This window comes from Bubalus kerabau, chromosome X, assembly GCF_029407905.1.
Source record: "Bubalus kerabau isolate K-KA32 ecotype Philippines breed swamp buffalo chromosome X, PCC_UOA_SB_1v2, whole genome shotgun sequence".
NCBI lineage: Eukaryota > Metazoa > Chordata > Mammalia > Artiodactyla > Bovidae > Bubalus > Bubalus kerabau.
The window spans coordinates 103,115,638-103,187,726 of NC_073647.1; the positions used below are offsets into that span (position 1 = coordinate 103,115,638).

At 43.0% G+C, this 72,089-nt stretch overlaps 1 long non-coding RNA gene, 1 other non-coding gene and 1 pseudogene across 3 annotated transcripts; 1 reads left to right on the plus strand and 2 right to left on the minus strand.

Moving 5' to 3' along the window:
* Positions 1-8,648: 8,648 nt before the first annotated feature.
* LOC129638902 (uncharacterized) lies at positions 8,649-20,510 on the minus strand. Of its 2 annotated transcripts, none has more exons than XR_008708085.1 (3): positions 20,139-20,510; positions 9,758-9,818; positions 8,649-9,158 (listed from the first exon to the last, which is right to left on the minus strand). It is a non-coding gene; the product is annotated as an uncharacterized LOC129638902 (long non-coding RNA). The 2 variants fall into 2 exon arrangements; XR_008708084.1 differs by lacking the exon at positions 20,139-20,510 and adding an exon at positions 19,570-19,721.
* A 13,670-nt stretch (positions 20,511-34,180) lies between these two features.
* LOC129639177 (E3 ubiquitin-protein ligase SIAH1-like) lies at positions 34,181-35,035 on the plus strand (annotated as a pseudogene).
* Positions 35,036-44,561: 9,526 nt separating this feature from the next.
* On the minus strand, positions 44,562-44,634 carry TRNAR-GCG (transfer RNA arginine (anticodon GCG)). Its single transcript has one exon. It is a non-coding gene; the product is annotated as a tRNA-Arg (tRNA).
* Positions 44,635-72,089: the final 27,455 nt, after the last annotated feature.

Genomic DNA, 72,089 nt, shown 5'->3' on the forward strand with positions numbered 1-72,089 from the left:
CCTTTAATATCCACCCAAAAAGAACAGAGAGACACTCATTTTGGAACACATACCCACCAAAATGCTCAGTGTCCTCAATCACTTGGAATTAAGCTTACCATCTGGGACACACACACACAAATTGTCAAGAGAAACACATCCTTAGACATAAACCACAAACAAGACACGTAGCAGCGAGCTAAATGGATCTCACACCCTTGATAAACCTGCACAAAGAGCTCAGGCACTCACATACTGTGATAAACGCTCACAAACAGATCAGAGACCTTACGGGAGAAATACCACCAAAAAGAGATCAGAGCCCTCAAATCCTGCAGCATTAAACTACCTTACATACAGGAAATACAACCAGAATGAGTACAGAGACATGGCACCTTGACATGCACATCCACAAACAGATCAGAGAACTCACAACCTGAGACAGACACCCACAGACAAATCAGAGATCTCAAATCCTGCAATATATACCCACCATCAAGTCAGAGACCTCATTTGCTTGTTTGCTCTGTTGCTCAGTCGTGTCCGACTCTTTGCTACCCTATGGACTGTAGCCTGCCAGGCTCCTCTGTCCATGGAATTCTCCAAGCAAGAATATTGGAGTGGGTTGCCATTTCCTTCTCCCGGGGATCTTCCCGACCCAGGAATTGAACCTGTGTCTCCTGCATTGGAAGGTGGGTTCTTTTACCACTGAGCCACCAGGGAAGCCCAGAGATCTTGTATGCTAGGAAAAGAGCCAGAAACCAGTCATAGGCCTGAGAGCTTACAACATATAACACTTAAAAGGTCAGAGAGCTTATATTCTGGGACATTCCTCCCAAACAGGTCAGAGGTTTCAAAACAAAGGAAATAACCCACTGAGAGCTCACCAACCTCACAGCCTGGATACACATACCTTTAGATCAGATAAGTACATAGACATAGACATGTGTGTATGTGTTAAGTCGCTTCAATCATGTTCAACTCTGCATCATGTCTGACTCTTTGCAACCCTCTGAACTGTAGCCCGCCAGACTCCTCTGTCCATGGGATTCTCCAGGCCACAATACTGGAGTGGGTTGCCACACCCTCCTCCAGGGGATCTTCCTGACTCAGACTCAGGGATAGAACCCACGTCTGTTACGCCTTCTGCACTGGATGGGTTCTTTACCACTAGTGCCACCTGGGAAGTACATACCTTCAGATCAGGTAAGTATATAGATATAGACACTAGTCCGTCAGTCAGTTCAGTCACTCAGTCGTGTCCGACTCTTTGTGACCCCATGAACTGCAGCACGCCAGGCCTCCCTGTCCATCAGCAACTCCCGGAGTCCACCCAAACCCATGTCCATTGAGTCGGTGATGCCATCCAACCATCTTATCCTCTGTTGTCCCCTTCTCCTCCTGCCCTCAATCTTTCCCAGCATCAGGGTCTTTTCAAATGAGTCAGCTCTTCGCATCATAGACACAGACATATATCTATCTATCTATCTAGGCAAACAAACTAGAAATCTCATAAGCTTGGAAGTATCCTCCCCAAACCTCAGAAATCTGACAACCTGGCACATGCACACACCAATGGCACAGAGAACTCATATTCTTGGAATGAATATCCATAAAGAGTTCAGAGATTGAATACTTCCTAGAGCATGCTGAAAGCAAATGGATGAGAGAACTAAGATCCTGGAAGAACACCTTGGCATAGGTCGGAGACTTCACACTCTGGTTCACTAGCCAGTGAACACATCAGACATTTCATAGCATCAGATGCTACCTACCAACAGATCAGGGCATTCACATCCTGGGACACAGGCCAACAAAGAGATTACAGACATCAGCACCTGGACATGTAGCCATAAACAGATCAGAGACCTCAAACACAGTTTGGAGGCCTCACATGTGACATACATCATCAAACAGATCAGGGACCTGAAATCCTAGGATATATATCCACACACAGATGAAAGCCTCACAACCCTCCCATGAAGTCACAAAAAGACCACAGACTTCAAACTCTGCAACACACACCCACAAATAGATCAGAAACCTCAAGCCCTGGTTCATATATAACAAACAGATCAGAAAGTTCAAATCCTGGGATATGTTTGACAAACAATGTTGAGATCATAGGTACCTGAGACCCACAAATGGAGACCTTAAATCCTGCAATGCACAACCACAATCAGAGACCTTACAGGTTAAGAAAACACCAGCAGAGACCTGACATCTTTCAACATAGATCCATTAACAGATCAGAGAGCTCATGTACTACATACTAGCAAACAGATCCGAGTCCTCAAGTCAAGGACATACACCCGCAAGGAGCTCTGGACTCCCTCACACACTGGACATACAAACCTAAACAAATCAGAGATCTAACATTCTGGTAAACACATGATCAAACAAATCAAAAACCTCATATCACCAGAAATACCCCCCAAGCATATCAGAGACCTAACAAACTGAAATGCAACCCACAAACATTGCAGAGACCTCAGATATTGGAATGTCCTCTCTAAATCAGGTCAGACACCTCATATGCAAGGACACGTACCAAAAAAATGTGTGGAGACCTCACATCCTGAGACATATCCCCACAAACAGCTGTAAGACCACAAGTTCTGGGACACACCCTCTCAAACATTCAAAGACCTCTCAACATGGTTCATACACCCGCACACAGATCAGAGACCTCCCACCATCAGACACACATTAACAAACAGATCATGGAGTTCACACCCTGGGATGTGCCCTGACAATCAGATAGAGACAACGTAACCTGAGACATTGTTTTCATTTCCTATTGCTGCTGTAACAAGTCACAATCTTAGTGTCATAAAACAGCACACATTTATTATAGAAGCCAAAAATGGGTTTCAAAGGGCTAAACCCAAGTTGTTGGCAGAGCTGTGTCACTCCTGGAGGCCCTCGGGGAGAATCAAATGTTTCCTTGCCTTTTCCAGTTTCTAAAGATGCCCGCATTCCTTAGCTCGTAACTCCTTCCTCCATCTTCAAAGCCAGCAGCGTTTCATCTTCAAATCTTTCTCTCTGATCTTTACTGCTGTCATTACATCTGACATCTTCCCTGACCGACTGTTCTGCCTCTCTCCTATAAGGACCCTTATGATTACCTTGTGCACACCTGGAAAATTCAGAACAACCTCCTTCATCTCAAGATGATTACTTCACATCTACAAAGGACTTTTTGACTTGTTCCAGAGATTAGGGCATGGACATCTTTCAGGGACCTTTATTCCAACAACCCCACATATACCTCCACACACAATTTAAAACACCCCATCCTGAGACACATACCAATAAGTAGCTCAAAGACTTCACATTCCATGCCATATAATTCCAAAGAGGTCAGAGATCTCCAACCCTTGGCCATACATCCAAAAAAGGAGTGAGGCCCATGTTCTGTGCACATCATCTACCCACAAACAAGGCAGGGACCTCACAAACTGAAACATATAACCAAAAATAGAAGACATCTCACATCCCTGACAAACACACACAAAGAACCAGAAACAAATTCTGTGATAGAAAGGTGAAAACAGAACAGAGACCTCATATGACAAATGTACCCACACAGAGGAGAGACTCTTTGCAACCCAAGACATACACTCACAAACATAGTAGAGCGCTCAAGTCCCGCAGCACACACCCACAATCAAGGAAGAGACCTCACATTCTAGGAAAAACAGCTTGAGGCTGATTGTATACCTGACATCTTCACAAAACACCCACAAAGAGTTCCAAGGATTCATATCTTGAGACACAAACCCACAAAAAGATCAGAGACCTCAAGCCATACAAAATGCACCCATAATGAGCTTCAAATCTCACACCTGGATGTGTGTGCTTGTGTGCTTAGTCACTCAGTCATGTCCAACTCTTTGCAACCCTTTCGACTTTAGCCTGCCAGGATCCTCTGTCCACAGGATTTTTCAGGAAAGAATACTGGAATGGGTTAACATTTCATTCTTCAGGGATCTTTCTGACCTAGGGATCAAACTAGCTTCCCTTGTGTCTCCAGCACTGCAGACAGATTCTTTACCTGCTGAGCCATCAGGGAAGCCCCACACCTGGATATACACACTGAAATAGATCAGAGATATATACATATATGTATATGTATACATCTACATGTGTATATATATGTGTATATGTAAGTACATGTGTATATGTATGTATATATACGTACATCACCAAATTAATCAGAAATCTCGTATTTCAGAAACACCTATGAAACATCCAAGACCTAGCAACCTAAACATAATTCACAGACACCTCAGAGACCTCACATATGTACACATAAAATCAGTACAGAGACCTCATGTCCTGGGGCACACACTTGCAAACAGATCAGAGCCCACATGTTCTGAGACATACACCCACAAAAACCTCAGAGTCTACAATTTTAGGGGGACACACTCTCAAACAGGTCAGAGACTTCTTACCTGGGCTCACACACTCACACACACAGATCCAAGACCCTTGCCATCAGACATACACTCACAAACACCGTGGAGCTCACATCCTCAGATGGCCAGATAGAGGTGTCGTGATCCAGGACACTGTATCCTTTTCTTATTGCTGTTCTAACAAAGCACCACAATCTTAGTGTCATGAAAAAACACACATTTATTTATTATATTACATATGTGTAGGTCAGAAACCCAAAAGTGGGTCTTCCAGTCAGTTCTAAAATCAGATGTAAACAGAGCTGTCTTCCTTCTGGGGACTCTAAAGAGAATCCATTTCCTTGCCTTTTCCAGTTTCCAGAGCCACGTGGATTCTTGGTCCTGGGCCCCTTCCTACACCTGCAAAGCCATAAGCACTTCATCTTCAAATCTCTCTGATCTCTGCCTGGGTCATCACATCTCCTTCTCTGTCTCTGCTTCTCTCATTATCTCCCCCTTGATTAGGGCTCCCTGGCACATGCCCTTTGCTGGAGCCTATTAGTTGCCCGGACACATATGTACAAACAATTAGAGATGTCACAGCCTAAGACAGACTCCCATCAACAACGCAAAGACTTCACAAGCTGGGACATATACCCACAAACATCTTCACGTCAGATCACTGTGTCTGATCTGGCTTTTGTCATTTCCATTCCTGACAATAACCATTCTGTCCCTCTCTTGAGAGTCCCTTGGACAACAAGGAGATCAAACCAGTCAATCCTAAGGGAAATCAACCCTGAATACTCACTGGAAGGACTGATGCTGAAGCTGAAGCTCCAAAACTTTGGCCACCTGACACAAACAGCCAACTCATTGGAATATAAGACCCTGATGCAGGGAAAGATTGAAGGCAAAAAGAGAAGAGGGTGATAGAGAATGAGATGCTTGGATGGCATCACTGATTCAACGGATATGAACTTGGGTGAATTCCAGGAGATGGAAAGGGACAGGGAGGCCTGGTGTGCTGCAGTCCATGGGGTTGCAAAGAGTCGGACACAACTTAGCCACTGAACAACAACAACCTCCTCATTTCAGGATGTTGCGATTACATTGGACCCACCTAGACAATCTAAGAAAATCTCCCCATCTCAAGATGGTTAATTTAACAAGGTCCTACTGTATAGCATGGGGAACTATATTCAATATCCTGGCATACATCATAATGGAAAAGAATATAAAAAGAATGTATATATGTGTGTAACGGAGCCACTGTGCTGTACAGCAGGAATTAACATTGTAAATCAACTATACTTCAATTAAAAATACATTTTGAAAAGCAAATGCTTAACTTAATCGTATCTGCCAAGTACCTTTTAACATGTAAGGTCACATTTTCATAGTTTTCAAGGTTGAGGACATTGGACAAGGATAGCATACTGAAAAGCAGAGACATTACTTTGCCAACAAAGGTCTGTCTAGTCAAGGCTATGGTTTTTCCAGTGGCCATGTATGGATGTGAGAGTTGGACTGTGAAGAAGACTGAGCACCGAAGAATTGATGCTTTTGAACTGTGGTGTTGGAGAAGACTCTTGAGAGTCCCTTGGACTGCAAGGAGATCCAACCAGTCCATCCTAAAGGAGATCAGCCCTGGGTGTTCTTTGGAAGGAATGATGCTAAAGCTGAAACTCCAGTACTTTGGCCACCTCATGCGAAGAGTTGACTCACTGGAAAAGACTCTGATGCTGGGAGGGATTGGGGGCAGGAGGAAAAGGGGACGACAGAGGATGAGATGGCTGGATGGCATCACTGACTCCATGGACGTGAGTCTGAGTGAACTCCGGGAGTTGGTGATGGACAGGGAGGCCTGGCGTGCTGTGATTCATGGGGTCACAAAGAGTCGGACACGACTGAGCGACTGAACTAAACTGAGAAGGCTTTAAGTCAGCAGAGCAGAGACAGACATTTAAAATTAGAGACGTCATATCACAAAACACACACCTACAAAAAGCTCAGAGACCTAAAATCCTGGGGCATACACCAGAAATAGTTCACATCCCTCATCCAGAGTCACACATCTAGAGAGGGATCAGAGACCTCCGACCCTCAGAGAGGCATCTAAAGAGAGCAAAGAGATGTACATCGTGGGACATACACCCACAAACAGGTGTATGGAACAGGTCTGGAACCTCACAAATTGGGGACACATACTCCCACTCAAACAGACCTCATACCCTTGCCTAATAAGCAGAAGAGACTAGGAAAAAAACTTCAGTTACCATGATACACACACAAATGGATCAAAGACCTCGTCTGAGAAATACTATCAGAAATGGTTTGGAGACCTCAAACCCAGCAATAAGAACCCACAATATGTCAGAGAGCTCATATCCTGGAACACACTCCCAGAGTGATTAAAGATACTTTACATCTTGGCACATACACCCACAAAGAGATTAGAGAGCTCAAATCCTGGGACACATACCTGCAAACAGATCAGAGACCTCAACTCTGAGATATACACTCAAAAAGAACTCAGAAACCTCATACCTTGGATATACACACTTTAACACATAATACACCTCTCATCCCATCATATGTTTTAGCATCAGTTCAGTTTAGTCGCTCAGTCATGTCTGACTTTGCAACCCCATGGACTGCAGCATGCCATGCCTCCCTGTCCATCACCAACTCCCAGAGTTTACTCCAACTCATCTCCATTGAGTCGGTAATGCCATCCAACCACCTCATCCTCTGTCACCCCCTTCTCCTCTTGCCTTCAATCTTTCCCAGCATCAGGGTCTTTTCAAATGAGTCAGCTCTTCACATCAGGTGGCCAAAGTATTGGAGTTTCAGCTTCAACATCAGTCCTTCCAATGAACACTCAGGACTGATTTCCTTTAGGATGGACTGGTTGGATCTCCTTGCAGTCCAAGGGACTTTCAAGAGTCTTCTCCAACACCACAGTTCAAAAGCATCAAATCAGAAATATCATATGCTTGCAAATAACACCAAAAGTATCAATATCTAACACCCTGGGATATACACCCTCCAACAGCTCAGGGAACTCACACCTGGGATGTACATCCACAAAGGGCTCTGAGACTGTGTCCAGAAACAGATCAAAGAACTCACGTCCTGGGAAAACACCCTCAAACACATCAGAGTCCTTTCAACCCGGTTCATTTACCAGAAAACAGATCTGAATCTTTATACCATTAGACATGTACTGCTCCCCCCACCCAACACACACAGGGATCAGAGAGTTCACACCCTGGGATACACCTCAACAAACAGATTAGAGACCTCACAACCTGGACACGTAACCACAAAGAGACCACAGACCTCAAACCCTGCAGTCTATGCCTTCAAAGAGACCCGAGACCTCATACTCTGAGAAATATACCAACAAACAGATCAGGGGACTCACATCATGGGACATACTCCAGAACACTTCAGAGACCATATACAACCACAACTAGATCAGAGATCTCAAGTCCTGCAACAGATATTCACAAGAACATCAGAGATAAGACATACTATGAAAAAGATCCAGAAACAGATGACAGAACGAATATCTTGTGACATATACCCACAAAGAGATCAGAGAGCTCAAAGCCAAGCATAGGTACTCACAAGAGATCAGAGGATTCAGGCCAAGGGACATAAACTCACAGTGAGCTCTTTGAAACCTCACACTCTAGATATTTATAACAAAATAGGTTCGAGAATTCATATTATGGTAGATATATCACTGAGAAAAGCAGAAAGTTCATTAACATCAGAAATACCTCTGAAACACACCCGAGACCTAATAACCTGGAATGCAAACCCCAGGTACCTTATTAAAGAGCTCATATACTATGGGCATTCCCTGACGGTCCAATGGTTATAGGTGTTGTGCTTTCACTGCTGTAAGCCCAGGTTCAATCCCTGGTCAGGGAACTAAGATCCCACAAAGTGGCACGACCCCCACCCCCCAAAAAATAGACCTCAAATACTGGACACACATCCTGAATCAGCTCAAAGACCTCATATCCTAGGACACAAACATACAGATTGGAGACCTCACATTCTGAGACACACAGGAACAAACAGCTCAGAGACCAAAAATTGGGGGGCACACCCTCACACCGTCTGACACACATTCACCAACAGATAATGGAGTTCTCATCCTGGGATGGGCACTGACAATCAGATAGAGACATCACAACCCAGGACACTCTTCATTTCCTATAACAAATCACTAAAATCTTGGTATTGTAAAACAACACTAATTTATTATCTTACACTTCTATAGGTCAGAGACCTAAAATTGAGTCTTACAGAGATAAAGTCAAGTTGTCGGCAGAGCTACTTCCCTCCAGGAAGCTCCAGGAAAATGCACTTCCTTTCATTTTCCAGTTTTAGAGGCTGTCTGCAGTCCTTGGTTCATGGTCCCTTCCTCCATCTTCAAAGCCAGCAGCGTTTCATCTTCAAATGTCTCTCTGATCTCTCTTCTCTCTGTTTCAGCTGTCAAATCTCCTTCTCCAACTCTGCTTCCATCATTACATCACCTTCTTAGACAGTCTGCATTGTCACAGTGTCATTTCTGACTCTCACCATCGTGCCTCCCAGACGTAAGGACCTTAGTGACTACACTGGGCCCACATGGATAATCCAGGATAAACTCCCAGCCTCCTGGTGATTAACTTAATCAAATCTTCAAAGTCCTTTCTGCCAGAAAGTTAACATAGTCACAGGCTTCCCAGGTGGCTCAGATGGTAAAGAATCTGCCTGCAATGCAGGAGACCCAGGTTCGATCCCTGGGTCAGGAAGATCCCAGGAAATGGCAATTCTCCAGTATTCTTGCCTAAAGAATCCCATGGACAGAGGAGCCTGGGGTTGCAGAGTCAGACATGACTCAATGACTAACACTTTCACTAGGGACTGAGATGGGGATATTATTGAGGGCCAGTATTCAGCTGAACAGAGATGTACATGCATAAATCAGTCGAGACATGATGTCCTGGGAGACACACACCCACAAACTAATCAGGGAACTCATATGTGATTTATATACCCACAAACGGATCAGGGACCTAAAAACCTGGAAAATATAGCCATAAAGAAATCATAGACCTAAAATCCTGCAACATAAGCCTACAAAGAGTTCAGAGACCTCACATGTAGGGTAGTACACCCAGAAACAGATTAGCATTCTCACACTAGCACATATACTGACAAACATGTGAGAGCTCTCAAAGCCTGGTACATACACTCAAAATGAGTTCAGATACATCACCTGCTGGAATTCACTTCTAAACAGATCTGAAACCTCACAATATACACCCACAAACCCGTCATGACCCTCCCTCCCTGGGACATATACATACAAAGAGCTCAGACACCTCACTCTGGGATATTCACCACCAAGCAGATCAGAGTCTTCAAGTCCTGGAATATAAAACAAACAGATTAGAGCACTTGCATCCTTGACAAAATTCAAGAGCAGACATCACACATTGAAACATAGGAATGAACAGAGAATAGACCTCATACCATGAAACACACCCACAAAGAGGTCACAAGCCTTACATTCTCTAGTCATACACACCCTAAGAGATCTAAAACTTCATATGTACCCACAAACAAAATAGAAATCTCAAATCCTGGGCTTCCCTGGTGGTTCAGTGGTGAAGAATCCATTTGCCAATGCAGGAGACATGAGTTTGATCCCTGATCTGGGAAGATCCCACATGCCGTGGAACAAAGAAGCCCATGAGCCACAACTATGAAGCCTGTGTTCTAGAGCCTGGGAGCTGCAACTACTGAAGCCTGAGTGCCCTAAAGCCTGTGCTCCATAACAAGGGAAGCCACCACAATGAAAAATTTGTGCACTGCAACTAGAGAGTAGCCCCCCCTCCCTGCTTGCCACAATTAGAGAAAGCCTGCATGCAGCAACGAAGACCCAGCACAGCCAAAAAGAAAGAAAGAAATTTTAAATCTTGGGAAATAATCCTCCTAGAAGATCAGAGAACTGACAGCCTGGGATGTACACCTATTAAAAGGTAGAGAAAGTCACAAATGATCAGAGAATCATTCAATCAAATCCTGGGAATTATATCCACAATGAGATCAGAGACCTTACATCCTGGAATATGTACCCTAAAACAGATTAGAAGTCTCACCCCTGGACAAACATACCCCAACAGATCAGAAACCTCACATCCTGGGACAAATGCCTGCAAACAGCTGTGGTCCTTACATCCTGGGACATAAATGCACAATCAGATCATGCATTACACCCTTGACAAACACAGATCAGACAACCCCTTCTGTGATGTTCACCCACAGAGAGACTAGGAACCTCACAACCTGAGACATACAAACATAATATACCAAAGAACTCAAATCCTGCAGTATCCACCACAAACAGATCAGAGACCCCATATACTGGGAAAAACATCCAGAAGCAAAGCAGAGTCCTCTCAAATTGGAATATATCACTCAAAAGAGAGGAGAGAGCGCATATCCTGGGACTATACCAACAAATAAATTTGAGGCCTCATATCACAGGCCATATACTGTTGCTCAGATGAGAGAACTTACCTCTCTCTCTGGAGAAAGGAATAGAGGAGAACAGGAATAGAGGAGAACATCAAGGGACGTCAAGAACATCAAGGGACATACTACCACAAATAGATCAAAGACTACATTTTTCTCACATACACCCATGTGAGAGACCTCACATATTGGAACATACAATGACAAACAGTCACAGATCTCACACCCTTAAACATACAATGACAAAAAGGAACATAACCCTAAAAAAATCATAAACCATTATATAATCCCCCAAACCGATAAGAGACCTCACACCTTGGGACTTACACCCCAAAAGACCTCATGGGCCTCACACACTGAGACCTAATCCATGGACAGAAAGAAACCTTACAACTAGGTTTATTCAACTCACAAACATATCAGAGGACTTACATTCTTGGCATACACTCATGAAAGATACCTCACATACTGGTAATTATAGTGACATGAAGATCTCAGATCCTGGGAGCTACATGCACAAACAAATGAGTGACCTCATGTGCTGGGACAGACACCCACAAACATATCACAGATCTCCCATTCTGATGAATATACCCATAAACAGGTCAGGACCTCACAGCTGAGACCTACACACAATGAAACAGCAGACATCACATCCTGGGATATTGCAGAAACAACCCAGATACCTAAAATTCCAAGACAGAAAGCCACAAACACAACACAGATGTCACACCTTGGAATAATAACCATAAGAGATGAAAGACTTCAAACTCTTGATATAGTCATGAAAAGATCAGAGACCTTACATACAGAGACTTCTGTGGACAAACAGATCAGGGACTTCTTACTCTGTGACATACACCCAGAAACAGATCAGAGACCTCATAACCCGGGAAATATACACACAAACAAGCCTCGACATACACCAAGGAAAACAGACTCACATATTGGTATATAGCAACAAACAGATCAGAGACCTTACATTCTTGGAAATATACCACCCAACATATCAGAAACCTCACGCTTGGGATATACACCAACAAAGAGCTCAGACACTTTATACCATAGGATACACATGTCCAAAGAGATCAGAGAGCCACATCATAAGTCATGCAGTCACAAACATACTTGAAAACTCACATTATGCAACCCCCCCAAAATAAAACCCCAAAGATCAGAGACCTCATTCCCTGGGGTATACAAATAGAAAAATATCAGAGAGTTTGACATACACCCATATCCTTGACATATACCCATCAAGAGAGACCTCATATACTGAGACATATACAAGGACAGAGAAGTGAGACCTCATTTTGGGACATACACCCAGAAATAGATGACAGATTTCATACTGTGGGACATACACCCACAAAGACTTCAAGGAACTTACATCTTGGGAACCACACCCACAAACATTTTAGAGACCTCACACCCGCACTCACAAACTAAGCAGAGACCTCACACTCTGGGACATTCACCCTCAGATAGAATAGTCCTAACATCATGCAACGCACACCCAACAGATCAGAGTACTTATACTCTCAGAAAACCACACCAAAAAATCTGGGAAATGTAATAACCAGGGCAATATATCCACAAAGAGCTCAGAGACCTCATATCTTGGGACATATACCACAAACAGATCAGAGAGCTCATACACAGGCACAAACACCTACAAAGAGATCAGAGCTCTAATATCCAAGGGTGCGTGCTCAGCCGCTTCAGTCGTGTCTGACTCTTTGTGACCCTATACACTGTAGCCTGCCAGGCTCCTCTGTCCATGGGATTCTCCAGGCAAAAATCCTGGAGCGGGTTGTCATTTCCTCCTCCAGGGGATCTTCCTGACCCTGGGATCGAACCTGAATCTCTTGTGTCTCCTGCATTGGTGGGCAGATTATTTACTACTTGAGCCAGCAAGGGTATAAGCCCCCAAAATAGATAAGGACTTCATACTCTTGACATACACCCAAGAAGAAAGACCTCAAATTCTGTAGCATACAATGACAAACAGATCAGAGAACTCATACACTGAGATATATACCCACAAGTAGATCAAAACTTTATATCATTGGATGTATACCCACAACAGAGCAGAAACCTCACACTCTGGACATTCACACCCAAACAGATCAGACAACTCACATCCTGGAATATACACCCACAACCAAGTCAGAAGTCTTTCATCCTGGGAAACAACACCCAAACATATCAGAGAGCCCTCATGATCTCAGACACACACTCAAAGAGCTCAGATACCTCACACCCTGGTATATACATCTATGAACAGAGACCTTGTATACTGCAACATTCAGCCACAGTCATGTCAGGGATCCCAGACATTTGGGACATACATCCAACAACAGCACAGGAACATTACAACACCCTTAAACAGTTCAGGGGGCTGAAACCCTAGGACACAGATTCCCCCTGCCCTCAAAATCAGTCATATTAATATCTGAACACAGACTCTCAAACACCACAGAAACTTCAAATCCAGGAACTCGGTGGCCCAAACTGTTCTGTCACCCAGTACTCTGGATGCAGACTCTAGTCACCTCGGTGATATATCTTTCTGGACCCTAAAAATCCCTATAGTTCAAAGAACAAACAAAACCTGTACACATCCTCCAAAGAGTTCAGGGCTGTGAAATCTGAGACACAAACTCCTAAAGGCCTCAATGTCCTCACACCCAGAACACAGACTGCCAGAGGGCTCAGAAAGTCCAAATCCTGGACCCCAATACAAGGTATTTTAGAGACATTATACCCTGGGGTCACAAATCCCAAGTAGTTATGATCACATTCTGGACATGAACAGAAAAACATCCCAGAACTCCCATAATTCTAGACCTAGATCCTCAATTAGTTCAGACATCTAAAACATAGAGAGAGAGAACCCAGAGATCAGAGACCTGAAAATGTGAAACACAGAATGCTTAAAACATGCAGATATGCATACAGGTTACAAGAAACTCAGGACTCTGGAACCCTGGACTGAGACTCTCAAAGAGCTCAGAAACACCACAAATTTCCCCTAAATTTAGCAGCTTAAAACAATGGTAAATGTTAATTATATCACACAGTTTTGAGGAGTCAGGAACTCAGGAGAAGCTTGGCTGCACAGTTCTGGCTTTGGATCTCTTGGGCTGCAGTCATCTGAAGGCTGGAGTGGAGCCAGAAGCTCCCCTTGCAGGTTGGATCACTTACACAGCTAATGAATTAGTGCTGGCTTTTGGCTGAGATACTTCAGTTATGTGGTACAGGTGTCTCCCCAAGGGGCTGCCTGAGTATCCTCACAATATGGTGGATGGCTTCCACTAAAGCAAGAGATCCCAGAAAGCAAGGCAGAAGCCAAAATGCCTTTTAAACTTCCCTAGAGGGCAGAAGAAGAAGGGGGCAACAGAGGATGAGATGGTTGGATGTGAGTCTGAGCAACAGACATGAGCTTGAGCAAACTCCAGGAGATAGTGAAGGACAGGGAAGCCTGGTGTGCTGCAGTCCATGGGGTTGCAGAGTCGGACACAACTTAGTGACTGAACAACAACTAAGTAAGCATTGCTTTGCTGCATTCCACAAATTAGGGAGTTTTAGTTTCATTTTTATTTAGTTCAAACTATTTTTAAAAATTTGTCTTAAGGCTTCTTTGACTCATTGAGCCTGTGTGCATGTGTGGTAAGTCACTTCAGTTATATTCAACTCTTTGCAACTCTGTGGACTGTAGCCCACCAGGTTCCTCTGTCCATGGGACTCTCCAGCCAAGAACACTGGAGTGAGTTGCCATACCCTTCTCCAGGGGATCTTCCCCACCCAGGGATCAAGCCCACATCTCTTACATTTCCTGCATTGGCAGGCGGGTTCTTTACCACTAGCGCCACCTGGGAAGCCCCTTAAGCCTCTGCACCCTCTCCCAAAGCCTTTCTCCAGAGCTCAGAACCTACCTCTTGCATAAATGCACAAACCTGTCTGTCTTATAACCAGATTTACAGTTTTCACAAGAGGAACAATGTTTTTTCCTCATTGTGTACCCCTGCCTCATGGTATACAGTCTATTATGTCTGTTCTCAACAGAACAAGTGAAGTACAATTGTGAATTTTGTAGAGATGGAGACACAATTCTGGCGAGTATTTACTCTTTCTTGAATCCAACACACATTTATAGTAAACAATATGTGCATGTTACTCCTACATTCCAACTGAGACAATCTCAGACCCACACTGGCCCCTGACCAGAGATGGCATTTACCTGGATTGCATTCCTCCCCCTACCCCTGAATTCTGCTTTCAGAAATCAAGGGAGTGTAGGTGTGTGGACTGTATATTGTCCTATTGACTCAGAGCTAAGTCTTCTAAAACTTCAGTAAATCAAGGTTTAGAAAGATGATTCAAAAAGTTAGACTCTCCAACCATCCAGCCAGGACTTAGGGGTTCCAGACTCTGAAACAGGGTCTGAAAGTGAAGTTAAAGTGTTAGTTGCTCCGTCATGTCCGACTCTTTGCAACCCCATGGACTGTAGCCCGCCAGGCTCTTCTACCCATGGGATTCTCCTGGCAAGAATACTGGAGTGGGTAGGCATTTCCTTTGCCAGGGGATCTTCCCAACCTAGGGATCAAACATGGGTCTCCAGCATTGCAGGCAGATTCTTTACTGTCTGAGCCACCACATGTGACAACATCTAGGGACAGTTGGGAGGGCGGAGGTGCTATTGGCATCTAGAGGGTAGAGATCAAGGATGCTGCTTGTCATTGCCCTTTAGCCAAAGACCCCCCACCCCCAGGAACATACCTGTAGTTAAACAAGTTGGGTTAATTACTCACTGCAGTGAGGAAGAACGTGGGGAACCGTGGGACATCTAGGTAAGAGGGTGTTAGAGAGAACAAATCATAGAATCTGGGCTTCAGTTGAGTGGTTTGGGGAAGGGTCTAAGGAACTGCAGGCTCACTCTAGATTGGATGCTGTCACAAAGTGAGAGCAGATTTATTATTTGGCATCTCAATAAGCCTTTAAATCTATGGGGAAGGCAGCCTAGAGTAAGGATAATGCTGAAATTGATAGAAAAGTAGCAGTCACTCATTTTAACCAAGTTGTTATTGTTGTCCAGTTCCTAGTCATGTCTAACTTTGTGAATTTATGGACTGCAGCATGCCAGACTCCTCTGTCCTCTACTATTTCCTGGAGTTTGCTCAAATTCATGTCCACTGAGCCAGTGGTACTATCAAACCATCTCATCCTCTGTCACCCCCTTCTCCTTTTGCCTTCAATCTTTCCCAGCATCAGGGTCTTTTCCAATGAGTCAGTTCTTCCGTATAGTCCATATAAAGCTATGGTTTTTCCAGTAGTTGTACGGAAGTGAGAGTTGGATCATAAAGAAGGCTGAACACCAAAGAATTGATGCTTTCAAACTGTGATGCTAGAGAAGACTCTTGAGTCCCTTGGACTACAAAGAGATCAAACCAGCCAATCTTAAAGGAAATCAACCCTGAATATTCACTGGAAGGACTGATGCTGAAGCTGATGCTCCAATACTTTGGCCACCTGATGTGAAGGGCCGACTGATTTTAACCAAGAGAGAGGGATGTTTGCTATAGTGTGGATGGCACAGTGACCTTGTTTTTGCCTATGCTTAGACAACATTATAACATGGCTTGGCTTTGTCTCATTTTGGCATAGTCTCAGAATAACCTTGTCTGAGGTTAGTATTCTATGAGATTTTTTATGTCTAATAAGAGAATAACAGCCTACCTGTGGGTGCCAGGACAACTTCTGGATGTTGGGGACTGCTCCTTTTCTCTCTCTCTCCCTCCTTTCTTTTCTGTCTCATGCTAAACATCTGTTATGAGTTGAGTTGTGTCCCTCAAAATTCACATGTTGAAGTCCTAATCCCTAGGACCTCAGAATGTGACCTTATTTGGAAATAGGGTCATTACAAATATAAGACAAGGTCATACTGCAGTAGGGTGATCCCCTAATGCAATATGACTGGTGTCTTTACAAAAAGAGAAATTTGGGCACAGACACACACAGGGAGAATGCCATGTGGAGATGAAGGCAGAGATTGGGGTGATGCAGCAAAAGCCAAGGAATGTCAGACTGCCAGCAAACCACCAGAAGCTAGGAAAGAGGCATGGAACAAATTCTCCTTCTCATCCCCAAGAAAGAACCAACTGGACTCACACCTTGATCTCAGACTTCCAGCCTTCAGCACTGTGAGAAAATAAATGTCAACTGTTTGAGATAGCGAGTTTTTTATACTATTTTTAAATTTTTATTGTTGCTTTACAATGTTGTGTTAGTTCCTGCTGTACAATGAAATACACACATACACATGTATCCCCTTCCTCTTGGACCTCCCTCCCACCCCACCCACATCCCACCCATCTAGGTCATCACAGACTGAGCTGAACTCCCTGCATTATACAGCAGGCTCCCACTAGCTAGCTATTTTACACATAGTAATGTATATATGTCAATTCTACTCTCCTAATTCATCCTACTCCCCCTCACTCCCATGTCCACACATCGGTTCTCTACATCTGTGTCTCTGTTCCTGCCCTTGATGTGGTGCTATTTTTTACAGCAGCTCTAGCAAATGAATACAACGCCTTCCATAAAGGATTTTCCAATCCAAAATGTCAATAGTGTGTGGTGATCATTTTGTAATGTATAGAAATATCAAATCACGCTATGCACTTGGAACTAACATCATGTCGTAGATCAATTATATTTCAATTTAAAATGTATTATTTATCCAATTATTATTTTTTCTGTGTATTCCTCTTTTTTTTTATTATTTTTAAGCTTAATGGTTGATTTAATTCTGTTATGAACAACAGAAATCTACTCACATTGGCTTAAAACACAGTTTTTTCCTTTCACACATTGTATTTATTTTTTAATTTAACTTTTATTTTATATTGGAGTATAGTTGATTTACAATGTTGTGTTAGTTTCAAGTGTACAACAAAGTGATTCAGTTATACATATACATATATTCATTCTTTTTTCAGATTCTTTTCCTATATAGGTTATTTAAGAATATTGAGTAAAGTTCCCTATGCTATACATATCCATTTATTCTTGATTTGGGGGAAATTCATGTGGAATATCATAATCTTAAGATTCATGGTCTGAGTTTTCACTTACATAATAAATTTCAGTAATATCCAAAAAAAAAAAAAAAAAAACTGTCAACAGTGCTGAGGTTGAAGAATCCTGCCCTAGACATGGAACCCAAAAGTACTTACTAACCTCAGAATCTCTGATAAAGACCAATAAAAAGTAGCAGAGTACACACAGCTTTGTACATAGACCCTTAAAGTGCTCAAAGACCTCACACCCTGAATACAGAAGCCTAAACAGCTCAGAGAAGACGTGCCTTCAAGAGACCCCTAATAAGTCAAAAACATTATTCTCTGGGGCAAAGACCACCAAGAAGATGAAAAACCTAGCATCTAGAAACAGAAACCAAATGCTCAGAGACATCAAGTATGGGACAGGAAACCTAAGAGAGCTCTGGGTCCAAAATGCTCAGATATTTCACACTTTGAACACACACCAAATAGGCGAACAGCTCAAGAACAATAGTATCATTCATTTCCTGCTTCTAAAACTGTATTATCTTTATGTAAGTGCTTCACATTAGGGGAAGCTGGGCAAAGGGTATACAAGAACTCTGCACTATTTGTGCAATTTTTCTCTAAGTCTAAAATGATTTTTAAAATAAGCTTTTTAAAGGAAAAAAGATCAAAGGACATAGAACGGAATTTATAAACCTTAAATACATGGTTCCACAAGCTCAGAAAACAACATTATGCCCCTCTAGTAGTCAAAGAAAAGCCCCCCCCAAAAAAAGAATTCGACTTTAAGGTAAAAAACCCCACTGACCCAAGGACAAAGACCCTCAAACAGCTTAGAGACTTTATACCCTGGGACAGAGATTCACAAACGTCTGTAAAACCACAACCCCTGTGACAAGAGCCTCAAAACAGCTGAGAGACTTCACTGTAGGGCCATAGACATCATACCTTGAACTGAGATTCCAAACAATGAGATTTCACATTCTGAACACAGTCCTCCAAAATGCACACAGCATGTAATAATTATAAGTCGACTGACTTAAAAACCATTTTCCTCCTACTCACTTACACTCAGCCAAACACCTTCCCTGCCTGATGCTTAAAATCCCATCATCAAAGTTTACTCCTTTGAGTTCTTTCTCCCCTTCAAAATTCTCCTTTAATTGTCACACATCCTTCTGTCCTAGAGCGTGAAATCATGCATCTCTCTCTAGTCATTTATGACCCAGCCCCTCACCCTACTCCTCCACACACACACACACACACACACACACTGCCACACACCCCGAGTCAGGCCTGGTCCAGAAGGGGTAGGAAACGTCCAAGTCATCCTCTCCCGGGGGAGGAGGGGATGGCTTGGAGGAGGATCATGAGATCGCCTTGAACCTTCTCTGCCGGACTCAGACCTACAAAGGCAGCCTAATACAGTGATGTCAGGAACCCTGGAAAAGAATTTTTCTCAGTTGCTGTTGTGAATGGTGAGTGGATCCTGAAATCAATATAATGGGATGCAATATGCATTGTTCTAAAAAGAGAAACAACAGGTAGAAGAGAATATAAAAGATTACCCGACACATTCTGTGCCAGCCAATAATACCAGCTTCTTTTACAGGTGCGCAAACTGAAGTTCCTAGATGGGATTCGAACCTACAGTGTCCAGTAGCCAAAGCCCTGCCTCAGCAACTCCGAACGCCGACCCGGGAGCCATAGCGCCTGCGCCAAACCAGCAGCCAATGGCATCCCGGAGCCGGTGGACCCCGCGCTCGTAGCCTTTAAGTGAGTCCAGAAAACCTCAGTACCCTGGAAGAGCTTCTGTAGGCAACATAGCGGCGGCCAATCAAAGCTCAGGGCAAGATTTGATCCCGCCCTCCTCATCTAGGATCCAATCACCACTCCACGACCTTCCACCCCACCCCACCCACCCCGCTGTTGCTTAGAAGCGGTAGCCAACTCAAGCGGGACCAAACAGAAGATCGAGGCTGTGGCTGAGGGTGGAGTTTACCCTACCCCGGCCCCCAGGGCCGAGGTCGGTCAGGGCATCGCTATTCTCAGTCTGGGGAAGGGGCCAATACACGCGTGGGATATTTCGTGTTCGCAGACATGAAGTGGTTTCTTCCAAAGTACACTACCCACCCACCTCCGTGGTACCTCCCACAGCGGACTGTTCCATCTCTGCGTCGCGCGATGGAGTGTCCCGGAGGTGCAGAGTCTCGTCAGTAACTTCATTCCCAAACCTCACGCTTTTTGTGTGTGTGACCTAAAAAGAGCTGTTTTATGTCAATACTCTAAGGAGCATTCACACTTCGATTCACGTTGACATAACTACAGACTCTCTCTCTCTTTCATATCTTCCTCCCCTTGCCCATGTTCCATCCCCCGTCTCCCTCTCAAATGTCCCTCAATAGAGCATCCTAGCCTAATGATCTTGTTGAGAGCCAAGCTGAGGGATCCAACCCCCTGCTGCAGATCCCTGGCCCATAAAAAGGCATTCGTTCCCCTGATGCCACTGATAGAAGTGTGAATTTATGTGCCAGCATCTATAAAAATTAAAAAAAAAAAAAGACACCCCTTCCTACTAGAATGTCAGTACTACCAGGGTGTATATAGATTTCTAGTTCCCCTGTGTCCCCACAGCACCTAAAACTGTGCCCTGTACACAGTAGGTGCTCAAAGGGGGGAGGGGAGTGGGGGGTTGTTGAATAAATTGAGTCCTTTGACCTAGCAGTTCCACTTCTAAATATGTGTTCTAAGGAAATACACATGCACTGGTTTGTGTGCACATGAATATGAGATACACAAACTGGGGCGCAGGGTAATTGATGTCATACTGTTGCAGAAACCAGTAATCTAGAAACCAAGCACCACACTCGGAGAATTGGAGAACTCAGGTTTATTACGCCTGAGTAATAAACTGAGTAGGCCCAAACTCTGAGCCCCGAACAAAGGGGTTACAGAGTTTTTATATATGGACAGGCGTGATTAAGTGAGTTTGCAGGTTTGCAGGCACTGGGCGATTGCAAAGAGCAGTACAAGGGTGAGTGAGATAAGCTCCAGTTCCTAGTATTGTAAGTCCCCACTTTCTGAGACTATGGTACCTACGTGATCCAGACTTTGCAAGGAGCAAGCTGAGTTACAGAGGCAGAAGGAGCACGAGGTTATGTAAAATTTTAACTTTTCCTCTTTAATACCACAGAGTATCAGCTGTGAGACAAAATAAGACCTCAACACTGGAAACATACCCCACATGGCTCAGGAATGTCACATCATTGGACATAGCACAAAAGAACTTGGAAAACTCACATGATGAGACATAGATAACCAGTTCATAGATCTCATCCTTTGGTCACAGACTCCTACAAACATCTTAGAGATTTTACTCCCTGGGACACCAAAATGCCTCAGGGACCCATCACACTGGGACACAAACCCCAAATAGCTCACATACCTCATACCACAAACACAGACCCCCCAACAGCTCAGAGATCTTGTCAGCTGAGATTTACATTAAAAATCTAGGCAAAGACCTCTGGCTCTTGACATAGACCACAAAACAATTCAGAGGCCTGGACACAAACAGAATGAGGGTGCTGGAGGGACCATTTACAAGACATACTGTTAATGGAAAAGCAAGTAGGAATGCAAGTGAAAAAAAATGCTCAAAGACATGAGATGAGCACTGGCCCTGCAAAGTGTTCTGAGATCTTATAGCCATACAACTCAGAGAAACAACTCAGACACAAATCTTGTGCCCCAAATCATAATCACTTCAGTGATCACACTCCCTAGGATATTGACCCCAAGGAGCTCAAAAAGGTGACATCCTGCACATAAGTTCCCAAACAACTCAGGAGACTCTCACACCCTGGGACAAGACAGGGTGTCTTGTCCCAAAAAATAGAATAGTGGGGACTTCCCCAGTGGTCCAGTGGTTAAGTCTCCACACTTCCACTGCAGAGGGCACAGGTTCAGTACCTAGTGGGGGAACTAAGATCCTTATGCCATGCAGCATGACCAAATAAATAAATATAGTACAGTAACCTGTGACTCCAGAAACAGGTCTCTAAACAGCTAATGAGACTTTATACTCAGGAACACAGACATCCAAATATTCATGACCCCCTACACCCTAGAAGAGAGGTTTCAAAACACTGCAGAGATGTAACCCTCTGTTACAAAGGCCCCCAAATATCTCAGATACCCCAAAACACAAGACACAAAGTTCAAAACAACATAGAGGCCTCATACCTTGGATGCAGACCTGGAAACAGTTCAGAGACCTTACAACACAAGTTAAATGAAAACATAGAAGATTTCATAGAAATAAACCACAAATAGCCTATGAGACTTCATACTCAAGAACTCAGACACTCAAAACACACAGATGCCTTGGAAAAGGGACACTGGTCCAACTCAGTGACCTCACTGTTCAGACATAGACCCTAATATAGACACATCACTCTCTGGAACTGAGATCACCAAAACGATCAGAAACCTCATGCCTGGAAACAAAACTCAGCTTACTCAAAAATCTGACATCCTATAACTCAGGATGCACATGACCTCAAACAACTTGCGCATTAAAACCAAGAATCCCAAGCCGCTCACAGATCTCCAGACATGGGTACCCAGCACCTGACAAACTTTATACACTAGACGCAGACTTCTAAAACATTTCCAAGGCTGCACATTCTGGGATAGAGACCTGCCAAGAGAATAGCGATGTCCTACTTTGTGACACATTCCCATAAATAATTTTGGGAACAGACCCCAAATAGGGCAGGGACATCAAAATCAAGAAAGTAATCCCTACCCTCCTACACACTTGGTGGGAATGTAAATTGGTGCAGCCACGACAGAAAAAACGATATGGCGATTCCTCCAAAAACTAAAAATAGAGTTATCAGATGATCCAGCAATCCCACTCCTGGCATATATCTGGGGAAAACTCTAATTAAAAAAGATACATGCAGCCCTAATCTCTGTTTATAGCAGTACTATTTACAATAGCCAAGATATGGAAGACATGGAGGCAACCTAAATGTCCATTGACAGATGAATGGATATATATATAATGGATTATTATTCAGCTGTTAAAAAGAATGAAATAATGCCATTTTCAGCAACATAGATGGACCTAGAGATTATCATACTAAGTGAAGTAAGTCAGAAAAAAAGACAAATACCACATGATATCACTTATATGTGGAATCTAAAATATGACACAAATGAACCTATCTATGAAACAGAAACAGACTCAAAGACCTAGAGATCAGACTTGAGGTTGCCAAGGAGGAGGCGGGTAAGGGAGGGATGAATTGGGAGTTTGGGGTTAGCAGATGCAAACTATTATATAGACAGTGGATAAACAACAAGGTCCTACTGTACAGCACAGGGAACTACATTCAATATCCTATGATAAACCATAATGGAAAAGAGAATGAAAAAGAATTTATATATATATATACACACACACACACATACACATATATATATATTACTATATATAGTAATATATAGTGATTTACTTTGCTGTACAGCAAAAATTAACACAACATTGTAAATCAACTATACTTTAATATAGTGAGTTATTTTTTTAAAAAGAGGACTTCTCTGGCAATCCAGTGGTTAAGACTCCATGCTTCCAATGCAGGGCCAAGAGTTCCATCCCTGGTCAGGGAACTAAGATCCCACATGCTGTGCAGAGTGGCCAAAAAAAAAAATTAATTAAATTGAAAAAAGAAAGAAAGTAATCTCTAACAGGATAAAGACACCACATCCTGGGACTGACATATATGAAAGGAAAAGAGATTTCACATTCCAAACGGTTCAAGGATATCACCATATGGAGCACAGAATCCAAAGAGCTTGGATACCTCCCACCCTGAAACACAAAGGCTGGAACAGCTCTGGGAACTGAGACCCTGGACACAGACCCTAAACAGCTCAGAGACCTCACACGTCAGGACACAGACCCCGAAACACCTTAAAGGTGTAACACCATGGTATGACACACTCACAAAAATACCTCAGAGACCCAGACCCTGCAAACAGAACCCAGAAATAAATTAAAAGCCTTATTCTTGAGAACCTATGGAATAGCACAAGGAACTCTACTCAATGCTCTGTGGTGACCCAAATGGGAAAGAAATCCAATAAAGGGGGGATATATGTATATATATAGCTGATTCACTTTCTTGTACAGCAGAAACTAACACAACAGTGTAAACCAACTATTTGTTGTTTTGTTGATGTTACTGTTTTAGTCCCTAAGTGATGTCAAACACGGTTGTGACTCCATGGGCTGTAGCCTGCCAGGCTCTCCTGTCCATGGGATTTCCCAGAAAAGAATACTGGAGTGGGTGGCTATTTCCTTCTCCAGGGCATCATCCTGACCCAAGGACTGAACCCTCATTCCTGCACTGGCAGATGGATTCTTTACCACTGAGCCACCAAGGAAACCCATGAGCTAAAGATAAGGCTACTGTACTTCAATAATTTTTTTTTAACAAAAAAACCTCATTCCTGTACCTGAGACCCACATAAGCATCAAAGGCCTCACACATGAAAACATCTGCCAAATAGCTCAAAGATTTCAAGTGGTAAGATTTAGACCCATAAGAGTTACGAGTTCCCCCATCTTTGACAGAGACTTCCACAAAGTTAAGAAACTTTAAACTCTGGACCCACATCCCCCTGCAAAGCACAAATCCTCACACACATGCAGAAAATACACTCCAACAGCTCAGAAAACCTACACTGCAGGAAAAAGAACTATGAACACCTCAACAATCTCATTCTGTGGTACCGCACTATTCAAGCATGAAGATTCTGAGGCCTTGGACAGTGATTCCCAAGAAACTCAGAGATTTCATAGGCTGGGACAATGATTCAGAAACACTGCAGAGATCTCACACCCTGAGACACAGTGTCCCAAAGATCTCAGCAATCTTACACTGTGGGCACAGCAGTAAACAATTCTGAGGCCTTAAGCTTTGGACTGGGTCCACTCTCTCCACCCCTTACTCCTCACCAACCTCACAGACCTCACGAATTCAGAGAAAATCCAAAGCAGAGACCTCACATCCTGTCACATAGAATCCTAATACATCAGAGACCTTCAGACCTGAACACATACCCCAGACAGCTCTGGCAATTCACACCCTAGGAACGCACAACCCCCTAAGGGCTCAAACTATTCACTCAGGGACATCAGTGACAAGTACCTCAGCGATCTCATCTCCTTGAGATTCAGCTCTCCAAAACAGTTCAGAGGACATGACACAAAACCCCAAACAGTTCAGAGGTCTCACACTCTGGAACCCCAATCCACGGACAAACAGTGATACCACACAGTTACACAGATGACTAAACAGACGCCACCCCTTAGAAATGGAAAAGAGGTCAGAGACATCATACCCTTATCAGTGATTGTCCATCGGAAGAGACTCTTCACGCACCTGGAAACATATCCAGTTCAGTTCAGTCGCTCAGTCGTGTCCAACTTTTTGCGACCCCCATGAATCGCAGCACTCCAGGCCTCCCTGTCCATCACCAACTCCCGGAGTTCACTCAGACTCACGTCCATCGAGTCAGTGATGCCATCCAGCCATCTCATCCTCTGTCGTCCCCTTTTCCTCCTGCCCCCAATCCCTCCCAGCATCAGAGTCTTTTACAGTGAGTCAACTCTTTGCATGAGGTGGCCAAAGTACTGGAGTTTCAGCTTTAGCATCAATCCTTCCAAAGAAATCCCAGGGCTGATGTCCTTTAGGATGGACTGGTTGGATCTCCTTGCAGTCCAAGGGACTCTCAAGAGTCTTCTCCAACACCACAGTTCAAAAGCATCAATTCTTCGGTGCTCAGCTTTCTTCAGAGTCCAACTCTCACATCCATACATGACCACAGGAAAAACCATAGCCTTGACTAGATGGACCTTTGTTGGCAAAGTAATGTCTCTGCTTTTGAATATGCTATCTAGGTTGGTCATAACTTTCCTTCCAAGGAGTAAGCGTCTTTTACTTTCATGGCTGCAGTCACCATCTGCAGTGATTTTGGAGCCCCAAAAAAATAAAGTCTGACACTGTTTCCACTGTTTCCCCATCTATTTCCCATGAAGTGATGGGACCAGATGCCATGATCTTCGTTTTCTGAATGTTGAGCTTTAAGCCAACTTTTTCACTCTCCACTTTCACTTTCATCAGGAGGCTTTTTAGTTCCTCTTCACTTTCTGCCATAAGGGTGGTGTCATCTGCATATCTGAGCTTATTGATATTTCTCCCGGAAATCTTGATTCCAGCTTGTGCTTCTTCCAGCCCAGCATTTCTCATGATGTACTCTGCATATAAGTTAAATAAGCAGGGTGACAATATACAGCCTTGACGAACTCCTTTTCCTATTTGGAACCAGTCTGTTGTTCCATGTCCAGTTCTAACTGTTGCTTCCTGACCTCCATATAGATTTTTCAAGAGGCAGGTCAGGTGGCTTGGTATTCCCATCTCTTTCAGAATTTTCCACAGTTTATTGTGATCCACACAGTCAAAGGCTTTGGGCATAGTCAATAAAGCAGAAATAGATGTTTTTTTTTAACTCTCTTACCTTTTCCATGATCCAGCGGATGTTGGCAATTTGATCTCTGGTTCCTCTGCCTTTTCTAAAACCAGCTTGAACATCTGGAAGTTCACGGTTCATGTATTGCTGAAGCCTGGCTTGGAGAATTTTGAGCATTACTTTACTAGTGTGTCAGATGAGTGCAATTGTGCGGTAGTTTGAGCATTCTTTGGCATTGCTTTTCTTTGGGATTGGAATGAAAACTGACCTTTTCCAGTCCTGTGGCCACTGCTGAGTTTTCCAAATTTGTGGGCATATTGAGTGCAGCACTTTAACAGCATCACCTTTTAGGATTTGAAATAGCTCAGCTGGAATTCCATCACCTGCACTAGCTTTGCTCATTTAAGGTGAACTTTCCATTTACCTGTGAGGGCAAGCCGTGCTTTATAAGGCACATATTTCCAGAATGAAGCCAGAGTTTTGAGAAGGTTCAGAGGAGCTGGGCGTCTAGGGATGGCAGACATGAGAAGCAAGAATGTGGAAGCATCAGTGGACTTGTAGCCTGTTCCTGCAATGGCTGGAGTAAGGCTGCTCTCAACTGTCCACTTTAGAACAGGCTGTGGGAATGAGCACTTGCTGATTGGCTGTTCCATAGAAGCGTGGGGTTGTCTCTGATTGGCTGATATTCAGGAGGATTTTTCCACTGGCTGACTCTAGGACTGGCCATTAGTCACTCAGGGATAACTGGGTGTATTACTCCACAGTTTGTTTATCCTTTCTCCAATGTGCCCGAAGAAACAGAATTTCTGGATCACAGAAAACGTGTATATTTCAACTTTCTTAAATGATTCTGAGAGGGTAACAGGCAGGAAGGCTAGAGGCCCCCAAATGGAGGCAACAAACTACAAGTGATAGATTTTTTTCCCTTCTCTATACAAAATTAAAAGGAAGTTTCTTTTAAAATTCTGTGTTGCCATGATGACACCTGGTTCCACCTGAACTTTTCTCAAACCTTGAGCTAACCAATGCGTTTCTTATGGAAATGTTTTTCTTAAGCTATGTTAATGAGCTATGTATTTACCCTAGACTCGGTCTTTCTTCAAATTGGTTCTGCCTAAGACTCAGAACCCATAATGGCTGAAGAAACCAGTATGTTTTACTCATACAGTTGTTCTCCTACTCTATGTTAATGAGTCTATGTATTTGCTTGAAAATCCACCTTTCTTCAAGATTCATGTCAATCATTTTATGGCCTGGGATGACTCACCTTGTGCCAATGTTATCTCAAAATGCATGTTGTGGGTGAGGGGCCTGGTGCCACTCTCTGAGTTTTGAGACATTTCCTTTCTCTAATTAGAAGCCTGCTAGTAGGTATATGGCTTCCCTGGTGGCTCAGACGGTAAAGCGTCTGCCTGCAATGTGGGAGACCCAGGTTCGATCCCTGGGTCGGGAAGAACCCTGGAGAAGGAAATGGCAACCCACTCCAGTATCCTTGCCTGGAGAATCCCATGGACGGAGGAGCCTGGTAGGCTACAGTCCACGGGGGTTGCAAAGAGTTGGACACGACTGAGCTACTTCACTTTCAGTAGGTATATAACTTCCTTCTAAAGATTAGCAGAGGGGCACTCATTCTGCCACCTTCTGATGTCTATGTCAGAAACTTTCTTTATCTCTTTTATATTTTAATAAAACTTTATTATGCAAAAGCTCTGAGATCAAGCCTTGTCACTGGCCATGGATTGAATTCCTCTTCTCCAGAGGCTAGCATTCCTGGCATCTTTCATGGTTCAGCAGCAACGTTTCAATTCCAAATGGTTTTCTGAAGTGCTTCAATCATTTTACATTCCCACTAGCAGTGCACAAAGAATTACCTTGAATTTTTTTTCTTTTCTCTTTTTTAACAATCTGATATTATGTTATGCTCCTTATTGTGGTTTTAATTTGCATTTCCCCTGTGATTTATGAGGTTGAATGCCTTTCACATTTATTGGACATTTGTAATGTCTTCTGTAATTTGCCTGTTCAGATGGTTTGCCCATTTTTTGAAGCTTGGGCCTGTCATTGATGTGCCAAGTCTCATAAATATAGTCCCTGGGGTGAGGCTATTCCTGACTGGCTGATTTTCCAAGCACCTTCACACAGCTGAAGTTATATCTAAATGGTGATTACCTGGTCACAACTTGAGACTTTGCCCACAAAACAGCCTTTTCCTTTCTGCAGTGTGTATTTTTCATTCTCAGTCACCCTTTTTGGTCTTTCCTCCCTCAAACCTGCAGGAGCAACTGTAAGAGGTTTTCCAGATCTTTATTTGGGGAGGTATGATTTTCAGTAGTGTTGCCGTTTTAGCAATTTAAGAAGCAAATACTGGAATTTCCCTGGTGGTCCAGTGGTTAAGACTCCATGCTTCCAGTGCAGGGAACACAAGTTTGATCCCTGGTAGGGAAACTGAGATCCCACATGCTGAGGGACACAAGGAAAAAGACAAAGAACCAATTACTGTGGCAGAAAAATGGCTCAAAATGTGCAGTTTTTGCGGGCTTTCCAGGTGGCGCTAGTGGTAAAGAATCTGCCTGCTAATGCAGGAGACACAAGAGATGCGAGTCTGATCCATGTGTGGGAAGATCCCCTGGAGTTGGAAATGGCAACCCACTCCAGTATTCTTGCTGAGAGACATGCACGTCCAGTGTTGGTAAGTCAATAAGGGGCAAAAAAGCTAAATACAAGATCTGGGGAATCCTGACAAAGCCAATGCAGGGACATAGCACAAAATAAATACAGGACAGGCCCTGTATATATAAGATGCCTGGCAACCCCGCTCCCTACCGTTGGACCAGACCCCCCACCACATACACACACCTACACACACACAATGGGATTCATCAGATTTACACTGCACAGTGGTATAAAGACCAACAAAACTGTTAGGGAAAGCACATGGACTGAAACTGCCCACCCTGGCCAGGCACTATAGTAACCATTTGCATGAGCTGTTTTATGATTGGAGGTCCTGGTAAGGAACACAGAACTAATAAGCCACCACCAACTGGAAGAGTTCGGGAAAGGTCAAAAAGGAGACACCACATGTTCGACCACCTCCCAGAATCTTTCTAACTGGCATCTATCTTGGCCGAACAAGGCGTGCACCATCAGGAAGGACTCTGAGTCAGAACGATAGGCTAAAGACAACCCAAATACAAATCCCATCACCATAAAAACCGAGACTGCCTGCCACGTTGCAGAGCAGTTCTCCTGGGCTCCCCTACTCTACTGCTCTCTGCCCGTTAGAAGGTCAAACGTAGCTCCCCCGTTCTTCTCGCCCAACATGGAGCAATAGCTCTCAGGCAGGTCCTGGAGGCTTTCTCTGCCTGGCTTGCTAGGTGACGCCTCAGGGACCTGCATGCCCACTGACCTCACCATTGCATAGTCAGCTATAAAGTTCAAGAATGATTGGTGAATATTTTCTCAGCTTAAAGTCCTAATAGTAATATTGGCAGCTGGATCCTCATTTTAAATTTGAGCTACTGCTGCTAAGTCGCTTCAGTCGTGTCCGACTCTGTGCGACCCCTTAGATGGCAACCCACCAGGCTCCCCCATCCCTGGGATTCTCCAGGCAAGAATACTGGAGTGGGTTGCCATTTCCTTCTCCAATGCATGAAAGTGAAAAGTCAAAGTGAAGTCGCTCTATATTCTAATTAATAAGAATGTGCTTTAAAAATCCATGAAAATTTCATACCTTGAATTAATGAGGAAGGGTTCAGTTTGATTTTGTGTCCATCAAATTACCATTAGAAAATTATTAAAAAAGATTTTCAATGTTTTTTTAACTTATAAAAGGCTGTCTCCTCTGCTCTATATTCTTTAACAGCTTAAATGGTAAAAGAATTTGAAAAAGAATCAATATATGTAAATATATAACTGAATTTTCTTTCCTGTACACCTGAAACGAACAAGCATTGTAAATCAGCTATAGCCCAATATAATATAACATTTTTTGGATATCTCTGGTGGTCCAGTGGTTGAGAGTCCACCTGCCATTGCAGGAGACAAAGATTCCAACCCTGGTCTGGGAAGATTCCACATGCTCTTGGGCAACTAAGCCCATGTGCCACAACCACTGAGGCCCACAGGCTCTAAACCTGTGCTCTGCAACAAGAGAAGCCACTGGAATGAGGAGCCTGCACACCGCAACTAGAGAGTAGTCCTCACTCACCACAACTAGAGAAAGTCTGCTCACAGCAGCAAAGACCCAGCACAGTCAAAAATAAATAAATAATTTAAAAAAATAAAATTTAAAAAGGCTCTATGAACAACAGGATGAGGACATCTTAGAGATCAGGGCCAAAATCAAATGTGATACTTCCAGAAGAAAACCGTTGATGTGATGGACTCTGTTCTAGACAGGATGATGTATTTTTTGGCCCCTGATCTCAGCATTTCTATGCCATGTGCAGGGCTGGTGCCTGGAGATCCACATGATAACATGGGACTTCAGTCAACTCCTATGTGCCCCATGGGCCTGTATTTTCTGTCAAATGAGGAGTCATAAGCACTATTCTGATCTGTCACAGGTTGACAGGTTTGCTGAGAGGTTATAACACTGTGAAAATAAAGTATCTTTGAGAAATTACATCAGCCCTCTCAGAACATACTTTGAAATTATTATCACACAGAAGTTGTTTCTTTGGAGCAAAGTAGTGGGTAATGTCAGTGCATTAGTCTTCTCAGATTGCCATAAAAGAATATCACAGATGAGTGGCCTTCACATCAGAAATGTATTTTCTCACAGTTCCAGAGGCTAAAAACCCCAAATCTAAGTGCTGGCTTGGTTAGTTTCTCCTGAGGCCTCTCTCCTTGGCTTGCAAATGGCCACCTACTCATTGTGTCTTCACCTGGTCTTTCTGTGTTATTGCTGTCCTAATCTTGCCCTTCTTAAAAGGATATCAATCAGAGTGGATTAGAGCCCACTCCACCTCATTTTAACTTAATCACCCCTTTAAAGGCCATATCTCCACTTCTGAGCTACTGGGGACTAGGGCTTCAACATCTGAATTTGGGAAGAAAACAGCTCAGCCCAGAACAGCCAGGCACAAATTTTATCTATTCATCTACAATGTGGGGAGAGGAGGAAGGAGTAGGCTAGATCTGGGCTCTGCTGCTTGGCTGAGGAGCCCTCATCTGGAATGCACAGATTGCTCAATGGTGGCTATGGCTTCGGCAACGAACATAAATAATCACGACCCTATCATTTTGGTTAAAAATAATGACAATAATGCCTGCTCATTAAAAAAAAATGCACCCCAAAAGTGCCAGGAAACACAAAGATGAAACATTTTTTAAAAAATCACTCTAGGGGGGCTCAAGATGGAGGGGACATATGTATAGCTAACACTGATTCATGTTGATGTATGGCAAAAACCATCATAATATTGTAATTATACTCTAATTAAAACAAACAAAAACCTTCTAGAAATAAACAAAAATTATTCTAAGTCTCACCACCAAGAAATAACCATTTTCTCTCATCATGTTTTTCTACACATGTAGAGTTAGAAGGCAAGATGAGTGGGTGCTGAGAGAGAGAGAAAGAAAAGCAATTTACACAAATGGGCTTATACTACATATCTTAGTTGAAGTCAAAGGTGTTGAGTTTATCTTCAATGACATTAAGAGGAGAAAAATAAAAGGATGCTGTATGAGTCTCCTATCGCTGGTGTAACATCAGCACAAACCTAGCGGCTCAAGGCAATGCTAATTAATACCTTACAGCTCTGGAGGTCAGAAATCTGACACAGGTCTCACCAGCCTCCGGTCAAGGTGTTAGCAGGCCTGCGTTCCTTTCTAGATGCTCTAAGGGAAATTGTGTATTCTTGCCTTTTCCAGCTTTCAGAGGCCCCTGCATTCCTCAGTTCCTGACCTACTTCCTCCATCTTGAAAGCTAATAACTTCAGCTGAGTTCTCCCATCTTATCCATTCTGACTCCCTCTTCACTTTGAAGAACCCCTGTGATTACACTGGGTCCACCAGACAATCCATGATACTCTCCCTATTTTAACGTCACTTGATTTACAACCTTAATTCCATCTGAAACCTTGATTTTTCTTTTGCCACGTAATGTAACATATTCACATGCGTGCATGCTCAGTCCCTTCAGTTGTGTCTGACTCTGTGCGACCCTATGGAATGTAGCCTGCCCGGCTACTCTGTCTATGGGATTCTCCAGGCAGAGAATACTGGAGTGGGTTGCCATGCCTCCTCCAGGAGATCTTCCCGACCAGGGATCGAACCCACATCTCTTACATCTCCTGCACTGGCAGGTGGGATCTGTGGCACTAGTGACACCTAGGAATTCCTAATATATTCACAGGTTCTGGGAATTAGGACCAGGACATCTTTGGGGGGTAAGGGCATCATTCTGCTTGCTGCAAATGCAAAAGGTAAAAAAGAAAAACCAAAAAACTGCTGAACTTCAGCTAAATTTTTCATCACAACACCTCCACTTTAAAATTTTTCTTAATTCTCTAAGTAAAAAAAAAAAAAAAAGAAAAGAAAAACCGTTATCAGATAAAATGCTTTTGTTTACAAGTAACAGAAACCAACTTGAACCAGCTTGACCAATAAGAGACTAAATCAGCTTACAAAAGAGGAAGTGAGCTCTGGCGCCCTGAATACAGACCTAGTGGCCCCGCATTCTTCTTACCTCTCTCCCCTGAAATATCCCAAGGCTCATAATACCTCTTGGTATTCATAATTACTAACATTTGCAAACACTTATTACCTGGAGTACAAGAAAGAGGAGAGGGCTTCAGAGAGGATAAGTAAACCGCAAAGGCCATCCTGCCAGGGGTCCCAGGTCACCCAACTCTAGAAGCCAGCATCTTAACCACTGTCAGTCCTCACTGACCTGTGCTGGTGGGGACACTGTGGTCCAGAGACCTGCCTTCCTGAGTGCGTGAGTAGAGGCTGGCGGCCCAAGTTTCCAGGTCTGGTGAGAGGCACAGGCCAGCCCTCAGCCTGTCCACTACACATGACTATGGAGCTGCACCAGGATATTGCCAGGTTGCCTATTTCCTTCTCTTCCCTCTGCCTGGCTGGGCTAATCTGGGCCTTGGCAATGTGCCTATTGCTCGACAGGCTGGTCTGCTACCTTAAACAGTTTGGTTTCCCCAGGTTAAAATTGTTTGTTCTTAGGATTTCCCTGGTGGTCCAGTGGCTAAGACTCTCTGCTCCTAAAGCCGAGGTCCTGGGTTCAATCCCTACTCAGGGAACTAGACTTCACAGGATGCAACTAAACAGATCCCACATGCCACACTGAAGATCAGAGATCCCCTGTCATGCAACTAGGATCCGGAGCAGCCAAATAAATAAACATACTTAAAAAAATATTGCTTGTTCTTGCCACCTCTGGGCCACTGGTGTGCGGGTAGCGCCTCCTCAAGGGGGCTCTCTTTAGTGTGCGGTATTTAGCAGAAGCGCTGGGCAGGGTTTGATGACGTGCAAAACTGCGGCCCAACAAAGGCTTCCCAGAGTGTCCCTTCAGTGGTGGCCTGAGGAAGAGGTGGTGGTGGCAGTTGGCGTTGGCAAAGAAACACGTTTAAGCCAGGACCAGGGTCCGCAGCATGCTCTCCACCCACAGAAATGAGCTGTGAGGCTGCACCAGCGTTACCTACTGGAACCTCAACACATATGCCATCCTCCCAGTGTGCCTGCCCTGACTGGCACCGCTGAGGCCAACAATGACCTGGCAAGTCTTTTTGAGTGTCCGGTCTGCTTTGACTATGTGTTACCACCCATTCTTCCCTGTCAGAATGGCCATCTCGTTTGTCTCAACTGTCGCCCAAAGCTCACACATCTGGCTTGCCAGGGCCCATTGGGGTCCACCTACAACTTGGCTATGGAGAAAGTGACCAATTCAGTTCTCTTCCCGTGTACATATTCCTCTTCTGGATGTGAACTAACTCTGTGAACTAACTCTACACAGAAAAGGCAGACCACGAAGAGCTCTGTGAGTTTAGGCCTTGTTCCTGTCTGTTCCCTGGTGTTGCCTACAAATGGCAAGGCTCTTTGGATGCTGTTGTGCCACATCTGATGGATCACCATGAGTCCATGACAAACCTACAGGGAAAGAAAATAGTTTTCCTTGCTATAGACATTAATCTTCCTGGTGCTGTTGACTGGGTGATGGTGCAGTCCTGTTTTGACTTTGACTTCATGCTAGTCTTGGAGAAACAGGAAAACCAAGATGGTCACCAGCAATTCTTTGCAATTGTACAGCTGATAGGAACACGCGAGCAAGCTAAAAATTTTGCTTATCGACTTGAGCTAAATGCTTATAGGTGGCGATTGGCTTGGGAAGCCACTCCTTGATCTATTCATGAGGGAATTGCAACAGCCGTTATGAACAGTGACTGCCTAGTCTTTGACACCAGCATTGCACAGCGTTTTGCAGAAAATGGCAATTTACACATCAGTGTAACTATTTCCATGTGTTGAAGGCAAACAAACATTTTCTGGCCAGTATTTAAAACCATTGCATTCAGTTTCCCAGAGAATAAGGCACCTGTCTGCCTACCAACCAGAAACCTTTGTTAGGTGGAAGCTAGACACATGATGGTAAATCAAAGGAAAGGCTGTTAAATACAGGGAAGGTTTGCATGTAATAACATTAATATATTTAAAAATAAGTCAACAGTAAACCACTGAAAAATATAGATATATTTACATGCAACATGGGCATCTTTTGTATTAAAAAAGGAAGCACTGTAAAGCAGTTCTGAATTTGTGTTTGCTGAAGATTGAGTGTACTGTTGAAAAATGCTGGGTTCTTGTTTTTGTTTTTCGTTTGCCTGTGTGTGTGTGTTTGGATTTTTTTCCCTTTAACTGACAAGATGTATTGAGTGCCCTTGAACCACTGATATTCCCCTATGTGAGTCAATACATAGTGCTGCTGCTGTTTGTGTATATTTTTTTGTGCCTGTATTTGCTAATTTTATTAATTCTAGTTTTCATTAAATAAATTTGACTTTCTTTTCTATAAATAAAAAAACATTGACTGTTCTCATCTCCAAGTGCTTTTACACATGTCACTGGCACATTCTGTCTCCCCTTCTTCTGCTTGGTTAACTTCATATCCTTTACATTTCAACCAAGATGTCACTTACTCAAGGGCCCCTTCCTGTCATCCTCAACTGTGGAAGGCTAATTAACACATGTGTGCCTGCTAAGTCGCTTCAGTTGTGTTTGACTCTTTGCGACTCTATGGACTGTGCCCACCAGGCTCCTCTGTCCATGGGATCTTCCAGGTAAAAAAGTACTGGAGTGGGTTACCATATCCTTCTTCAGGGGATCTTCCTGACCCAGGGATCCAACCTACATCTCTTAGGTCTCCTGCATTGGCAAACAAGTTCTTTACCACTACTGCCATCTGGAAAGTCCAGGCTAACTAATAGCCCTACAAAATTATCCACCTCCTAATCCTTAAAATCTGTGACTGTTCATTTATATGTCAAAAAAGACTTTGTAGATGTGATTAAGTGAAGGGTCTGTAGACAGGGAGATTATCTTGATTATCTGACGGGCTCTAAATGTAACCACATTTAGATCTGCTGGATCATCAAAAAAGCAAGAGAGTTCCAGAAAAACATCTATTTCTGCTTTATTGACTATGCCAAAGCCTTTGACTGTGTGGATCATAATAAACTGTGGAAAATTCTGAAAGAGACGGAAATACCAGACCACCTGACCAGCCTCTTGAGAAACCTGTATGCAGGTCAGGAAGCAACAGTTAGAACTGGACATGGAACAACAGACTGGTTCCAAATAGGAAAAGGAGTTCGTCAAGGCTGTATATTGTCACCCTGCTTATTTAACTTATATGCAGAGTACATCATGAGAAACGCTGGGCTGGAAGAAGCACAAGCTGGAATCAAGATTGCCGGGAGAAATATCAATAACCTCAGATATGCAGATGACACCACCCTTATGGCAGAAAGTGAAGAGGAACTCAAAAGCCTCTTGATGAAAGTGAAAGAGGAGAGTGAAAAAGTTGGCTTAAAGCTCAACATTCAGAAAACGAAGATCATGGCATCTGGTCCCATCACTTCATGGGAAATAGATGGGGAAACAGTGGAAACAGTGGCTGACTTTATTTTTGGGGGCTCCAAAATCACTGCAGATGGTGACTGCAGCCATGAAATTAAAAGACACTCACTGGAAGGAAAGTTATGACCAACCTAGATAGCATATTCAAAAGCAGAGACATTATTTTGCCAACAAAGGTCCATCTAGTCAAGGCTATGGTTTTTCCTGTGGCCATGTATGGATGTGAGAGTTGGACTGTGAAGAAAGCTGAGCACCGAAGAATTGATGCTTTTGAACTGTGGTGTTGGAGAAGACTCTTGAGAGTCCCTTGGACTGCAAGGAGATCCAACCAGTCCATCCTAAAGGAGATCAGTCCTGGGTGTTCATTGGAAGGACTGATTCTGAAGCTTAAACTCTAATACTTTGACCACCTCATGCAAAGAGTTGACTCATTGGAAAAGACCCTGATGTTGGGAGGGATTGGGGGCAGGAGAAGGGGACGACAGAGGATGAGATGGCTGCATGGCATCACTGACTCAATGGACATGAGTTTGGGTGAACTCCAGGAGTTAGTGATGGACAGGGAGGCCTGGCATGCTGTGATTCATGGGGTCGCAAAGAGTCGGACACAACTGAGCAACTGAACTGAACTGAACTGAAATGTAACCACAAGTGTCCTTATAAGAGGGAGCCTGAGGGAGATTTGTGATAGATAGTAGAGGAGATGCACACACAGAGGAGGTGGCATTATGACCATGGAGGAAGAGACTGGAGTGATGTGGCCAAAGCCAAAAAATGCTAGCAGCCACCAGAAGCTGGAAGACTCAGCTTCTGAGTCTTCATTAGAAAGCCTTTTTCCAGGATTGGATATAGATGTGAAGGCTGGAGGTACAGTAGCCATCTTGGGACCACAAGACATAAACATGAAAACATAAAAGTCAGTATGCTTAAAGATGATCAAGATGAACAATGGAGAGAATATTCGAAGCTGTTTACAGTATCATTGAGCCTGTGACTGCCAACCTCAAATGTTCTGGTAATGGGAGAAAATAAAGCCTTCCCACTTGAAGGCTGTCTAATAGAACTTTCTGTTACTTGCAGGGAGAAGAATGTTTAACTGAAAAAAAGAAAACCCTTTCAGATAATCTCTTAACTATCCCTTTGAAATGGCCAGGCTAGGTTCTAGCATGTCCATTTTATAAACAAGGAAACAGAGCTGCAGAGCCTATGTGGTTTAAATGTCTGGACCTGGTGGAAAGAGCACTTTTCTTTTCTTTTTTTGGTTTTGCTGCAAGGCTTCAGGGATCTTCGTTCCCTGATCAGGGACTGAACCACAGCCCTTGCCAGTGAAAAAGCAGAGTCCCAACCATGGAACTGCCTAGGAATTCTGGCAGGCATTTCCTTTGGGGTAGAAATAATACTGTCTAAACAAGAACTATCGCAGCATATTGTGTGGGCCTGTATCATAAGAACATCAAATGGCCCTGAAGGTGGCCCAGTTGGGGAACCCCTGCCCACTGCCCCACTAGCCCCAGGGGCTTTGTCCTAGGAGAAGCACTGGATCCAGTGGTGGGGGTGGGAAGGAGCATGATGGGTCTCATTTACAACAGAAAGTGCCTTTATTCTAAGGAGAAGAAGAAATCCACTGCTGGAGGCACTTAGTGAAATCAAAGTTATATTTAATGTATGTACAGAAAGTTGTGGCTGAATTCTCCCAACTCTAGATGGACCCTGAAACCCATTTGTAAAGCCAAACAGGCTATAGAACACCAGCACGTCATTCATCTCTAGTCTCTGAAGAACAGCATTCCATGTCCAGGGTCACTCCGCCCCCAACAGTGTTGCCCAGAGCAGTGTCCAGCTTGGAGATGCAAATGCTCTCCCATCCCCACCCCCTGGCCAGAGCTGTGTCTGCTATTAAGGAAGGAAAAGCAAATCCTAGAAGCTAGGAGGCCCTCCCAGAAGAAGGCTGCCCTGTCCTTGAGCTCAGCTTGCAGAGCCCATTTCCACAGAGGATTCGATCCACACAGCACTGTGTGTGTGTTCAGGAATGAATTCTCCTGCAGTAACAAACCAACACCCCAATGTCAGTGGTGCAACACAATAATAAACATCACAGACTAAAACCTGTGTTCCTGGTTGACAGGTGGATTTCCAAATAGTGGCAGAGGACCCCAGGTTCCTTGTACACTGTGGCTTCACTCTGCTGAGGCTCTGTAAAAGCACATGAAAGTTATAGTCGCTCAGTTGTGCCTGATTCTTTGTGACCCCATGGATTATACAGTCCATGGAATTCTCCAGGTCAGAATACTGGAGTTGGTAGCCACTCCCTTCTCCAGGGGATCATCCCAACCCACGGATCGAACCCAGATCTCCCGTATTGCGAGTGGATTCTTTACCAGCTGAGCCAGCAGGGAAGCCCATAAGCTCATGATAAACAACTATAATCCAATAACTTTTTTTTACAAAAAGGTCTCATTCCTATAGCTGAGACCCACACAAACATCAAAGACCTCACACATGAAAACATCTGCCAAATAGCTCAAAGATTTCATGTGATAAGATTTAGAGCATTAAGAGTTATGAGTTCCCACATCTTTGACAGAGACTTCTGCTAAGTTCAGAAGACCTGACACTTGGACACAACACAATTCTGAGGCCATGGACAACGATTCCCAAGAACCTCAGAGATTTCATAGACTGAGACAATGACTGGGAAACACTGCAGAGACTTCACATCCTGAGACACAGTCCCAAAGAGCTCAGCGATCTTACACTGTGGGCACAGCAGTAAACAATTCTGAGGCCTTAAGCTTTGGACTGGGTCCACTCTCTCCACCCCTTACTCCTCACCAACCTCACAGACCTCACGAGTTCAGAGAAAATCCAAAGCAGAGACCTCACATCCTAATAGAATCCTAATACGTTGGAGACCTTCAGACCTGAACACATACCTCAGACAGCTCTGGCAATTCACACCCTAGGAACGCACAACCCGCTAAGGGCTCAAACTATTCACTCAGGGGCATTGGTGGTAAGTACCTCAGCGATCTCATTTCCTTGAGATTCAGCTCTCCAAGACAGTTCAGAGGACATGACACAAAACCCCAAACAGCTCAGATGACTCACACTCTGGAACCCCAATCCATGGACAAACAGTGATACCACACAGTTACACAGATGACTAAACACACGCCACCCCTTAGAAATGGAACAGAGGTCAGAGACATCATACCCTTATCAGTGATTGTCCATTGGAAGAGACTCTTCACACCTGGGAACATATCCCAAATGGCTCAGAAGTCCCATCATGTGACACAGGACCTCCCACCCAAAAAAACACAGACTTCATACTCTGAACATAGATCCCCAAATTGCAGAAAGTTCACATCCTGGGACCCAGACCCCACAGAGCTCAGAGAACTCACACTCTTGGACACAGGCCATAAAACAATTTGGAGACATTAGGCCATGAACACAGATGCCCATGAGTTCACAGACCTCCTGTGTTGGGACCAGGATCCAAAATATCCCAGAGATTTCACACTATGGGGTACAGGTCCCCTAGAGAGTTCTTGCAGCCTAGACATAGTCACCAGAGAGTCTAAATTCACCTAGAGTGTTCAGACATATCACACCTTGGACACAGACCACAACCAAAAAAAAAAAAAAAAAAAAAAAAACTATTCAGAAAACTCCTAAATTGGGAATAGATGTCAAACAGACTCACAGACTTCATGGAAACCAATTGGCCAAGACAACTCCAACTTGAAACATAAACCTGATCAAATTCTAACACACCAATTATTAGTCAGAGGCATCACACCCTTACACAGAAACCACCAAATCTGTGAGTATACCCCAAGTGACACAGTGGTTTTATGTCATGGAACACACACCTAAAAGAACTCAGATGCCTCATACCCTTCAAACAGCTCATATCCTCAAACAGCTGCTGTTGCTGCTGCTGCTAAGTCACTTCAGTTGTGTCCGACTCTGGGCGACCCCATAGACGGCAGCCCACCTGGCTCCCCTATCCCTGGGATTCTCCAGGCAAGAACACTGGAGTGGGTTGCCATTTCCTCCTCCAATGCGTGAAAGTGAAGTCACTTAGTCGTGTCCGACTCTGAGCGACCCCATGGACTGCAGCCTACCAGGCTCCTCCATCCATGGGATTTTCCAGGCAAGAGTACTGGAGTGGGTTGCCATTGCCTTCTCCCCTCAAACAGCTAAAAGACCTATCTTGGACCCTGACTGAAAAATAATTAATAATCATTGTAGCATTAACAAACATCCCAGAGAAACTCAGAAACCTCAAGTGTTGGGGCACAGATATAGAACCACCTCCAAGACATGACACCAAAGCGAAAGTGTCACTCAGTTGTGTCTGACTGTTTGTGAACTAATGGACTGTAGCCCACCAGGGTTGTCTATCCATGTGGATTCTTCAGGCAAGAATACTGGAGTGGGTTGCCATGCCCTTCTTCAGGGGATCTCCCTGACCCAGGGATCCAACCTGCATCTCTTAGGTCTCCTGCACTGGCAAGTGGGTTCCTTACCACTAGCACCATCTAGAAAGCCTGGGCTAACTAATAGCCCTATAAAATCATCCAGATCCTAATCGTTGAAACCTGTCACCGTTTACTGTTGCAAAATAAGACTTTGCAGATGTGATTAAGTGAAGGATCTAGAGACAGGGAGATTATCCTAATTATCTGGTGGACTCTAAATATAACCAAAAGTGTTATACAAGGGAGCCTGAGGCAGATTTTAGATAGCAGAAGAGGAGATGCATACACAGAGGAGGTGGCATTACGTCCATGGAGGAAGATATTGGAGTGATGGGGCCACAAGTGAAAAAATGCCAGCAGCTACCAGAAGCTGGAAGACACCACAAGACAATGCCTAATTAGAAAGAAATCCTTTGTCCTGATCCCCTTTTCCTGCATTGGATATAGATGTGAGGGCTGAAAGTGCAGCAGCCATCTTGGGACCACAAGGCAATAAATGTGATGATAAAAGTCAGTATGCTTAAAAGTGGTTAAGATGAAAGAGGGAAGGAAAATTCAAACTTATTTGCAATATCATTGAGCCTGCGATTGCCAGCCACAAATGTTCTGGTAATGGGAGAAAATAAAGTCTTCCCACTTGAAGGTGTCGACTAAAAAAAGATATACAACTTGAGAGTTCTGAGTTAAGTTTTATTTGGGGCAAAATGAGGACTGTAGCACAGAAGGCAGCATCTCAGATAGCTCTGAGAGACTGCTCTAAAATGGCAGTGGGGGAAAGTCAATATATAAGGTTTTGGTGAAGGGGGAGTTAAATGCCATGAAGCACTCATTTCACAAAAGGTTTTTGTTACTCATGAGGATCTGATGTCACCATGAAGGGATTTAGTGCTTCTCTAGATATGAGAAGATGCAAGGATTGAGATCATAAAATCTGTTCCTAAAAACATCCAACTATCTAAAGACCTGTCCCAACAGATTCCCTGGAGCAGAGAGTGCCTCACTCCACCCTGAACTCCCTCAGGGATTGCTGAAGGTCAACCCTAAGGTATAGCAGCATGGGGTTCAATCTCCATAGAAAAGTGAAATCGCTCAGTCGTGTCCGACTCTTTGCGACCCCATGGACTGTAGCCTACCAAGCTCCTCTATCCATGGGATTTTTCAGGCAATAGTACTGGAGTGGATTGCCATTTCCTTCTTCCAGGGGATCTTCCTGACCCAGGGATTGAACCCGGGTCCCCCACATTGTAAACAGACGCTTTACCGTCTGAGCCACCAGGGAAGTCCTGATCTCCATAGAGGCAGATGACAAATGCCTTTGTTGTTCAGTTGTTGGCAATGCTCTTGGTAAGTGCCAATTTGTAGTTGACATGACCCCCTTGTGGTCATAAATCCGGCCATATTTTGCAGGGCATTTCATGACCATTTTGTCCTGCCTTGCTGGGAAGGCTCATTCCCAGTTCTGAAGAAGGTTTTTCTTAATAAAACACTCAATGTGCTATTACTGGATTAGGTCTTAATAGTCAAAGATCTCTGGACGCTGTCTTCTAGTTATGGTCCAGGAAAGTATTCCCTCTTTCAAAGTTGCATCTTTTCATATCTAGAGTTACACTATTACAATCATTGATCATATATCGAGCTATATATTTGATCAACTGCTTCAAGTCTAGTTATCATTTTCATTGGAGGCTCAGTCATACACTTGGTAATACAAGAAATAATACTCTTGTGAAACAAGCAAAATACAAATGGTATAGATAATAACATTAGTGGAATTGAATATTTTAGCCACGAGCCTCCCACACGAAACCAGTTTTTTTAAAAGATCATTAAGACTAGGGAATGGGTCACTTAAAGCAGAAATCTGATTTTTCATGTGGCTCATCAAATGTGTTACATTAAAGGATTTATCAGGTATGAAAATATAGCATTCAGTTTGAATTTTAGCACAGATATCTTCCTGAGATGCTGTAAGGTGTCAATGGCCTTGCAGTTGTGTAGCACTGCCTTTCTCGTCATAGAGATCTCAGAATTCAATACACCAACAGCCCAATTACTATCATTTAAAGCTTATGAAAGTTGTTAAGGCTTAGATATGGTCAACTATATCTTCCAACCCCATTGAAGGCACACACACACACACACACACAAACACAAGCTGCTAAATGGTCATACCAGTAGAATACAGATCTTTGGCCCACTGGGATCATACCAATGGTAGATTAGTTAGGGTTACCTCTAATTTGTTAACATGTATGACCTTAAATTCATGGGAATCCCAGGCTACACCTTCGTATCCATCCCTGTAGATGTCAAGGCCATAAATTAGTGCTACAAATCCACTGAGTTCCATACCAATCACTCTCTCTAAGGGTAATAAGAGGCATAGTTCATAAAGCACCCAGCCTTGTCTCATAATTACCAGGTTGATCATTTTTAGTATGATTTAACTGTTCCCAACATAGAGGAGCCTTTAAACTTAAACGACCATAGCCTGGTGTTAATCATGTAGATCCTCCCCATAATTGTGGGAGTTTTCCTTTCAATAGATGAGAGGTTAATTTTTTATTGAGACTTAGCTCATCACTCTGAGTTTAAATGACCCTCAGAGAAAACTTAAATCTATGGCCAGCATCAGAGCAGGTATTATTAATTGGCCAGGTGAGAGGATCCCATCTAGTAATATCATGAATAGATAGAACAGGACTGAACACTCATCTAAAACAAATTTCCTAGGGGGTATCCAATGAGAGCCCTAGAGAACAGAAATCCACCAAGGTAACCCAGAAGTACTAGGCACAGGTAATTGGCCACAACCCAACAACTGGATTGAGTTTTAAACTAGCATAGAATCATGTCCATGATTGAAAACATGTGATTGATAGGCATATGTCCAAGGAATCAAGAAAACATTATAAATGATCATAAAAGTCAGATCACCATCTTGGGCAAGCTGTCTACTTCTGATGTCATCTTCTTCTCGTCCTAGTGTAGTGTACTTTCCTCTGTTTGAGCATTGTTTTAAGGTGAGTTTGAGATCAGCAGGCCTCTCTATGGACCAGTCCAGCTTAGGGGCCTTTGGAAGTGGGAGTTAAACCAAGAGTCAATTTCCCTTCAATTTCACTAGGCATGAGCTAGTTAAGAGTACCTGATAGAAAGGTCCTTCCATTCAGGTTGGAGACAGTTCCTTAAATTATTTATTCTTCCAGTCTTGATTGCAGGTCATATGTGAGGCATCTTATATTCATCCAAAGATAGATTACTGAGATAACCTTCAGAAACAACCTTAGAGTGTTCTTTAATGTGAAGTGAAGTTGCTCAGTCATGTCCGACTCTGCGACCCCATGGACCATAGCCTATAAGGCTCCTCTGTCCATGGAATTTTCCTGGCAAGAGTACTAGAGTGGGTTGCCATTTCTTTCTCCAGGGATCTTCCTGGCCCAGGGATCGAACCCGGGTCTCCCACATCGCAGGCAGACGCTTTACCGACTGAGCCACCAGGGAAACCAATATTAAAGTTCTTTAATAATTCAATTCAATTTTACATTAATATACACTAACAGCAAAGAACTATCCATGAAATGAGTCTTAGTAGATAACTAAGACTTAGTTATGAGTCTTAGTAGATAACTAAGACTTAGTTATAAGTCTTAGTAGATAACTAAGACTTAGAAGATAACCCTCCATTAACAAACTGGGATTTAACATTCATTGAAACATCTCTTTCTCCTTAAAATAAGCATCATTTTTACCAAATATAACCAAATTAAGACCTGTTTGTAGTATAGGTCTGGTCTCAATAAACTGGGCCTGATGACTTATATAGCCATAATTGATCATAGACTTTAGAGTCTCAGACTGAACTTTTAAAACAAAAACTTTCAGGGCTAGGAAAGCCATGCCAAAGGCTTATCAGATTTTGCCTAACAGATCTAAGTAAATTCCTCCCTTCTCAAGGTCTCCAAAATTCCTTGAGATTTCTGTACCTATTACTGAGATAATCTTCCTAAAGTATCTGACAAAGTTACTGGCCTTACAAATAGCTGTGAAAAGAAGAGAAGTGAAAAGCAAAGGAGAAAAGGAAAGATATAAAAATCTGAATGCAGAGTTCCAAAGAATAGCAAGAAGAGATAAGAAAGCCTTCTTCAGCAATCAATGCAAAGAAATAGAGGAAAACAACAGAATGGGAAAGACTAGAGATCTCTTCAAGAAAATCAGCGATACCAAAGGAACATTTCATGCAAAGATGGGCTCGATAAAGGACAGAAATGGTATGGACCTAACAGAAGCAGAAGATATTAAGAAGAGATGGCAAGAATACACAGAAGGACTGTACAAAAAAGATCTTCACAACCCAGATAATCACGATGGTGTGATCACTGACCTAGAGCCAGACACCCTGGAATGTGAAGTCAAGTGGGCCTTAGAAAGCATCACTATGAACAAAGCTAGTGGAGGTGATGGAATTCCAGTTGAGCTATTCCAAATCCTGAAAGATGATGCTGTGAAAGTGCTGCACTCAATATACCAGCAAATTTGGAAAACTCAGCAGTGGCCACAGGACTGGAAAAGGTCAGTTTTCATTCCAATCCCAAAGAAAGGCAATGCCAAAGAATGCTCAAACTACCGCACAATTGCACTCATCTCACACACTAGTAACGTAATGCTCAAAATTCTCCAAGCCAGGCTTCAGCAATATGTGAACTGTGAACTTCCTGATGTTCAAGCTGGTTACAGAAAAGGCAGAGGAACCAGAGATCAAATTGCAAACATCTGCTGGATCATGGAAAAAGAAGAGAGTTCCAGAAAAACATCTATTTCTGCTTTATTGACTATGCCAAAGCCTTTGACTGTGTGGATCACAATAAACTGTGGGAAATTCTGAAAGAGATGGGAATACCAGACCACCTGATCTGCCTCTTGAGAAATTTGTATGCAGGTCAGGAAGCAACAGTTAGAACTGGACATGGAACAACAGACTGGTTCCAAATAGGAAAAGGAGTTCGTCAAGGCTGTATATTGTCACCCTGTTTATTTAACTTCTATGCAGAGTACATCATGAGAAACGCTGGACTGGAAGAAACACAAGCTGGAATCAAGATTGCCGGGAGAAATATCAGTAACCTCAGATATGCAGATGACACCACCCTTATGGCAGAAAGTGAAGAGGAACTCAAAAGCCTGTTGATGAAAGTGAAAGTGGAGAGTGAAAAAGTTAGCTTAAAGCTCAACATTCAGAAAACGAAGATCATGGCATCCGGTCCCATCACTTCATGGGAAATAGATGGGGAAACAGTGGAAACAGTGTCAGACTTTATTTTTCTGGGCTCAAAAATCACTACAAATGGTGACTGCAGCCATGAAATTAAAAGACGCTTACTCCTTGGAAGGAAACTTATGACCAACTAGATAGCATATTCAAAAGCAGAGACAGTACTTTGCCAACAAAGGTCCATCTAGTCAAGGCTATGGTTTTACCTGTGGTCATGTATGGATGTGAGAGTTGGACTGTGAAGAAAGCTGAGTGCCGAAGAATTGAAGCTTTTGAACTGTGGTGTTGGAGAAGACTCTTGAGAGTCCCTTGGACTGCAAGGAGATCCAACCAGTCCATTCTGAAGGAGATCTGCCCTGGGATTTCTTTGGAAGGAATGATGCTGAAGCTGAAACTCCAGTACTTTGGCCACCTCATGCGAAGAGTTGACTCATTGGAAAAGACTCTGATGCTGGGAGGGATTGGGGGCAGGAGGAGACGGGGACGCAGAAGATGAGATGGCTGGATGGCATCACTGACTCGATGGACGTGAGTCTGAGTGAACTCCGGGAGTTGGTGATGGACAGGGAGGCCTGGCGTGCTGTGATTCATGGGGTCGCAAAGAGTTGGACACCACTGAGGGACTGATCTGATCTGATCTGAAAGTTACTGGAAACTAAGAGCTTCCAGTCTCTGGATGGTTCAGATATAGAGAAAAGATAAATGTTTCAATTTGTTTATAAAATATAATTTTACCAAATTACTGTCATAATTAGTTTGAGGGGAAGGGTTTTTTTCCTTACACCTGGAAAACACAGATTCAAATCAGTAATTTTTCAGATAGAAACCATAAAAGTTATAAGCATATTCACCACTTCCTTCAGTCCTTTTGTTAACCTTTGTGAAGTCATTAGGTTTTCTATTAGAATCTTTTACCCAGTTCAGAAACTGGTATTTATCCAAAAGTCCTTTTTATAAATCTTCTTGAAGAGGCAAAACTTGTTTAATGCTATGAGAATATTTTGAGATAGAAACTAGAATTATGCCTGATAAAATTTTACCCAAACATACCAGACTTTTAGGAACTTCATACAGTTTCTAGGATATCTAGATTAATAACATTTACTATACAATATAACCTGAGACTTATTACTCACTTGACAATACATCTCATGTAATTCTGTATACAATATGAACCTAATTAGTGTAATCTCTCTCTTTGGGATATTTCAGGGGCCCTCTCGGATCAGATCAGATCAGATCAGTCGCTCAATCATGTCCGACTCTTTGCGACCCCATGAATCGCAGCACGCCAGGCCTCCCTGTCCATCACCAACTCCTGGAGTTCACTGAGACTCACGTCCATCGAGTCAGTGATGCCATCCAGCCATCTCATCCTCTGTCGTCCCCTTCTCCTCTTGCCCCCAATCCCTCCCAGCATCAGAGTCTTTTCCAGTGAATCAGCTCTTCGCATGAGGTGGCCAAAGTACTGGAGTTTCAGCTTCAGCATCATTCCTTCCAAAGAAATCCCAGGGCTGATCTCCTTCAGAATGGACTGGTTGGATCTCCTTGCAGTCCAAGGGACTCTCAAGAGTCTTCTCCAACACCACAGTTCAAAAGCATCAGTTCTTCGGCACTCAGCTTTCTTCACAGTCCAATTCTCACATCCATACATGACCACAGGAAAAACCATAGCCTTGACTAGACGGACCTTTGTTGGCAAAGTACTGTCTCTGCTTTTGAATATGCTATCTAGGTTGGTCATAAGTTTCCTTCCAAGGAGTAAGCGTCTTTTAATTTCATGGCTGCAGTCACCATTTGTAGTGATTTTTGAGCCCAGAAAAATAAAGTCTGACACTGTTTCCACTGTTTCCCCATCTATTTCCCATGAAGTGATGGGACCAGATGCCATGATCCTCGTTGTCTGAATGTTGAGCTTTAAGCCAACTTTTTCACTCTCCACTTTCACTTTCATCAACAGGCTTTTGAGTTCCTCTTCACTTTCTGCCATAAGGGTGGTGTCATCTGCATATCTGAGGTTACTGATATTTCTCCCGGCAATCTTGATTCCAGCTTGTGTTTCTTCCAGTCCAGCGTTTTTCATGATATACTCTGCATATAAAGTAAATAAACAGGGTGACAATATACAGCCTTGACGAACTCCTTTTCCTATTTGGAACCAGTCTGTTGTTCCATGTCCAGTTCTAACTGTTGCTTCCTGGCCTGCATACAAATTTCTCAAGAGGCAGATCAGGTGGTCTGGTATTCCCATCTCTTTCAGAATTTCCCACAGTTTATTGTGATCCACACAGTCAAAGGCTTTGGCATAGTCAATAAAGCAGAAATAGATGTTTTTCTGGAACTCTCTTCTTTTTCCATGATCCAGCAGATGTTTGCAATTTGATCTCTGGTTCCTCTGCCTTTTCTGTAACCAGCTTGAACATCAGGAAGTTCACAGTTCACATATTGCTGAAGCCTGGCTTGGAGAATTTTGAGCATTACGTTACTAGTGTGTGAGATGAGTGCAATTGTGCGGTAGTTTGAGCATTCTTTGGCATTGCCTTTCTTTGGGATTGGAATGAAAACTGACCTTTTCCAGTCCTGTGGCCACTGCTGAGTTTTCCAAATTTGCTGGCATATTGAGTGCAGCACTTTCACAGCATCATCTTTCAGGATTTGGAATAGCTCAACTGGAATTCCATCACCTCCACTAGCTTTGTTCGTAGTGATGCTTTCTAAGGCCCACTCGACTTCACATTCCAGGGTGTCTGGCTCTAGGTCAGTGATCACACCATCGTGATTATCTGGGTTGTGAAGATCTTTTTTGTACAGTCCTTCTGTGTATTCTTGCCACCTCTTCTTAATATCTTCTGCTTCTGTTAGGTCCATATCATTTCTGTCCTTTATCGAGCCCATCTTTGCATGAAATGTTCCTTTGGTATCTCTGATTTTCTTGAAGAGATCTCTAGTCTTTCCCATTCTGTTGTTTTCCTCTATTTCTTTGCATTGATTGCTGAAGAAGGCTTTCTTATCTCTTCTTGCTATTCTTTGGAACTCTGCATTCAGATTTTTATATCTTTCCTTTTCTCCTTTGCTTTTCACTTCTCTTCTTTTCACAGATATTTGTAAGGCCTCCCCAGAAAGCCATTTTGCTTTTTTGCATTTCTTTTCCATTGGGATGGTCTTGATCCCTGTCTCCTGTACAATGTCACGAACCTCATTCCATAGTTCATCAGGCACTCTGTCTATCAGATCTAGGCCCTTAAATCTATTTCTCACTTCCACTGTATAATCATAAGGGATTTGATTTAGGTCATACCTGAATGGTCTAGTGGTTTTCCCTACTTTCTTCAATTTAAGTCTGAAGTTGGTAACAAGGAGTTCATGGTCTGAGCCACAGTCAGCTCCTGGTCTTGTTTTTGCTGACTGTATAGAGCTTCTCCATCTTTGGCTGCAAAGAATATAAACAATCTGATTTCGGTGTTGACCATCTGGTGATGTCCATGTGTAGAGTCTTCTCTTGTGTTGTTGGAAGAGAGTGTTTGTTATGACCAGTGCATTTTCTTGGCAAAACTCTATTAGTCTTTGCCCCACTTCATTCCGTATTCCAAGGCCAAATTTGCCTGTTACTCCAGGTGTTTCTTGACTTCCTACTTTCGCATTCCAGTCCCCTATAATGAAAAGGACATCTTTTTTGGGTGTTAGTTGTAAAAGGTCTTGTAGGTCTTCATAGAACCATTCAACTTCAGCTTCTTCAGCGTTACTGGTTGGGGCATAGACTTGGATTACTGTGATATTGAATGGTTTGCCTTGGAAATGAACAGAGATCATTCTGTCGTTTTTGAGATTGCATCCAAATACTGCATTTCGGACTCTTTTGTTGACCATGATGGCTACTCCATTTCTTCTGAAGGATTCCTGCCCACAGTAGTAGATATAATGGTCATCTGAGTTAAATTCACCCAATCCAGTCCATTTCAGTTCACTGATTCCTAGAATATTGACATTCACTCTTGCCATCTCTTGTTTGACCACTTCCAATTTGCCTTGATTCATGGACCTGACATTCCAAGTTCCTATGCAATATTGCTCTTTACAGCATCAGACCTTGCTTCTATCAGTCATATCCACAGCTGGGTATTGTCTTTGCTTTGGCTCCATCCCTTCATTCTTTCTGGAGTTATTTCTCCACTGATCTCAAGTAGCATATTGGGCACCTACTGACCTGGGGAACTTCTCTTTCAGTATCCTATCATTTTGCCTTTTCATACTGTTCATAGGGTTCTCAAGGCAAGAATACTGAAGTGGTTTGCCATTCCCTTCTCCAGTGGACCACAAAGTTAGCTAGAAATCTACATTAGAATGATTTAGGAAGTTTTTTCAACAAGTATCAAAAGGTTTAGAACACTCAGTCAGATAGGATTATAGGTCATTGTGAAACAACAGCTATTCACTTAGCCAAAGTAACAATAAGGGATTTCAGAACAGGTCATTTAAAAGATAAAGAAACTTAAATCTACTATCATAGGCAGTTCAATATCTGAAGAAAAGGTGTCCTCTTAACAGAAAGAAAAGCTAAATTCAAGTTTTTGCACCATCTTACTTTTCTTAAAAGGTAAACTTAATTAACTTTATTTTAAACTTAGTCCTCAGTTCAGTTCAGCTCAGTCGCTCAGTCGTGTCCAACTCTTTGCGACCCCATGAATCACAGCACGCCAGGCCTCCCTGTCCATCATCAATTCCCAGAGTTCACTCAAACTCATGTCCATCGAGTTGGTGATGCCATCCTGCCATCTCATCCTCTGTCGTCCCCGTCTCCTCCTGCCCCCGATCCCTCCCAGCATCAGAGTCTTTTCCAATGAGTCAACTCTTCGCATGAGGTGGCCAAAGTATTGGAGTTTCAGCTTTAGCATCATTCCTTCCAAAGAACATCCAGGACTGATCTCCTTTAGGATGGACTGGTTGGATCTCCTTGCAGTCCAAGGGACTCTCAAGAGTCTTCTCCAACACCACAGCTCAAAAGCATCAATTCTTCGGCACTCAGCTTTCTTCACAGTCCAACTCTCACATCCATACATGACCACTGGAAAAACCATAGCCTTGACTAGATGGACCTTTGTTGGCAAAGTAATGTCTCTGCTTTTGAATATGCTATCTAGGTTGGTCATAAGATTCCTTCCAAGGAGTAAGCGTCTTTTAATTTCATGGCTGCAATCACCATCTGCAGTGATTTTGGAGCCCAGAAAAATAAAGTCTGACACTGTTTCCACTGTTTCCCCGTCTATTTCCCATGAAGTGATGGGATGATCACCAGATGCCATGATCTTCGTTTTGTTTTTTTTTATTATTAAAATATTTATTTATTTGGCTGCATGGGTCTTAGTTGAGACATGTGGGATCTATTTCCCTGACCAGGGACTGAACCTGAGTCCCCTGCATTGGGAGCACAGAATCTTAGCCACTGGACCACCAGGGAAGTCCCGATCTTTGTTTTCTGAATGTCGAGCTTTAAGCCAACTTTTTCACTCTCCACTTTCACTTTCATCCACAGGCTTTTGAGTTCCTCTTCACTTTCTGCCATAAGGGTGGTGTCATCTGCATATCTGAGGTTACTGATATTTCTCCCAGCAATCTTGATTCCAGCTTGTGCTTCATCCAGCCCAGCATTTCTCATGATGTACTCTGCATATAAGTTAAAAAACAGGGTGACAATATACAGCCTTGATGTACTCCTTTTCCTATTTGGAACCAGTCTGTTCTTCCATGTCCAGTTCTAACTGTTGCTTCCTGACCTGCATACAGGTTTCTCAAGAGGCAGGTCAGGTGGTCTGGTATTCCCATCTCTTTCAGAATTTTCCACAGTTTATTATGATCCACACAGTCAAAGGCTTTGGCATAGTCAATAAAGCAGAAGTAGATGTTTTTCTTAGTCCTAACCATATACAAAACTCTTTCCTTATGGTTCACTTTTCACACACCTTATGACTTTCTGTACCCATTATTATGTTCTTCCATCCTAAAAAGCCACCTGTAAGTCAGGCTTACCTCCTTTTCCATTCACAAAATGCAATTCCATTCCTCATACCTTCTTTACCCAAAACACACTTCCTACTTCCCTTAAGCAACCAAGAACTGACTTTTATGTTAGCATTTTATAGACTGGTAAGCATAAATATCAGTGATTATTTCTATTTTCTTAGAGAGAACATTTTAGGATGGCACCAAACATCATTTTTAATCCCAAATCTCCTTAGTTTCTCTGTAAGAGGTAATAAGTGTTTAGTAGTAAATGTTTGAAAATCTTATTTTATTTGGAAATGACTTAGCTATTCAATAGACTTCCAACACTTAGTTTAGCACAACCCGTAGAAGTTAAAGTTAGCTCAGTCTGGAGAGACTATTTTAGACAGACATTCCTAAAGCATAATTATTCTTAATAAAGTTTATCTAAAGGCTCATATTACATTTATATTTTTTAGAAGTTTCTTCACTCAAGGTAATTTCCTTGCTGACAAACTTGTAACAGATATAATAATATTTAACTTATATTAACCTAGGTACAATGAAAATATTCTGCTTAATGATAATTACTCTTAGACATGTCTACATTATTTAGATCAACAAATAAACATTAATATCAGCTATTTAATACTGAATATTTCTCAGTTCACATGAACCTGAAATTCATTTAAGTTAATTTCTCTTGCATTTAGAATTATTTGATTTGTAAGTGCTTACTTTTTAAAGGCCAATTAGATTAGAACTCATTTACAAACTGATCTCAGTGATCAGCAATATTATAAAAAAAAAAAAAAACAAAGACACACACTGAGACATACATATATCCAAATAGACACAAGAGATCCTATAGCTTTGTTTTCCAAACTTAGTTGTGAATAAAAAATGGTTGGAACAAGATTCTAAAAGGCTTTGTTCCCCCCTTTTAAAAGGCTTTTTTACTTTTGGTTTCAGGAATTAGATATGGTCTAGATAAGTGATCCAGAGAGCTCTGGTCTAAAGGTATAGGAGGAGTTACTTCCTTAGGGCAAGAATTCTTAAAGAGATCATTTTTTCTTCAAGTTTCATCTGGAGTCTAAATAATATAGTGACCACATTGTCAAAAATTGTATTTTTTTTGTGTGTGACCATAGTTTTATAGCCAAAATTTAGACCAGATAGTGCTCACCTTGGCCCTGATAACAAGGGCAGATTGGTCCCAGCAGGGATTGTCCCTCTGGGGAAGTAGGGGTCTTAGTTTGATCAGCCCCAGGCTGTTGATTACAGGAGGAAGTCCTGGACATAAGGAAACTTCAGTCCATTTTCCTATCCTATGTCAATAAAGATCTAATATTTTAGGCTATTTTTCTTGTCATTGGATCATAGCTATAGATTGACCAGTCAAAAAAAAATTTTTTTCCCCAAGGGGTTCCCAGGTGGAGTGTGGAACCTTATAGTGAGCAATTCCCACATTAGCTCGAGCAGTTTGTACCAGGTGTCTGTGCACTCAAACCAAACCAACAAAACAAAACAAAACCAGAACTTCACCAGGCAGGAGTCACACTCCAAATGAAACAAAAGGCAAAGAGATGCCCAGAAATCAAAAGCCAAGTGGCAAGAGTGCCCCAAAAAGATGGTTAAGTGATGCCCAGAAATAAAAAACCAAATGGCATAAATGTCAAACATGACTTCCCAGTTCGACTAGACCTGCGACCTGGCAAAGTCAGTGCTTAGCAGCCTTTTTTCAGTTTTGATATAGTTTCAAGCAATTTCTTGTGGATTTTCTGCGAAGAAGTTACTCTATCATTTCCTGTTTTAGAAGTTTTAGATACCAAAGCATGGCCAGCCTTTTCTAATTGTGCATGCAAAAAATATCACTTTTAGAATATCAAAAGAACCCCAATTTGGCCATTTTAGGTTGAGATCTCTTTTAGTATAATTTCTCCAATTAACTAGGTACTTGGAGGTATGAGTTCCGTGCATATTGTACATGAATCTGGCTAGAGTGTAACTCAGATGCTGGCTTTCTAACACCCCTTTGTTTCTGTTTTTGAGAAATTCTGTTTCCCATTTTAAGCTGAATTTGTCAGGGATAAAAGTCACTAGTGAACTTGTGTAGTGGACTCATGTGCTTCTTGTGAGCTTAAGTCCGCCAGGAGTTGCCCCAGAGTTGTTTCAGCTTGTCTTACATGTCTTGGATCCTGCCTCCAGCAATCTAAGACCACCATGGCTGCTCAGGTTGCTGAATGGCCAGTTCTTAGGTGTGACCCCCAGATGAGCAAGTATTTTAATTAATGAGTGGGTTTCCCTATGGGACCACTGCACAGTATGAGGACTAGGCCTCCACCACTCCTGTAAATTTCTCAGTCACCTGAGAAAACTGAAACTGGCCGGGAGGAGTCTTGTCTCTTTTTTTCAGAGCAAAACTCGCATGTATTTTCCTCACTTTTATCCTGACAAATTCTATAAAGGCAGTCAAATTGAAGAAAAGTGTCAGATCAGCCTCTTACTTAACCACTCAGTCAAGACCATTCAGTCCCCTACAACGGCGTGACCTCAGTATCTTTCAGCAGAGCCCTGGGTATTCCTCAATTTTTTCACAATCGAGCCCCCTCTACCCAGTACCTTTTCACTGTGTGGGCAATTCTCCTGGCATCTTCAGCCAGCCCCTCACCCGGAATCTTTTGACTGGGTGGGAATTCCTTGGTATCTTTCAACAGAGCACCACTCAGTGTCTAGACCACGAGTGGGTATGTCCCGGATGTTTCACCTGGGCTCCCACCCCAGTATCTTTCCTACTGGGAGGGGGCAGGTAACCTGCTCCACTGCCAAATAAAACTGAGAATCTCAACCAATATGGTAGATTCAAGAGCCAGGAGAGACTTATCCAAATTCGTCTGCACCCCCTGAGGAGGCAGATGGGTGCAAGGGGCCGCTGCTGGTACCAAAGCTCCAGTTCCTCGTGGAGTCCAGTCGAAGCAAGGAAGTCCACCCTGGGTCCCTTCGTGGTTGCCATAACTGTTGACTAAAAAAGATATACAACTTGAGAGTTGTGAGTTAAGTTTTATTTGGGGCAAAATGAGAACTGCAGCCCGGGAGGCAGCATCTCAGATAGCTCTGAGAGACTGCTTCAAAGTGGCAGAGGTTGGGAAAGTCAATATATAAGGTTTTGGTGAAGGGGGCGTTCAATACCATGGAGCACTCATTTTACAAAAGGGTTTTTGTTAGTCATGAGGATCTGATGTCACCATGAAGGGATTTAGTGCTTCTCTAGATATGAGGAGATGCAAGGATTGAGATAATAAAATCTGTTCCTAAAAACATCCATCTAAAGACCTGTCCCACCAGATTCCCTGGAGCAGAGAGTGCCTCACTCCACCCTGAACTCCCTTAGGGATTGTTGAAGGTCAACAGCTATAGCAGCATGGGGTTCAATCTCCATAGAGGCAGATGGCAAATGCCTTTGCTGTTCAGTCATTGGCAATGCTCTTGGTAAATGCCAATTTGTAGTTGACATCTCTAAACAAGAACTGTCACAGCAAATTGTGTGGCCCTGTGTCATAACATCAAATGGCCCTGATAGTTGGGGAAACCATGCCTGCTGCCCCACTGGCCCCAGGGGCTTTGTCCTAGGGGAAGCACTGTGCCCAATGGTGGGGGTGGAAAGGAGCATGATGGGTCTCATTTACAACAGAAAGTGCCTTCATTCTAAGGAGAAGAAATCCACTGTTGGAGCCATTTAGTGAAATCAAAGCTATCTTTAATGTATGTACAGAAATTTGTGGCTGAATTCTCCCAACTCTAGATGGACCCTGAAACCCATTATTAAAGCTGAACATGGTTATGGAACACCAGTGCCTCATTCACCTCTGCATCTCTGAAGAACAGCATTCTGTGTCCAGGGTCACTCTGCCCCTGGCAGTGTTTCCCAGAGCCGGTGTCCAGCTTGGAGATGCAAATGCTCTCCCATCCCCACCCCCTGGCCAGAGCTGTGTCTGCTATTAAGGAAGGAAAAGCAAATCCTAGAAGCTAGGAGGCCCTCCCAGAAGAAGGCTGCCCTGTCCTTGAGCTCCTCAGCTTGCACAGCCCATTTCCATAGAGGATTCGATCCACACAGCACTGTGTGTGTGTTCAGGAATGAATTCTCCTGCAGTAACAAACCAACACCCCAATGTCAGTGGTGCAACACAATAATAAACATCACAGACTAAAACCTGTGTTCCTGGTTGACAGGTGGGTTTCCAAGTAGTGGCAGAGGACCCCAGGCTCCTTGTACACTGTGGCTTCACTCTGCTGAGGCTCTGTAAAAGCACATGAAAGTTATAGTTGTTCAGTTGTGCCTGACTGTTTGTGACCCCATGGATTATACAGTCCATGGAATTCTCCAGGTCAGAATATTGGAGTTGGTAGCCACTCCCTTCTCCAGGGGATCATTCCAAACCATGGATCGAACCCAGATCTCCCGTATTGCAAGTGGATTCTTTACCAGCTGAGCCAGCAGGGAAGCCCATAAGCTAATGATAAACAACTATAATCCAATAACTTTTTTTTACAAAAAAAAAATAGCTGTGTCTTAGCTGTGACTTAGCTGCTGCGGCTGCTAAGTCACTTCAGGCATGTCCAACTCTGTGCGACCCCATAGATGGCAGTCCTCCAGGCTCCCCAGTCCCTGGGATTCTCCAGCCAAAACACTGGAGTGGGTTGCCATTTCCTTCTCCAATGCGTGAAAAGTGAAAGTGAAGTCGCTCAGTCTTGTCCGACCCTCAGAGACCCCATGGACTGCAGCTTTCCAGGCTCCTCCATCCATGGGATTTTCCAGGCAAGAATACTGGAGTGGGGTGCCATTGCCTTCTCTGTCCTATAGCTGAGACCCACACAAACATCAAAGACCTCACACATGAAAACGTCTGCCGAATAGCTCAAAGATTTCATGTGGTAAGATTTAGACCCATAAGAGTTATGAGTTCCCATATCTTTGACAGAGACTTCCGCAAAGTTAAGAAACTTTAAACTCTGGACCCACATCCCCCCGCAAAGCACAAATCCTCACACGCATGCAGAAAATACACTCCAACAGCTCAGAAAACTTACACTGCAAGAAAAAGAACTATGAACACCTCAACAATCTCATTCTGTGGTACCGCACTATTCAAGCATGAAGACCTCACACACTTGGACACAGAACATGATTCTGAGGCCTCGGACAGTGATTCCCAAGAAACTCAGAGATTTCATAGGCTGGGACAATGATTCAGAAACACTGCAGAGACCTCACACCCTGAGACACAGATTCCCAAGGAGCTCATTTGTCTTACACTGTGGGCAAAGCAGAAAACAATTCTGAGGCCTTAAGCTTTGGACCGGGTCCACTCACTCCACCCCCTACTCCTGCCAACCTCACAGACCTCACAAATTCAGAGAAAATCCAAAGCAGAGATCTCACATCCTGTCACATAGAATCCTAATACATTAGAGACTGTCAGACCTGAACACATACCCCAGACAGCTCTGACTATTCCCATCCTAGGAACACATCACCCCCTAAGGGCTCAAACAATTCACTCAGGGGCATGGGTGGCAACTGCTTCAGTGATCTCATCTCCTTGAGATTCATCTCACCAAAACAGTTCAGAAGACATGACACAAATCCCCAACCATCGCAGAGGTCTCACACTGTGGAACCCCAATCCATGGACAGATGATTCCATACAGTTACACAGATGGCTAAACAGATCCCACTCCTTAGAAACAGAACAGAGGTCAGAGACATCATACCCTTAATAGTGATGGTCCATAGAAACAGATTCTTCACACCTGGGAACATATCCCAAATGGCTCAGAAGTCCCATCATGTGACACAGAACCTCCCACCCCAAAAAACACACAGACTTCATACTCTGAACATAGATCCCCAAATTGCAGAAAGTTCACATCCAGGGACCCAGATCCCAAAGAGCTCAGAGAACTCACACCCTTGGACAGAGACCAGAAAAAAATTTGGAGACCTCTGGCCATGAACACAAATACCCATGAGTTCACAGACCTCCTATGTTGGGACCAGGATCCAAAATAGCCCAGAGACTTCACACTATGGGATACATGTCTCCAGAGAGTCCTTGCAGCCTAGACATAGTCACCAGAGAGTCTGAATTCACATAGAGAGTTCAGACATCTCACACCTTGGACACAGAACACCAAAAAGAAATGTTCAGAAACCTCCTAAATTGCTAACAGATATCGAACAAACTCACAAACTTCACAAACTTCATGGAAACCAATTGGCAAACACAATTCCAACTTGAGACATAAAACTGACCAATTTCTAACAGACCACTTATTAGTCACAGGCATCACACCCTTACACAGAAACCACCAAAATGTGAGATTACCCTAAGTGACAGGGGTTTTATGGCATGGAACACACACCCAAAAGAACTCAGATGCCTCATACCCTTCAGACAGCTCATATTCTCAAACAACTAAAAGAACTCATTTCTTGGACCCTGACTAAAAAACAATTCATAATCCTTGTACCAATATCAAACATCCAAAAGAAACTCAGAGACCTCAAGCGTTGGGGCACAGATATAGAACCACCTCCAAGACATCACACTGTAGTACACACTGTGTACTACAATGTGTACATCACACTGTAGTACACACTGTGTATCACACTGTGGTACAAGGAACACACCCAATGTGAAAGTGAAAGTTTTAGTCAGTCATGTCTGACTCTTTGTGACCTCATGGACTGTCGCCGACCAGGCTCCTCTGTCCATGTGGATTCTCCAGGCAAGAACACTGGAGTGGGTGGCCATTTCCTTCTCCAGGTGATCTTCTTGACCCAGGGATCAAACCTGTATTGCTGGCAGATTCTTTACCATCTGAGCCACTAGGAACACGCCCAGGGATGCAATAATTCAAACAGCTCAGAAACATCATATCTTGGGACAGAGCCCCCATCCCCACCTCCATCCCCACCCCAATGCTTCAGAGACCTAACACCATGGAAAAAAATTCTTCACATATTTCAAAGACTTCAAATTCTTGAGAAAAATACATGTATTTTCAGATCTCTCACAGCCTGGACACACATTCCAAAACAGCTCAGATACAACATACCATAAGGCACAGAGGATTAACCTTGGAATTGAGATTTTCCAGAAAGAACAGAAATATGGTGCTTTAAAACATGTATCAAATGGTTCAGGAATCTTGTACCATTCAAGACAGATGCCAAAGGAGTTCTGAGAATTTACATTTTGAGATCTGGACACCAAAACAACTGAGACCTCACACTCAAGTACAGGAACTACCAACACCTTAGAGCTCTCATTCCTTGGGATTCAGGTCCATAAATGGCTTAGAGACTTCAGTCACTGGAAACAGTACTTTAATAAATCAATAACATCTCACACTGGAACAGATAAGACCACCACCACCCCAAAGAACAGAGACTTCACAAATATACCCCCAAACAACTTAGGGAACTCAGGTCATTGGACACAGAAATCAAAGGTTCCAAGACACCTCACCCACTGGACAGACACACAAACACACATAATTCAGAGTTTTCAAATTCTTTGCTATAGGTGCTCAAATAGTTAAAGTAACTCCTAATTCAAATAAAGTCCCCAAAGATCTGAGAGATGACATATTCTTTAGAATGAACTTCCAACAGTATAAGGATCTTGCACCCAGACCCACAGTACCCAACTATAATCCGAAGAGTGTGGGGGAGTAGTGGGGGGGATCTCTGGGGATTTTTTTTCTTTTTTTTCTCTTGGTTTGCCCCGAATGGTGGTCCCAGTCCAGAACCATATGGCAGCAGTGTAGGCAGCTAAATATCCAAGAGAAATGACACCATTCTGGCCAGAGGACCAAGGAAACAAGCTCCTGAAGGCTGCAGAATGGGGAGGGAAATCCCACAGAAGAGAGAGCTAGAGAAAGGAATCCCCTAATTCCATGTATAAACTGACACAAGTCTCAGGCTTGCTCCTGAGCTGTACCTGCATAAGGATAGCAAAGCTTTGAATATTATGGTCCACAAAAGGGGAGATAAAACTTGTGGTTTGAACCTAAACAAGTGGATTGTTTGGTAAAACAAATCATTATTTTCAGGAACTTAAGAAGACCTAGAGTCTAAACAACACAATCTTTAAAATATCCCAGATATAACCTAAACTTCCTATACATACAAAGAACCAAGAAAATGCAGCCAATTCTCAGAGACTAGATAGCAGATACCAACATGCAAAGACTCAGATGTTAGAATTCTCAAAATCTTTTTAAAAGACTGTAAAAAAAGCTATGCCAACTATGTCTCATGAAGCAAAGGTAAATACATCTGAAATGAACAGTGTGCTAGAAGTTTTTAGTAGAGAAATGTTTTAAAGGGGCTTCCCAAGTGGTGCTAGTGGTAAAGAACTCCCCTGCCAATGCAGGAGACATAAGAGACGCGAGTTCAATTCCTGGGTTGGAAGATCCCTTGGAGTAGGAAATGGCAACCCAGTCCAGTGTTCTTGCTTGGAGAATCCCAAGAACAGAAGAGCCTGGCAGGTTACAGTCCATAGGGTCACAAAGAGTCAGATACAACTGAAGCGACCTAGCACGCATGCACGCACATGTTTTAAAGACTATAAAGTTTCTTTATTTTTTTATTTTTTTTCTTACTTTTTTTTTTATTTTATTTTTAAACTTTACAACATTGTATTAGTTTCGCCAAACATCGAAATGAATCCGCCACAGGTATACCTGTGTTCCCCATCCTGAACCCTCCTCCCTCCTCCCTCCCCATACCCTCCCTCTGGGTTGTCCCAGTGCACCAGCCCCAAGCAACCAGTATCCTGCATCGAACCTGGACTGGCGACTTGTTTCTGTAGAGAAACTATAACAAATAACCATGTGGAAATTTTAGAACCAAAATACAACATTAGAAATTTTAAAATTATCTGGATAGTCTCAATAGAAGAATGGGTATGACAGAGGAGTCAGTGAACTTGAACAATGGTGACACCCTTATGGCAGAAAGTGAAGAGGAACTAAAAAGCCTCTTGATGAAAGTGAAAGAGGAGAGTGAAAAAGTTGGCTTAAAGCTCAACATTCAGAAAACGAAGATCATGGCATCTGGTCTCATCACTTCATGGGAAATAGATGGGGAAACAGTGGAAACAGTGTCAGACTTTATTTTGGGGGGCTCCAAAATCACTGCAGATGGTGATTGCAGCCATGAAATTAAAAGACGCTTACTCCTTGGAAGGAAAGTTATGACCAACCTAGATAGCATATTCAAAAGCAGAGACATTACTTTGCCAACAAAGGTCCATCTAGTCAAGGCTATGGTTTTTCCAGTGGTCATGTATGGATGTGAGAGTTGGACTGTGAAGAAAGCTGAGTGCCGAAGAACTGATGCTTTTGAACTGTGGTGTTGGAGAAGACTCTTGAGAGTCCCTTGGACTGCAAGGAGATCCAACCAGTCCATTCTAAAGGAGATCAGCCCTGGGTGTTCTTTGGAAGGAATGATGCTAAAGGTGAAACTCCAGTGCTTTGGCCACCTCATGCGAAGAGTTGACTCACTGGAAAAGACTCTGATGCTGGGAGGGATTGGGGGCAGTAGGAGAAGGGGATGACAGAGGATGACATGGTTGGATAGCATCACTGACTCGATGGACATGAGTTTGAGTGAACTCCGGGAGTTGGTGATGGACAGGGAGGCCTGGCGTGCTGCAATTCATGGGGTCACAAAGAGTTGGACATGCCTGAGTGACTGAACTGAACTGAACTGAATAGAAATTATCCAATTTGAAGGACAAAAAGAAAAATATTGAAAAATGTGGCCAGAACTTCAGGAACCTACAGGATCATATCAAAAGGTCTAATACTCATGTCATTGGAGTCTAAGAAACACAGGATGTTACTGGTAAGTACAAAATATTGAAGAAATAATAGGACAATTGTCCCCAACTTGGGTGAAAGAAATAAACGAACAGACATGAGAAATGCAGTGATCTCCACGATGCATACACACAAAGAAAATCATGTCAAAAATATCATAATCAAATTGCCAAAAACAAAAGATGAAGTATCTTGAAAGCAATTAGAGAAAAACAACACATTACTCAGAGGAGGAAAAGGACACAAATTTAACATATTTCTCATCAGAAATACAGTGGCCAAAAGACACTGGAACAATGTCTTGAAAGTAACAGTCAACTCAGACTTCCAATCAGCAAAAATGACATTCAGAACTGAGAACAAAATACATTCTCAGATGACAGAAAATTAAGAGAACTTGTCAACAGCAGAACTGCTCTACAAGAAATGATCAAGAAAAATGACACCAGAGGGAAACTTGGAAGTTCAGGAATGAAGGAAGAGCAAAAGAAATGGTAAATACTTGGGTAAACATAGAACACAGTTTTTTCCCTCATAAATGTTTTAAAATATGAATGATTTTTCTAAGCAAAATGTTATCATTATCTGTTGATGTTTCAGAATATACAGATGTAACACATATGACAATGTAACAGAACAGCATAGGGTAAAGGCAGATCATGGTTGCAAAACTTCTACATTTTACCTGAAGTGCTAAAATATCAACTCCAAAAAGACTGAAAAGTTAGGTATATTCATTGTAATCCCTAGAAAGTGAAGTCGCTCAGTCGTGTCTGACTCTTACCGAGCCCATGGACTGCAGCCCACCAGGCTCCTCCGTCCATGGGATTTTCCAGGCAAGAGTACTGGACTGAGGTGCCATTACCTTCTCCAGAGCAACCACTAAAAATTATTACAAACAGATAGAGCCAAAATCCACTTTGTTCTTCAGTCACTCAGGGTGTCCGACTCTTTGAGACCCCATGGACTGCAGCATACCAGGCTTCCCTGTCCTTCACTGTCTCCCGGACTTTGCTCAACCTCATGTCCATTGAGTCAAGGATGCCAACCAACCATCTCAACCTCTGTCATCCCCTTCTCTTCCTGCCCTCAATCTTTCCCAGCATCAGAGTCTTTTCCAATGAGTTGGCTTTTCCCATCAGGTGCCCAAAGTATTGGAGCTTCAGCTTCAGCATCAGTCCTTATGATGGATATCCAGGATTGATTTCCTTTCAGATTGACTGGTTTGATCTCCCTGCAGTCCAAGGGACTCTCAAGAGTCTTCTCTAGCACCACAGTTTGAAAGCATCAATTCTTTGGTGCTCAGCCTTCTTATGGTTGAATGCTCACGTCTGTACATGACTACTGGGAAAACCATCTCTTTGAGTATACGGACCTTTATCAGCCAAGTGATGTCTCAGCTTACTAATATGCTGTCTAGCTTTGTCACAGCTTTCCCTCGAAGACCAAGCATCTTTTAATTTCATGGCTGCAGTGACTGTCCATAGTGATTTGGGAGCCCAAGAAAATAAATTCTGTCACCGTTTCCACTTTTTGCCCATCTATTTGCAATGAAGTGATGGGACTGGATGCCATGATCTTAGTCTTTTTGAATGTGAAGTTTTAAGCCAGCTCTTTCACTGTCCTCTTTCATCAGAGGCTCTTTAATTTCTCTTCGATTTCTGCCATTAAGGGGTGTCATCTGTATATCCAAGGTTATTGATATTTCTCCCAGCAATCTTGATTCCAGCTTGTGAGTCATCCAGCCCAGCATTTCATATGATTCATTCTGCATAAAGTTAAATAAGCAGGGTGACAATATACAGCCTTGACATAATCCTTTCCTGATTTTGAACCGTCCGTTCTTGCACATCCGGTTCTAACTGTTGCTTCGTGTTCTGCATACAGGTTTCTCAGGAGACAGGAAAGGTGGTCTGGTATTCCCATCTCTTTCAGAATTTTCCATAGTTTGTTGTGATCCACACAGTCAAAGGCTTTAGGGTAGTCAATGAAGTAGAAATAGATGATTTTTGGGGAATTCCCATGCTTTTTCTAGGGTCCAGTGCATGTTGGCAATTTGATCTCTGGTTCTTCTCCCTTTTCTAAATCCAGCTTATACATCTGGTACTTCTTGGGTCATGTACTACTGAAGCCTAGCTTGAAGGACTTTGAGCATAATCTTGTTAGTATATGAAATGAGTGCAATTGTACAGTAATTTGAACATCCTTTGGCATTGTCATTTGGGATCAGAATGAAAACTGACCTTTTCCAGTCCTGTGGCCACTGCTGAATTTTCCAAATTTGTGGGCATATTGAGTGCAGCATTTTAACAGCATCATCTTTTAGGATTTGAAATAGCTCAGCTGGAATTCCATCACCTACACTAGCTTTGTTCAAATAAGGTGAACTTCACATTTACCTGTGAGGGCAAGCTGTGCTTTATAAGGCACATATTTCCAGAATGAAGCCAGAGTTTTGAGAAGGTTCAGAGGAGCTGGGCATCTAGGGATGGCAGACATGAGAAGCAGGAATGTGAAGGCATCAGTGGACTTGTAGCCTGTTTCTGCAATGGCTGGAGTAAGGTTGCTCTCAACATTCCACTTTAGAACAGGCTCTGGGAGTGAGCACTTGCTGATTGGCTGTTGGGTAGAAGCGTGGGGTTGTCTCTGATTGGCTAGTATTCAGGAGGATTTTTGACTGCCTGACTCAGGAGTGGGCATTTGTCACCCAGGGATAATTTATTTGGTGTATTATTCCACAGTTTATTTATCCTTTCTCCAATGTGCCTGTAGAAGTGGAATTTCTGGATCACAGAAAACACATATATTTAAACTTTCTTAAACAATTCTGAAAGGGTAACAGGCAGGAAGGGTAGAGGCCCCCAAATGGAGGAAACAAACTACAAGTGTCAGGTTTTTTTCCCTTCTGTATACAAAATTAAAGTTTCTTTTAAAATTCTGTGTTGCCATAACAACAGCTTGTTCCAACAGCTGAACTTAACTTTTCTCAAACGTTGAGTTTACCAATGCGTTTTTCCTATGGGAATGTTTTTCTTAAGCTATGTTAATGAACTATGTATTTACCCTAGACTCTTTCTTCAAGTTGGTTCAGAACCCATAATGGCTCAACAAACCAGTATGTTTTACTCATACAATTGTTCTACTAATCTGTGTTAATGAGACTATGTATTTGCTTGGAAACCTGCCTTTATTCAAGATTCATGTCAATCATTTTATGGCCTGGGATGACTCACCTTGTGCCAATGTTATCTTAAAATGCATGTTGTGGGTGAGGGGCCTGGTGCCACTGTCTGTGTTTTGAGGCATTTCCTTTCTCTAATTAGCAGTCTGCTAGTAGGTATATAACTTCCTTCTAAAGTCTAGCAGGGGGCACTCTTTCTGCCCCCTTCTGATGTGTATGTCAGAAGCTTTGTCTATCTCTTTTATACTTTAATAAAATTGATACTGAAGCTGAAACTCCAATACTTTGGCCACCTGATGTGAAGAACTGACTCATTAGAAAAGACCCTGAAGCTGGGCAAGATTGAAGGCAGGAGGACAAGGGGATGACAGAATATGAGATGGTTGGATGGCATCATTGACTCGACGGACATGAGTTTGAGCAAGCTCTGGGAGTTGGTGATGGACAGGGAAGCCTGGCATGCTGCAGTCCATGGGGTCACAAAGTGTCAGACACAACTATGCAACTGAACTGAACTGAAAATTTTATTACACAAAAGTTCTGTGCAATCAAGCCTCATCACTGGCACCAGATTGAATTCTCTCCTCCAGAGACCAAGAATCCCAGCGTCTTTCACGGCTCAGCAGAAACCTTTCAATTCCAGATGGTTTTCCAAAGTGCTTCAATCATTTTACATTCCCACCAGCAGTGCACAAAGAATTACCTTGAATTCTTTTTCTTTCTTTCTTTTTTTTTTTTTTTACTATCTGATATTATGTGACCTTCCTTATTGTGGTTTTAATTTGCATTTTTCTGCAATTTATGAGGTTGAACATCTTTCACATTTATTGGACATTTGTAATGTCTTCTGTAATTTGCCTGTTCAGTTGGTTTGCCCACTCTTTGAAGCTTGGGCCTAAAGTTGATGTGCCAAGTCTCACAAATACAGTCCCTGGGGTGAGGCTATTCCTGACTGGCTGTTTTTCCAAGCACCTGCACACAGCTGAGGAGAAGGCAATAGCAACCCACTCCAGTACTCTTGCCTGGAAAATCCCATGGGCGGAGGAACCTCGTAGGCTCCATGAGGTCCATGGGGTCACAAAGAGTCAGACACGACTAAGCGACTTCACTTTCACTTTTCACCTTTATGTATTGGAGAAGGAAGTGGCAACCCACTCCAGTGTTCTTGCCTGGAGAATCCCAGGGACAGGGGAGCCTGGTGGGCTGCCATCTATGGGGTCGTGCAGAGTCAGACACGACTGAAGTGACTTAGCAGCAGCACACAGCTGAAGTTATATCTAAATGGTTATTACCTGGTCACAACTTGAGACTTTGCCCACAAAACAGCCTTTTCCTTTCTGCAGTGTGTATTTTTCATTCTCAGTCACCCTTTTTGGTCTTTCCTCCCTCAAACCTGCAGGAGCAACTGTAAGAGGTTTTCCAGATCTTTATTTGGGGAGGTATAATTTTCAGTAGTGTTACCATTTCAGCAATTTAAGAAGCAAATACTGGAATTTTCCTGGTGGTCCAGTGGTTAAGACTCCATGCTTCCAATGCAGGGAGTACAAGTTTGATCCCTGGTAGGGAAACTGAGATCCCACATGCTGAGGGACACAAGGAAAAAGACAAAGAACCAATTACTGTGGAAGAAAAATGGCTCCAAATGTGCAGTTTTTGCGGGCTCTCCAGGTGGCACTAGTGGTAAAGAATCTGCCTGCCAGTACAGGAGATGCAAGAGATTGGAGTTTGATCCACGGGTGGAAAGATCCCCTGGAGTTGGAAATGGCAACCCACTCCAGTACTCTTGCCAGGAGACACGCAGGTCCAGTTTTTGTAATTCAATACTGAAATAAAAACTATATACAGGATTTGAGGTATCCTGACAAAGGCAATGTAGGGACATAGGACAAAATAAATACAGGACAGGCCCTATATATACAGGATGCCTGATAAGCCTGCCCCATACCTTGGCACCAGACACCACACATACTTATACACACATACACACAATGGGTTTCATCAGATTTATACTGTGCAGTATAAACACAAATGAAACTGCCTGTTAAGTGAAGAAATAGAGCTAGAAGATGTCAGTAAATTCTTCTGTGAAGGACCATATAATAAATATTTGAGGCTTTGCAAGACACCATATGGTCTCTGTCACACCAATCAACTGTGTCATTATCATGAAAGTAGCCATAGACAATAGGTCAATGAAGGATGGTGGCTATGTTGCAATAAAACTTTATTCACACAAACTGAAATTTGAAATTCCTGTATTTTTCATGTATCACAAAATTTGTTATTCATTTTTTATAATTTTAAAAGGTAAAAACTTTCACTGTTTGTAGCTCATGGCTGTACACATACAGGCAGCAGAAAAGACTCTGCCCACAGGTTATAGTCACTGACCACTGAAATAGAGCATGGCCAGGACCACAGAGACCCTTGGTGGGACACTTCCCAAGTGTATGGTCCTCTCTACAGATAGAACCACTCCCCTGACTTCTGTGGTCATGATTGCCTTGCATTTCTTTTTCCTTACCATTCACATGTGTGAACATAAAGACAGAGTTTAGCTCTGCATGTTTTGAATAGGATATAAATGAACTAATACATTAGGTATTTTTAGTGTCTTGCTTCTTTTTCTCAACTGTATGTCTATGAGATGCATATGCGTTGTTGCGTGTAGCTGTAATATTTCTCCTCATCACACTTTAGCATTCCATTGGGTACACACTCCACTCAGTATGCAGCAAAGAGTGTCATCTCTGGGTCATAGAGGATGTATCCCTTTAATCTTTCCTAAATAATTCCAAATGGCTTCCAAAGTGATTGCCTCATTTGGCCCTCCCACCAACAGTGTAGAAAGAATTACATTAAACTATTTTTTCTTTTTTGCCAGTCTGATGTGAAGTGAAGTTCTTCTTTTGGTTTTAATTTTCTTTTCCCTAATGAATAATGAGGTTGAACACCTTTCACATTGTCGCAGAAACCAGTACTCAAGAAACCAAGTACCACACTCAAAGAGTTGGAGAACTCAGGTTTATTATGCCGGCAGGCCCAGAGGAGTTAACACTCCAAGCTCTGAGCACTGAACAAAGGGATTACATAGTTTTTATAGACAGACTATAGTGGGCAACACTAGGTGTTAATAGGCTGGTTTGAACTAAGGGATTCCACGCGTGCAGGAACAGCAGTCAAGATGGGGAGGGGGATGCCTGACTTTTACACGGACGGGCATGATTAAGCAAGTTTGCAGGGGCTGGGCAATTGCAAAGAGCAGGACAAGGGTGACTGAGATAAGATCCAGTTCTTAGTATTGTAAGTCCCCACTTTCTGAGACTATGTGACCTACATGATCCAGACTTTGCAAGGAGCAAGCTGAGTTACAGAGACAAGAAGGAGCAGGGGGTTATGTAAAATTTTAACTTTTCCTCTTCAACATGGTTATTGAACATTTGGGCAGCTCTTCTGTAGTGGGCCAGTTCAAATCTTTTGCCCACTAGTCTACTGGATGCAAAGGATTTTGAAAATTTTACCTAGTGACCAACTAGTAAAAGATCTTCTACTAGACCGCAGTATCTGGTTTCTGTTGAGATATCAGAAGATCTGGCCACCTGTACAGCGGCCATATATGAGAGCTGGGTAGTGGCTGCCCCTCAAGATGGGACATGGGGTCCCCAGTGCCCCCGGAGACCACTGCCTATCTGGCTTCATTCACGGAAAATGCTGAACCCTGCAGGCACTGGAGTTTGGGACATGCTGGGGCAACCACTTCTACTCCATCTTCCAACCAGGTTCTCTGCAAGCATGAGGGGTCATGGAGAAATGTAGGCAAGTGTCTGCCAAATGCCAGCTCGAAGGTTGAAACTAGCTTCCCCATTCTTCTCGCCCAATATGGAGCAATGGCTCTCAGGCAGGTCCTGGAGCCTTTCTCCACCTGGCTTGCAAGGTGATGCCTGAGGGCCCTGCATGCCCACTGACCTCACCATTGCACAGTCACTTGTAAGCCCAAGTATGATTGGTGAATATTTTCTCAACTTAAAAAAAGACCTAAAGCAATATTGGCAGCTAGATCCTCATCTTAAAATTGAGCTATATTCTAATTAATATGAATGTGTTTTAAAAATCCATGAAAATTTCATAACCTTGAGTTAATGAGGGAGAGCCAGGAAGGGTTCAGTTTGATTCTGTGTCCATCAAATTACCATTAGCAAATTTTTAAAAAAGGTTTTCAATGCTTTTTTTACTTATAAAAGGTTGTCTCATTCTGCTCAATAAACTTTAATAAGCTAAATGGGAAAAGAATTGGAAGAAGAATCAATATACATAAATATATAACTGAATTTCTTTGCTGTACACCTGAAACTAACATAGCATTGTAAATCAACCATAGCTCAATATAAAATTACATTTTTTTGGATTTCCCTATAGAAAAGAAATGCAAAAAAGCAAAATGGCTGTCTGGGGAGGCCTTACAAATAGCTGTGAAAAGAAGAGAAGCGAAAAGCAAAGGAGAAAAGGAAAGATAAACATCTGAATGCAGAGTTCCAAAGAATAGCAAGAAGAGATAAGAAAGCCTTCTTCAGCGATCAATGCAAAGAAATAGAGGAAAACAACAGAATGGGAAAGACTAGAGATCTCTTCAAGAAAATCAGAGATACCAAAGGAACATTTCATGCAAAGATGAGCTCGATAAAGGACAGAAAAGGTATGGACCTAACAGAAACAGAAGATATTAAGAAGAGGTGGCAAGAATACACAGAAGGACTGTACAAAAAAGATCTTCACAACCCAGATAATCACGATGGTGTGATCACTGACCTAGAGCCAGATATCCTGGAATGTGAAGTCAAGTGGGCCTTAGAAAGCATCACTACAAACAAAGCTAGTGGAGGTGATGGAATTCCAGTTGACTATTCCAAATCCTGAAAGATGATGCTGTGAAAATGCTGCACTCAATATGCCAGCAAATTTGGAAAACTCAGCAGTGGCCACAGGACTGGAAAAGGTCAGTTTTCATTCCAATCCCAAAGAAAGGCAATGCCAAAGAATGCTCAAACTACCGCACAATTGCACACATCTCACACGCTAGTAAAGTAATGCTCAAAATTCTCCAAGCCAGGCTTCAGCAATATGTGAACCGTGAACTTCCTGATGTTCAAGCTGGTTGTAGAAAAGGCAGAGGAACCAGAGATCAAATTGCAAACATCCGCTGGATCATAGAAAAAGCAAGAGAGTTCCAGAAAAACATCTATTTCTGCTTTATTGACTATGCCAAAGCCTTTGACTGTGTGGATCACAATAAACTGTGGAAAATTCTGAAAGAGATGGGAATACCAGACCACCTGACCTGCCTCTTGAGAAATTTGTATGCAGGTCAGGAAGCAACAGTTAGAACTGGACATGGAACAACAGACTGGTTCCAAATAGGAAAAGGAGTTCGTCAAGGCTGTATATTGTCACCCTGCTTATTTAACTTATATGCAGAGTACATCATGAGAAACGCTGGACTGGAAGAAACACAAACTGGAATCAAGATTGCCGGGAGAAATATCAATAACCTCAGATATGCAGATGACACCACCCTTATGGCAGAAAGTGAAGAGGAACTCAAAAGCCTCTTGATGAAAGTGAAAGAGGAGAGTGAAAAAGTTGGCTTAAAGCTCAACATTCAGAAAACGAAGATCATGGCATCTGGTCCCATCACTTCATGGGAAATAGATGGGGAAACAGTGGAAACGGAGTCAGACTTTATTTTTCTGGGCTCCAAAATCACTACAGATGGTGACTGCAGCCATGAAATTAAAAGACGCTTACTCCTTGGAAGGAAAGTTATGACCAACCTAGATAGCATATTCAAAGGCAGAGACATTACTTTGCCAACAAAGGTTCGTCTAGTCAAGGCTATGGTTTTTCCTGTGGTCATGTATGGATGTGAGAGTTGGACTGTGAAGAAGGCTGAGCGCCAAAGAATTGATGCTTTTGAACTGTGGTGTTGGAGAAGACTCTTGAGAGTCCCTTGGACTGCAAGGAGATCCAACCAGTCCATCCTGAAGGAGATCAGCCCTGGGATTTCTTTGGAAGGAATGATGCTAAAGCTGAAGCTCCAGTACTTTGGCCACCTCATGTGAAGAGTTGACTCACTGGAAAAGACTCTGATGCTGGGAGGGATTGGGGGCAAGAGGAGAAGGGGACGACAGAGAATGAGATGGCTGGATGGCATCGCTGACTCGATGGACGTGAGTCTCAGTGAACTCTGGGAGTTAGTGATGGACAGGGAGGCCTGGCGTGCTGCGATTCATGGGGTCACAAAGAGTTGGACATGACTGAGCAACTGATCTGATCTGATCTGAGTGGTTGAGAGTCCACCTGACATTGCAGAAGACACGGATTCCATCCTTGGTCTGGGAAGATTCCACATACTCTTGGGCAACTAAGCCCATGTGCCACAACCACTGAAGCCCACAGGCTCTAGAACCTGTGCTGTTCAACAAGAGAAGCCACTGGAATGAGGAGCCCACACACTGCAACTAGAGAGTAGTCTTCTATCACTACAACTAGAGAAAGCCTACTCACAGCAACAAACACCCAGCAGAAACAAAAATAAATAAATAATTTTTAAAATAAAATAAATCTTAAAAAGGCTCTCTG